The sequence below is a fragment of the Lytechinus variegatus genome, chromosome 9, assembly GCF_018143015.1.
Source record: "Lytechinus variegatus isolate NC3 chromosome 9, Lvar_3.0, whole genome shotgun sequence".
Lineage (NCBI taxonomy): Eukaryota > Metazoa > Echinodermata > Echinoidea > Temnopleuroida > Toxopneustidae > Lytechinus > Lytechinus variegatus.
In genome coordinates, this window is record NC_054748.1 from 38,450,839 (window position 1) to 38,522,927 (window position 72,089).

At 36.2% G+C, this 72,089-nt stretch overlaps 3 protein-coding genes and 1 long non-coding RNA gene across 4 annotated transcripts in view; all 4 read right to left on the minus strand.

Moving 5' to 3' along the window:
* LOC121422027 (neurocan core protein-like) overlaps window positions 1–3,014 on the minus strand; it is an 11,454-nt gene extending 8,440 nt beyond the window's left edge. Inside the window, exons 1-2 of the mRNA XM_041616828.1 lie at window positions 2,985–3,014; window positions 2,438–2,669 (exon numbers count right to left, since the gene is read on the minus strand). Coding sequence (XP_041472762.1) covers window positions 2,438–2,669; window positions 2,985–3,014 — 262 coding nt within the window. The remainder of the gene's footprint in view (window positions 1–2,437; window positions 2,670–2,984) is intronic.
* Window positions 3,015–5,186: 2,172 nt separating this feature from the next.
* On the minus strand, window positions 5,187–7,207 carry LOC121420961. Its single transcript, XR_005970909.1, has 3 exons — window positions 7,092–7,207; window positions 6,544–6,775; window positions 5,187–5,205 (listed from the first exon to the last, which is right to left on the minus strand). It is a non-coding gene; the product is annotated as an uncharacterized LOC121420961 (long non-coding RNA).
* A 1,005-nt stretch (window positions 7,208–8,212) lies between these two features.
* LOC121422028 (latent-transforming growth factor beta-binding protein 2-like) lies at window positions 8,213–23,984 on the minus strand. The gene is made up of 10 exons (XM_041616829.1): window positions 23,951–23,984; window positions 23,526–23,745; window positions 22,926–23,051; window positions 21,625–21,744; window positions 21,117–21,236; window positions 20,287–20,400; window positions 18,788–18,913; window positions 18,038–18,187; window positions 9,910–10,059; window positions 8,213–8,382 (listed from the first exon to the last, which is right to left on the minus strand). The coding sequence occupies exons 2-10, from the start codon at window positions 23,581–23,583 to the stop codon at window positions 8,213–8,215; spliced, it is 1,134 nt and encodes a 377-aa protein (XP_041472763.1). The 5' UTR covers window positions 23,584–23,745; window positions 23,951–23,984.
* Window positions 23,985–23,991: 7 nt separating this feature from the next.
* Window positions 23,992–54,945, minus strand: LOC121422029 (mucin-like protein; the record flags this gene model as incomplete). Its single annotated transcript, XM_041616830.1, has 24 exons — window positions 54,922–54,945; window positions 54,378–54,551; window positions 50,198–50,371; window positions 47,847–47,969; window positions 46,987–47,123; window positions 46,254–46,427; window positions 43,641–43,826; window positions 41,198–41,422; window positions 39,376–39,658; window positions 38,664–38,861; window positions 37,487–37,603; window positions 35,793–35,998; window positions 35,338–35,422; window positions 34,348–34,554; window positions 33,464–33,577; window positions 32,005–32,253; window positions 31,356–31,547; window positions 30,715–30,899; window positions 29,504–29,690; window positions 27,638–27,763; window positions 26,760–26,852; window positions 25,289–25,417; window positions 24,557–24,682; window positions 23,992–24,062 (listed from the first exon to the last, which is right to left on the minus strand). Coding segments are annotated over exons 2-24 (3,720 nt in total), but the record flags the coding sequence as incomplete, so codon positions are not given.
* Window positions 54,946–72,089: the final 17,144 nt, after the last annotated feature.

The following is a 72,089-nucleotide window of genomic DNA, read 5'->3' on the forward strand; positions in this document are numbered from 1 at the left end:
TTATACGCTTTAAATTTGATATTTTATTCCAGCAATGCCGTGCCCCCATCTGTTTAATATCCGTACTGATGATTTTGTTTTATCCATTATAGGTAAATTTGAGTATCCACTTTTGTTTGTATAGTGTGTGTGTATGTGTCTGGATGCGGGGTGAGTGTGAGTGCATGCCTGTGTATATGACTGTTTAATGAGTGTGTCCTTGTGAATATTTTTTTTAAATAATTCTTTTTGATAATCAATATTCCTTTAAGTAATATGCAATGTACAATTTTATTGTAAATTCATGGCGCAATTTAGTTTTAAAAACTACTATGCCTGTATGTATTTTATATGTGATTTTGTATTAATAAAACCATTTATCTATCTATCTATCTATTATGTATAATAATCAAGATAACAGGTCAGAAACGGAGGAAGCTGCTAAAAAGTGAAGCTTGTAGAATGCAGCCTCCTATAACATATTCGTATGAACAATGTAATTATACAGTGCGTCCCCCCAAAAAACTATACACTTTTGAAATGGCTGCCAAATAAAAAATATAGCACTTTGGGGAAGAAGACTTATAGATATGGAAAGCCAATAAAGTCAACTCTCAGATGACACAAAAAGTTAGAAAACCACTCATGCTTGAGCGAGCACTGCCCACTGAACAAAGGGTATGAACATTAGGGTGGGCCGGAATTAGCCTTCCAAATTTTCTCAGGTTTGTGTGTTTGGTACATGCAAATTTGAGGGTTATTTGGTGAATTAAAGATCAGCTGTGATCAGTTTGTTGTTTGTGAAAATTTAATGCTGCATGAGTGATCATGAATTGCAATTTTTAGGGCAGCATTTTGTCTTTATCTTTTTATATTTTGTCTTTTGTGGATCTCAACAATGTGTTTATGACAGTCAGGAGAAGAGAGGGTAATATGACATAGGTAGGTGAAGTACGTTGATGGGATAAAGGTCAACAGAACATTTAGCAGCCCCTCTCTCCATCTCAACCTCCCCCGGCTTCTCTCCTGAGAAAATAAGCTCGGCTAGGCTGGGCAGGAATTAGCCTTACAATTTCTTTTAGTGGTTAGTCCTTTGGAACTTGCTAAGCTAGATATTAATGAGTGAGATAAGTTTTAGTTTCTTAGGCAAATTTCATGAGTTACTAAATTGAAATTAAATGCATGAGTGAACAGGAAATGTAATTTTATGTAGCATATTCATCTTGTGGACCTCAGAAGTGTGTTCGTGAGAGTCAGAGTAATGTGATGGGACCTGTTACAAGCAAGAGGGCGAGATATGCTAAGACTTGGTTAAAAGGGCGTTCCTCTTCTTTTTGTCCTTTTACAAATTAAAAGTCATATGTACCCTCCCCTCTCCACCTCCATCTCCCGGCCCCCTCTCACTTCCAGGATTGAAGCCTATTCACAACATATAACTGCCAAGTGACCGGTGGCTGATGGTTATTTTTTATTGAATGATTACTAAGAAATTTAATGATTATGATGACTAATGAAATAATTTATTGAAAAAAAAATGAATGTTTGATTGATTACATTGCACATTGAATGAGTTAATTTACTGACAAATTGTTGATTAAATGATTGATAGGAAAAAGTTGATGCCCCAATTGAGAATTAATCATTAAATCTGGACTTCACTTGTACATGACAATATCCACCAGTCTTTCAACAGGAGGGGAGGGCGGGAAAGAGGGAGGGGGCGGGGGCTGAATGTTCTGTTGACCCTTATTCCATCAACCTACTTCTCCCACTGAAGTTCAATATCACCCCCTATTCTCCCGACTCCATGAACACATTGCTGAAATCCACATGATAAAGTTGAAATGCTGCCCAAAAAGTGTAATTTGTGTTCACCCATGCATTAAAGTTCAATTTGATAATTTATCAAATTTGCCAATGCAACCAAAACTGGTCATGGTTGATCATTAATTTATCACAACGCCCTTAATTTGCCTCTCAAAAACTGACATAAATTGGAAGGCAAATTCCAGCCCACCCTAATTTTCACACCCTTTGTTTCAGTGGGCAGTGCTCGCTCAAGCATGAATATTTTTCCAACTTTTTGGTGTCATTCGAAAGGTGATTTTATTGGCTTTCCACATACGTAAGTCTTTTTTTCCCAGAGTGCTACATCTTTTCATTTGGCAGCCATTTCAAAAGTGTATAGATTTTTGGGGGACGCACTGCATTTCTTGTCTGTGCGTTTATTTTTGTTGTATTAAGTGTCTCTTATTGTAAGATGTTAGGAGGATGTGAGTTTTTTTTGTGGGGTGGGGGGTGCAGGATTAAAAGTACTAGAAGTAACATATTGGAAGCATTATATAATCTCCTTAAAGGGTTATTTCCTTATTTAAGCAATTTCTTTTAAACTTTTAGTCAAATTATGAGTTATTTCACAGAAAAGTAAGATTTTGATTTACTTTGAATGTGCACTTACTGTCTACGACTAACTCTTCGACGTTAAGAGAACCACCGAGATAGGGTAATGTGTCATTCGCCAGTGATAGGTCAGTGGCTGATTGAGCAAGACTATCAGCGGAATCCTGAGATGGTGCTGCGAGACCGATTCGAAGATCACCAACCACACTACCATTTCGGAAAGAGACTACCTCACATGTGATACTGATGAGCTGAGCTGAATTCAAGCTTACATTCAAATACGCTGAAACCTGTGAATGATAAGGTTTATTTGGGATAGAAACGCGAGTACATGGTTAGAAGAATATAACATAACCTAGCAATTATTACAACAAAATATAAACTTCTGAATGGAATTAAGAAGCTGTCCCGATGCTTACGCCTTTCAATAGTGTCTCTATTCCGAGAAGCATATAGACCTATACAAAGTACAAATACTCAAAATCTAATTCAATCAAGTCAATAAATTAGAACCTAATATCATCTAATTTATTCGAATTTAACCTAATCTCATCACATAAAGCCAATTAAGCATTTAAAAAATATAAATAAGTGGACTTCCTTACCGCACCACAAAAGACATCTTCCAAAGCCATAAAAGCGTCCGTAGACCGATCATTAAGTTCTTCTGTGAATACAAGCAGTACACCATTTCGTCTGTTGGCTGTGATACTAATCCTTATGATGCTCACGAACGTTTCTAATGAGAAATAGATAGCAATGTAACATGTAAATACCTTCTTCCTGTGTGACGATTTCGTACTGATTACGAGTATACAAATAACTTTTTGTTTTAGAGAATTTTAGAGAGTATATAAATATGATTATGTTTTCATTATATACTAGATATCATGGACCCCTGAACAATTCAAGTGAAAATTCGATATAAGTTTGATGGAAACGACCAATACTTTTAGTAATCAGTGGTGAGTATTAGAATCTTAAAAGCAAACTAGATTTCCACTATATTAGTTGATATTCCATGTATAGAATATCTTGTAATGAATAATAATATAGGGTATTCATATTGCGTACATATATCCACCTTTTTAGGTGCTCAAGGCGCTCCTTTATTGCCCGGCTAAGCTAGGCGTTCAGAGCGCACACAGCTTCTTAAGGAATTACGTTCTACCGGTACCCATTTACCTCATATGGGTTGAGTGCAGCACATTGTGGGTCAGTTTCTTGCTAAAGGAAATTACGCCATGGCTGGGATTTGAACCCATGACCCTCTGTGTCAAAGTCCGGAGACTAATCCACTGGGCCACAACGCTCCACTAATGAATGTGTATCTTAACTACAAATTTAGTTATTGTCACAAGAATCCTGTAAATCGACTGAAGTGAATGGTAATGAATTAATTACCATGGTAAAATGAAAAGAGCAAAAATGTTATGCATGTATAAGAGAGTAGAACTCATGCCACCGCGGTGGAATAATTTCCGGTGCACTGGTTACTTAAATAAATAAATGAAATTAAATTCAGGACATTTATTGAGGTAATTCATAGGTAGAATATTAAATACAAAAATTTGTTGGAATTAGTTTGCTTTATTTCCCATTCATATTTCATTTCACTTCCTGGTCCCGATTCATGAAGACTTGTTGTAACAAATGAAGAAATTACTATCAGCCAATCAGATTGCATGATTACAGTAGCTTTTAACTATTATTGTAAACTTGTAAAAATAATAATAATAGCAATAGCAATAATAATAATAATAGTAATGACAATAATAAAGTAACGATATTACATGGCATCCTCAAAGGGGTACTATACATTACCCAGGCTTTAACTCCAAAAGGATTTAATTGAATCATTGATCATTGATGTTTACATCTCAGTAGACATTAAAAAAAAAATTTTACGGGCATAAACATAAAATACAAAATGTGCTGACACAAGTTTTCTTAATTCATTTTCCTTCTGAACATACCAGTTGGGGTGATCATTGTTGTAAGAGTGGTAGAGTCAGAAGTAGTTAAATCAGTGGGACTAGTATCTTCTGTAATAATTGTACTGGGTTGTGTGGTAGTTGTAGGTGGTGTGCCCTCTGTGTTGGTGGCAGCAGTGGGCGTAGTTATTTCTTTAAAATAAAATAGAAATTGCAAGCCGAATTAATGCCATTTTGTTACAATAAATATCATATGATGATAATAATAAAAGAAGGAGAAGAAGGAGGAGAAGAAAAAGAAGAAGAAAGAACATTAATAATAATAGTACATGGCCCTGGGAAGCACTAAGATTTCCGGGGGGGGGGGGGTGCTGTATGTATGCTGTATGTACTATTCTCCATAGGCAGCAATGCCCCTGGAATTATGGAAGGTGTGAATAAAATAGAGAAATGTAACCAAACTGACCTTCATTTTGCAGTAAAACCCTTCCCGGGGAGGGGGGGGGGCTCTATTTGCAAAATTTACATCAGTTCTCCTGGTAACAAAACATTCCCATGGCCCGCATTAATAATTGTAATAAAAATATATTATGTAATAGCCTATTCCATGGTGCATTATATATTTACCCGGGCTTTAACTCCAAGATAATTTCATTGAACTATTGATCATTGACTTCTATATCCAAGTAGACATTTTTACTTTTTATGGGCGGAAACATAAATGCAAAATGTGTTGACACTAGTTTGATTTTACTTCTGAACATACCAGTTGAAGAACTAGTCAAATCAGTAGGCCTAGTATCTTCCGTAATAGTTGTGCTGGGTTTTATGGCACTTGTAGGTGGTTGGCCCTCTGTGGTGGGGGTGGTGGTGTTTGTGGGCGTGGTCATTTCTTAAAAAAATTGAAATCACAAGAAGTAACTTTGTAAATACAAAACAACAAGAACAATTATAACAATAATGATTATTATTATTACTAAATTTAGCAGGCTTAGTTCATTTTAGTTCATTTCAGAACAAATTACCGAAGAGCCAAAGTTGAATAGGAGCATAAATCTCCCTTATGGAGGAGCCATGGTGTAGTGGTTCTGACTCTCGCCTTGTAAACAGAGGGTCGTGTGTTCGAATCCCACCGCGGTCTGGCGTCCTTTGGCAAGGCGTTAATCCACACTTTGCCACTCTCGACCCAGGTGCTAAATGGGTACCCGGTAGGATGTGAAAGTCATTGTAGCTTGTCCAGTATTGTGTGCGCCTCACAGGCGACTGACTGGAATACTCCCCAGGGAGTGGAGGATGTGCACACATTGTGTGCGGGAATGACTGATTGAATCCGATGACCGGGGTAATAATATATCTGTAAAGCGCTTAGAAACGTCGTTCCGATGGATTAAGCGCTATATAAAAGCGGATTATTATTATTATTATTATTATGTAGAATGTGTCATGACAATGACGAAACGATATCCCATCTGGTGAGTGAATGCAGCAAAATGGCACAGGCTGAGTACAAAGGAAGGCACGGCAGAGTTGCAGCTGCAGTTCATTGGGGTCTGACCAAGAAGTACCATTTACCCCATGTAGAAAAATGGCACGAACATTGGGCACAGCCTGTAGTAGATTTTGTTATTTTGTAATCTTCAGCAAGTGTGAGACAAAACTGTTACCTTTAATAATTATTTGCAATATTTATTTTGTCTTGTTATAATTGGTGATACATGTATGATTTTTTTTATTATGTATATATTGAAAACAAAATAATACCACCACCAATAGTATATACACCGATTAAAAATATATCGGTATGTAGAAAAACATGTCAAAAAAATTAATACGAGTAATATCGTATACACCGATCTAAATGACATCGGTATCTAGTAAAACATGACAAAGAGATTAATACCAGCTAGAATATACACATTGATCTAAAGGCTATCGGTATCTAGTAAAACATACATAGTTCAATACCCATAAAACATAATACATGTATTTTGTCTGTGTGTTTTTTTGTTGTATTAAGTGTCTGTTATAGTTAGATGTTTGGGAAGATGTGAGTTTTTTTTTTTTGGGGGGGGATACAGAATTAAAAGCACTAGAAGTAACATATTGGACACATTATATAATTTCCTTAAAGGGTTATTTCTTTATTTAAGCAACTTTTTATACTTTTAGTCAAATAATGGGTTATTTAACAAAAAATAAAGATTTTGTTTTACTTTGAATGTGCACTTACTGTCTATGGCTAGCTCTTCGACGTAAAGAGAATCGTCGAGAAAGGGTAATGTCTCATTGGCAGGTGATAGGTCAGTGGCTGATTGAGCAAGACTATCAGCGGAATCCTGAGATGGTGCTGCGAGACCGATTCGAAGATCACCAATCACACTACCATTTTGGAAAGAGACTACCTCACATGTGATACTGATGAGCTGAGCTGAATTCAAGCTTACATTCAAATACGTTGAAACCTGTGAATGATAAGGTTTATTTGGGATAGAGATGCGAGTAGATGGTTAGAGGAATGAGAATCAGAATCTAGCAAGTGTTACAACAAAATGTTCACTGTCTTCTAAATGGAATTAAAAAGCTGTCCCGATGCTTACGCCTTTCAACAGTCATATTCAAAAAAGCATATAGACCTATACGATGTACAGACAAATACTAAAAATCTGATTAATTCATATAAAGTAGAATCTAATCTCATCTAATTTATTCTGATTTAACATAATCTCACCACTTGAAGCGAATTAAAGCATTCAAACATAAATAAGTGGACTTCCTTACCGCACCACAAAAGACATCTTCCAAAGCCTTAAAAGCGTCCGTAGACCGATCATTAAGTTCTTCTGTGAATACAAGCAGTACACCATTTCGTCTGTTGGCTGTGATTTCAATCCTTATGATGCTCACAAACGTTTCTAATGAGAAATAGATAGCAATGTAACATGTAAATACCTTCTTCCTGTGTGACCATTTCGTACTGATCACGAGTAACTTTTTGTTTTAGAGTGTTCTAGAGAGTAAATAGTTATGATTATGTTTTTTTTATTAAATACCAGATACCATGGACCCCTGAACAATTCAAGTGAAAATTCGATATAAGTGTGTTGAACACGACCATTAAATAATAATTTTCTTTTCGTAATTTCAAACATGGTTAGTATTACTATCTTTAAAGTTCATGTAACCTTTATTTTGTTAAAACAGAGACACTAGATTTCCACTTTAGTAGTTGTAATTTCATGTAAAGAATATCTTGTTATCAATGTGTATCTATGTCATAAGTATCCTGAAAATCGGTGGAAGTGAATGGTAATAAACTGGTTACCATGACAACATAAAAAGAACAAAAATGTTATATACTGTAAGAGAGTAGAACTCATGCCACTGCAGTGGAATGAGTTCTGGTGCACTGGTTACTTAGATAAATAAATGAATTTAAATTCAGGATATTTATTGAGGTAATTCATAGGTAAAATATCAAATACAAAATTTGTTGACATTAGTTTGCTCTATTTCTTATTCATATTTCACTTCTGGGTCCCGATTCATGAAGAATTGTTTTAACAAAATTACTATCAGCTAATCAGAATGCATGATTACAGTAGCTTTTATCTATTATTGTAAATCTGTAAAAATAATAATAGCAATAATGATAATAGCAATAATGATAATAATAATAACAATAATGATAGTAATGATAATAATAACAATAATAATAATAATAAAGTAACAATATTAAGTGGCATCCTCAAAGGGGCCCTATACATTACCCAGAATTTAACTCCAAAAGGATTTTATTGAATCATTGATGTTTACATCTCAGTAGACAATTAAAAAAACTTTTTATGGACATATACACAAAATACAAACATAAAATGCAAAATGTGTTGACACAAGTTTTCTTAATTCATTTTCCTTCTGAACATACCAGTTGAGGTGATCGTTGTTGGAAGAGTGGATGAATCAGAAGTAGTTAAATCAGTAGGACTAGTATCTTCTGCAGTACTGGGTTTTTTGGTAGTTGTAGGTGGTGTGCTCTCTGTGTTGGTGGCAGCAGTGGGTGTAGTTATTTCTTTAGAAAAAGAATAGAAATTGCAAGTTGAATAAGATGTCATTTTGGTACAATAAATATCATACAATAATAATAATAGAAGGAGAAGAAGGAGGAGAAGAAGAAAGAACATTAATCATAATAATAATCCATGGCCATGGGAAGCGGAAATGCTGAAGCACACACAAAATTTTCGAGGGTGGGTGGGGGGGGGGGATTTTGGCATGTTTTATTCTCCATAGGCAGCACCCCTTGGAATTCTGGAAGGTGTGACAAAATGGAGAAATGTAACCAAAATTACCTTCATTTTGCAGTAAAACCCTTCTTCATCAAATAACCTTCATTTAGGGGTGACAACCCCCCCTTTTTTTTGGGGGGGGGGGCTCTTCTTGTAAAATTTCCATGAGCACTCCGAGTAAAAAAATTCATTCCCATGGCCCGCAAATAAAAATTGTAATAAAATATAATATTCTGTAATAGACTATAACATGGTGCATTATAAACTCCTCAAAAAGTTTGGAAATCTGACTTTAATCGATAATCCCTTCTCGGTGTTTAGTATATATCAATGTCTAATTGATATCAATGAATAGAACAGTTAATTCTCTTGAAAATGATACCCTTCATGATATGATTATCGTTCACATGGAGGTGCAGTGCCTTGAAATGTGGGGCAAGTTAAAATTCAAAAGTTGCAAAATGACACACCATTGAAAGTCACTGTTCTTTTTTCCATGGTGATGAGTGAGTTTCTTAGCGGTTTCTTAAGACTTTAATCAATAATTCCTCATCAATTTTTAGTAAATATCAATGTGTAATCGATATCAATGAATAGATCATTTAATTTTTTTTTTAATGATACCCTACATGATATGATTATGGTTCACATAGAGGTGCAGTGCCTTGAAATGTGGGGGGCAAGGTCAAAATTCAAAAGTTGCAAAATGACACAATATTAAAAGTCAATGTTCTTTTTTCAGTGTTGATGGGTGAGTTTCTCAGCGGTTTCTTTTAATTATTTTCATGCACCTTAACATCAACATTTACATGAAATAAAACACACCTCTGCACAAGCAAACACATAACAAATAAACATGCATGGGTATTTCAAACCACGACTCGCAGAACCATCACTACACTAGACTACCATGGACACAGACAAGAGAATCATGTTCTGTATTGACCCTTCATGACTCTTTCTGCTCGGTTTGCAGCTTTTCAATTCAGACCTCATCCAACACTTTTGAACCCTGCTCTTTCCGTAATGGCATGATCATAACATTTTAAAGAAAATTAAATGATCTTCTGAATGATATCAAATATGCATTGTGTAAAATTGGGAGTTGGATAAAATTAATGGCCAAACACAGATTTCCAATCTTCTTTTGAGGGGTCTACATGTATATCACTTGGACTTTAACTCCAAAATAATTTCATTGAATTATTGATCATTGACGTTTATATCCGAGTAGACATTTCTACTTTTTATGGGCAGAAACATAGATACAAAATATGTTGACACTAGTTTCATTTCACTTTTGAACATACCAGTTGAAGTGATTGTTGTTGGATGAGTGGTAGAATCAGAACTAGTCAAATCAGTAGGACTAGTATCTTCTGTGAGAGTTGCGCCGGGTTGTATGGTAGTTGTAAATGGAGTGCCCTCTGTGGTGGTGGTGGTTGTTGGCGTGGTTATTTCTTATAAAAAATAGAAATTACAAGACGTTATTTTGTAAATACAAAACAACAACAATGATAATAATAATAATAATAAAGTAACGACATTACGTGGCATCCTCCAGGGGCACTATACATTACCGGGACTTTAACTCCAAAAATGATTTGATTGAATCATTGATCATTGAAGTTTACATCTCAGTAGACATTTTAAAAAAGCTTTTTACAGGCATAAACATAAAATACAAACTATGAAAATACTTACCATGATTTTCTTATTTACGAGATAACTGGATATACCCATTTGATTTGCTAGTTCATTACGATGAACCTGCGTGCCGAATATAGAGTACACAATTTTTCCTGCGCGTGCGCTGCATCTCCCTACCAACGCACTATCCCAAGATCGTCGCGCAATTTGGCGTCCATTTCCTCTCATGAGCCTGCGGGCAAGACATGTTGTCACACAAGGCGAGGGGTAGGAGGGAGGGTTCAAATGGGTATATCCAGTTATCTCGTAAATAAGAATCATGGTAAGTATTTTCATAATTTACATCAATAACTGGGATATACCCATTTGATTTGCTAGACCAACACGGATTCAACGTGAAGGGAGGCATGTCTAGACTAAGAAGTGCGTTAAAATAGGGAGATGAAGACACAAAGGCCGTTGCCTTACGGACAGGGGAGGCGATAAAGCCTCATGTGAAGAAGTCCTTAAGAGCAAGGAGTGAAGGAAAGAGGGGCGTCAATAGACGGACCTCGAGAAGTCGTGAACGACGATTCCAAGAAAGAGCCCAAGAAGAATGATACTAAGTATCATGGGCCCTCGGCCTAGTGTCAGGAGAACAACATCACCAGCTGACTAGAGCGTAAAATTCGGAATTTGTTGAAATTTTCAACAAGAATCGTGATCGGAAAACTGTAGCTTTAAGGCTCAGTAAGTGATCCATCGAACAATCTGAGAAGGCGAGAGATCTCAGAAGCCTCCGCGTGGGAGAAAGCGCCCAGAATTCGATATCCGTCTCAAATGCGTGAGGGCAGAACATCTGCAGAATTCTGATAGAGAGCTGTGGCAGAAAGTTACTAGCGGTCCGAAGGGGACTAGGAACGACGGAGAGTAGGGATTTAAGAAGAAAACCACTCGTAAGGCAGTCAAGGGTCGAGAAAGCGACTGAGTGCCATCCTTTTAACAAGAAATACCGCGGACCTGCTGCCTATGTAGAATAAAGCAGTCTGGTTAAAATAGCTCAACCGGGCGTGTCAGAGAAACAGCGCGGTACACATCACGACAAAAGTGTGATAGACCGAGTGATCGAGAGAGAACTCAGGATCCCCTTTCTCCCGTACTGATCGAAGCACCCATCTGAGGGTGCAGTGCCCGCGGTGGAAGAGGTGGCTTGGCTCAAGCCACCATTGCCGAGAGAGCCCGTGAGGCTAGGCTGCGATGGATGACCGCCGGGCGGGGGAATCCCTAGCAGCAGCAAGTGTACGCCAGAGGGAGCTGGCGAAAAGTCTCTGTCATGATCCTACGTGAAGGCGACAATCAAGAGATGTTCTAACGAACAGACATCGCCAGATATGATACCTCAACAGTACGTTCCCAACGGAATCGAATGAGGTAGCAACGGCCCTGTCCTATCAAGTTAGGGACGGAAACTGGCTAAGAGTGTCGATGTCCTCGCTTGAAGAAACAAGCGAAGGAGGAGGGAGACTTGAGGAAAATAAACACAAAAATTTCCATCAGTCTGCGGTGAGAACCAGTTGTTTATGAAAACAGCCACAAGGCCTGGTCTCTCAGGTGATCGTAAGAGCAAGCACCGCCGGCGCCGGTTGCGGCAGCGTGGAACAGTCCGATATCGGAGAATAAGGAGTTCCAAAAAGCTGCGGGGGGGCGGCAAAAATGACGCCCTAAGCAGTGGGGGATGAGCATCTAAGTTTCTAAAAGAAGAACTCCAGTGAAGTAAATCACTTACATGGAGAGACTCATCCGCAGTCGGCCCGAGAAAAAGCGGGTCGTAGTGATTGTGGTTAGGTAGGCATAAGCATACATGCATCCACGGTTACATCATCCTCGGTCGTGCGGTGACCATGGCCACATGCATTGCATGGAGGGAGGATGAAAGCAGCATGCGAGGCGACTCGAGTGTGCCGAGTGAAAAAGCTTCTAAATAAGAAGACGATTCGACAAATGGGCACGGTAAGACATCCACCGTAGACCACTCCACACAAGGAGGAAACGGCGGAGACGCCCGCAAGCTTGACCCACATAGAGAGCAGTCTATAACATAGACTGTTAGAGCTCGACCGATGGTCTGAAGGCGTACTGTTTGGTGTAAACTCGCCGACCCGGTACGGTGGGTGTGCCCAGAAAATAGGCATAGAATGCCGACAGAGAAGTCTGGGGCTTTAAACAAGCTTGAACGCACGTACATAGCCAATAATCTCATGAGATGTACGGCGGTTTCTTTCCTCCGAGATGATGCTTACCCGACCGGGAAGGACTCGGGGAACAGCTGTGAATGTCAACAGGAGGGATATCTAGCATATGAAAAGCTGATTCCCTCCAGGTATTCGGTGCGGGTGCTTTCGGCGGTGTCCGGCTGGACGACCGGTGATGGCAGCTCGGGCAGGGCTCGAACGAGCCGCCCGAATACGAGACAATAGGTTAACATAACCATAATGCACCGGGTGGTGAAGGCGTAGCGATTACTAAGCACAGGAGAACTTTAAATCGCCGTGACATTCAGATCCGATATACATACTCATAAGTTCGGAGAGCTATGAGGTAGTGAGACATACCGCTGAGCGGTGATGGTGCTCATATCGGAGTCGCCCTCTCTTCAGCGGCGATCGCTGGAGGACGGGTGTCTGTACTAGCCCTGACTCTGGCCTTGCAAGGGTAGGAGCTAAGTAAGACAGGGCACCCTTACTTTCGAATAGAAAGTGAGGTTCAGGCCAGAAACCGACGGTCCCGTCGCCTGGGCGGACGGACCGCGGACGTGATAGGTTGCCCCCTCAAAGCAGCCAAACATTCTCACGAGAGAAGTGCGGCATGCGGTATGTAAGAGATTCTTACCTCCAATCTACGGGCCCGCTTAGGGGGTAGAATGGAGAGAGTTACCGCTGAAGGAGTCGTCGCCGTACGTGGGCTTGACGTAGAGGGCGAATTCGGGAGTACCTGCATAAAAAGGGGAATACCCATGCAGGTAACTCGCCGATGGCTCCCCGGAGTGCGGGTTGGCGAGAGAAGTCTCAATCCGCTCAATACCCGACGCCAGCAATAAGACCGCGGCGGTCTTATAATGACGGAGAACACGAGGATAAGAACCCGTAATGCTCGGGGACGCATAGATGCAGCCTGAACGGATGCAAAGTCCAGCCGTCGGTCACCGAGAGCTTGCCGACATATTGATGCTTGAAAGCCGTATGTCGGAAGCACCTGCATAGAAACGGGGGTCACCGTGTAGGTGAACAGCGTTTCAATAAATGCCCGGTGTGAGAGGACAGGTGATTGCTTGAGCCGCCTTGCTAAGCACTAGGCGGCTGAAGCTGATATGAAGCGTGGGTGAATTACCCGCACTGCTCATGGGAGTATGTGCGACGCCTGACCCACAAATATCGGGAGTCTGGTGACATAATGGAGGGCGATGCCCGTATGTCGATAATACCTGTGTATTAGCGGGGATTTCCCTTGCAGGTGCGTGAGCCGGCGAATCATGAAATCGCCGGTGACTCTCCGAGGTGCAAGATGGCGAATGTCTGCTTAACCTGCCCGGTGCTCGACACGGCGGTTTTAGCTGACAGGGAGCATGAGGATAAAGATCCGTGATGCTCGAGGGCGTTCTGTTGTAACATGAAGTTACGACGCATGGCCATCGGCACAAGAATCAGAAAGGTCTGCCCGCAAAGTGGGATTAGCGACCTAGACTTTCTTCTTGTTATTCCTCTTCTGTGCGGCCCCCGCCGGGGGGCAGAAGAGGGAACAATCATCGGGAGTCTGGCGACATAGTGGCGGGCGACGCCCGTATGTCGATAGCACCTGTGTATTAGCGGGGATTTCCCTTGCAGGTGCGTGGGCCGGCGAATCATATTGCCGGTGACTCTCCGAGGTGCGAGACGGCGACTGTCTGCTTGACCTGCCTGGTGCTCGACACGGCGGTTTTAGCTGACAGAGAGCATTAGGATGAAGATCCGTGGTGCTCGAGGGCGTTCTGTTGTAACATGAAGTTACGACGCCTGGCCGTCGGCACAAGAATCAGAAGGGAAGGTCTACCCGCACAGCGGGGTTAGCGACCTAGAATTTCTTCTTCTTCCTCTTCTATGCGGCCCCCGCCGGGGGGCAGAAGAGGGTATAATGATCGGGAGTCTGGTGACATAATGGCGGGCGACGCCCGTATGTCGATAGCACCTGTGTATTAGCGGGAATTTCCCTTGCAGGTGCGTGAGCCGGCGAAACATGATATTGCCGGTGACTCTCCGAGGTGTGTTGGATGGCCGGTGTCTGCTTGATCCGCTCGGTTGGTAGTACCGTCGGCTGAAGCAGGTAAGCCTGGGGGTAAAAACCCGCAGTGCTGGAGGGCACTCTAGATTAGCTTGAGAAGCTGAGAGGCCTGGCCATCAAAAGAATCAGAGGACAGACCGCCCGACGGAGCGGGGCTTACGTCTGTGGTTCTCCTCTTCTTCTTTTCTTCTTCTTCGGTTGCTCCGGCGCCGGAGCGGAAGAAGGGACAAGAGGCTGGGCTGCGCCTGTCTTCCTCTCCTTAGCTCTCCCACGGGGAGAGCTAGCCGAGCGAGAGGAGGCGTCGGCCGAATCTGACGGCGTCAGATTGAATTGAGAGTCCGACACGGTCGGACTCAGGTGCCTCTTCCGACTAGGGGCTGGTAGCCCTTTGCCGACGCTCCCTAGAGGGGTCTTACACGGCATCGAGCCTAGTCTTTGCCGGGTGGAGAGACCCGTGCTCTCCCCCCGGACTTTAGGTGACCCGATGGCCGGTGGGTCTGACAGCCCTAGAGGAGTCGCCGTTTTCTGTACTAGTGCGACGCTCCCCAATAAGGTTCAGGTTCCGGGACGGAAGCCTTGGCCATCACCGTGCGGGCACGTGGTCGCAAATCCACGGTTCCACCCTTATTAAGCGGGGCACGTGAACGCGCGTCCACGGTTCCACCCCTTTGAGAGCCCACGGGGCTCTGACTCTGTTCTCGCTATCTATACTACCTGTGGTGGGGGATAAGACCCCGGTGTCGGGCCCCGAAACAGCAGCCGCCTGAGGCTCTTCAGAAAGAGAGTCCGAAAGGCTCATTATTGCTGTAGGGTGATCTAGTAGTAAGATAGAAAAACAGAGAAGCAAAGGGGGTAGGGGGGTAACAAACCCCAACCCAGAAGACAAGGACCTCAAAAAGCGGACTTTTGAGAGTCAAAAACGGATCTCACAAGGATGATACAAGGTAAAATCCCAGAACAAAGGAAACAGTAATAATTGAGAATTATTAAGAGACACTGTCCCTGAAGTCCGTTAGAAAAATTAATTATTTGATTATCACAACAAGAATCTGCTTCCGCCAAAATTCTGAAAAGAAGGAAGGGGGGAAGCATCTAAAAAGAAGAAAACACTAAGTTTTCTTTTTTTTTGTTGTTGTTGTTTTGTTGTGTCCACCTGTTCAAAAGAAAAAAAATAATTTTTCTTGAGGTGAGGATCAGCTAAGGAAAAAAGGGGAGCAAGATTCCCTTTTTTTTTTTTTTTTTTTTATAAACAAGAAGTTTAAGAAAAAAAAAAATTATAAGTCCAGAGACCGGTAGCTGACTTGAAAAGGAAGGGGGGAAAAACAAAGATAGCTTTCCCGAGAAGGAAGGCCGAGTCAAAGGCGACGAACGCTGACAGGAGACGGCTTCCTAAAAAAAAAATTCTAAGTATTCTTGTGAAGGAAAGAAAATATATTTTTTTTTTTTTTTTTATAATTAATTGAATAATTAATCAATTAATAAACACAAGAACAAAGGATTGATTGAAACAAAAGAACAATCAACTAACTCGAAACAAGAAACAAAGAACTTGAATCGAGGCAAAGGAGCAAGTCAAGAATTAAAAGAATCAATCAATTAATTAATTAATCAATTAACCAATTAATTCAATTAATAAATACAAGAGCAAAGGATTGATTGAAACAAAAGAACAATCAAGTAACTCGAAACAAGAGACAAAGAACTTGAAACGAGGCTGGAATACGACGCTCCTAACGTCCTACAGAACCTATCCGTGGAGAAATAAATCAATTAAATTCACGACGAGTCGTATAAACGAAGAAGTCAGTGAATAAAAAGAATTAAAAGGATTAAAAAGGAGCGAAGACAACGCCCGAGCAGGAAGGCGCAGAGCTATGGGGCGGAGAGGTGAAGACAACCCGCCTGTGAGAAACGTATCTTTAAAAAACAAACTCACGAAGAGGGACAAGAAACGTTAAAATAATATCACGGAAGCTCCGCGCGACGTGATAATCCTATAACAATCTTAGATGAGAGAAAATAAGATTGAAATAAGGGAAGAATTGCACAATAAAGTATCCAAACGGAAAACAGAAATGCAATTTTGAGAGTGTACTTAGCTTGCGACTGCACTCGACCGCAGGCGAAAGTAAAAGAGGAAATGGACGCCAAATTGCGCGACGATCTTGGGATAGTGCGTTGGTAGGGAGATGCAGCGCGCGCGCAGGAAAAATTGTGTACTCTATATTCGGCACGCAGGTTCATCGTAATGAACTAGCAAATCAAATGGGTATATCCCAGTTATTGATGTAAATATAAAATACAAAATGTGTTGACACAAGTTTTCTTGATTCATTTTCCTTTTAAACATACCAGTTGAAGGGATCCTTGTTGGAAGAGTGGTAGAATCAGAAGTAGTTAAATCAGTAGGACTAGTATCTTCTGTAATAATTGTACTGGGTTGTGTGGTAGTTGTAGGTGGTTTGCCCTCTGTGTTGGTGGCAGCAATGGGCGTAGTTATTTCTTTAAAAATAAAATAGAAATTGCAAGCCGAATTAGATGTCAATTTGTTACAGTAAATATCTAATATTAATAATAATGATAATAATAGAAGAAGGAGAAGAAGAAGGAGGAGGAGAAGAAGAAGAAGAAGAAAGAAAGAACATTAATAACAATAGTACATGGCCCTGGGAAGCATCCACAAGATTTCCGGGGGGGGGGGTGCTGTATGTATGCTGTATGTATTATTCTCCATAGGCAGCAACCCCCCCTGGAATTATGGAAGGTGTGAATAAAATGGAGAAATGTAACCAAACTGATTTTCATTTTGCAGTAAAACCCTTCTGGGGGGGGGGGCTCTATTTGCAAAATTTACATCAGTTCTCCTGGTAACAAAAAACATTCCATGGCCCGCAATAATAATTGTAATTGAATATATTATGTAATAGCCTATTCCATGGTGCAATATATATTTACCCGGACTTTTACTCCAAGATAATTTCATTGAATTATTGATCATTGAATTTTATATCCAAGTAGACATTTTTACTTTTTATGGGCAGAAACATAAATACAAAATGTGTTGACAGTAGTTTCATTTTACTTCTGAACATACCAGTTGAAGAACTAGTCAAATCAGTAGGCCTAGTATCTTCTGTAATAGTTGTGCTGGGTTGTATGGCACTTGTAGGTGTTTGGCCCTCTGTGGTGGGGGCGGTGGTGGTTGTGGGCGTGGTTATTTCTTTTAAAAAAATAGAAATCACAAGACGTTAGTTTGTAAATACAAAACAACAACAATGATAATAATAATAATAATAAAGTAACGACATTACGTGGCATCCTCCAGGGGCACTATACATTACCGGGACTTTAACTCCAAAAATGATTTGATTGAATCATTGATCATTGAAGTTTACATCTCAGTAGACATTTTAAAAAAGCTTTTTACAGGCATAAACATAAAATACAAAATGTGTTGACACAAGTTTTCTTGATTCATTTTCCTTCTAAACATACCAGCTGAAGGGATCGTTGTTGGAAGAGTGGTAGAATCAGAAGTAGTTAAATCAGTAGGACTAGTATCTTCTGTAATAATTGTACTGGGTTGTGTGGTAGTTGTAGGTGGTTTGCCCTCTGTGTTGGTGGCAGCAATGGGCGTAGTTATTTCTTTAAAAATAAAATAGAAATTGCAAGCCGAATTAGATGTCAATTTGTTACAGTAAATATCTAATATTAATAATAATAATAATAATAGAAGAAGAAGGAGAAGAAGAAGGAGGAGAAGAAGAAGAAGAAGAAGAAGAAAGAAAGAACATTAATAACAATAGTACATGGCCCTGGGAAGCATCCACAAGATTTCCGGGGTGGGGGGTTGCTGTATGTATGCTGTATGTATTATTCTCCATAGGCAGCAATGCCCCTGGAATTATGGAAGGTGTGAATAAAATGGAGAAATGTAACCAAACTGACCTTCATTTTGCAGTAAAACCCTTCTGGGGGGGGGGGGGTCTACTTGCAAAATTTACATCAGTGCTCCTGGTAACAAAAAACATTCCCATGGCCCGCAATAATAATTGTTATTGAATATATTATGTAATAGCCTATTCCATGGTGCATTATATATTTACCCGGACTTTTACTCCAAGATAATTTCATTGAACTATTGATCATTGACTTTTATATCCAAGTAGACATTTTTACTTTTTATGGGCAGAAACATAAATACAAAATGTGTTGACAGTAGTTTCATTTTACTTCTGAACATACCAGTTGAAGAACTAGTCAAATCAGTAGGCCTAGTATCTTCTGTAATAGTTGTGCTGGGTTGTATGGCACTTGTAGGTGGTTGGCCCTCTGTGGTGGGGGCGGTGGTGGTTGTGGGCGTGGTTATTTCTTTAAAAAAATAGAAATCACAAGATGTAAATTTGTAAATACAAAACAACAAGAACAATAATAACAATGATAATACTTATTATTATTATTACTAAATTTAGCAGGCTTAGTTCATTTCAGAACAAATTACCGAAGAGCCAGAGTTGAAAAGGAGCTTAAATCTCCCTCATGTAGAATGTGTCATGACAATGACGAAACGATATCCCATCTGGTGAGTGAATGCAGCAAAATGGCACAGGCTGAGTACAAAGGAAGGCACGGCAGAGTTGCAGCTGCAGTTCATTGGGGTCTGACCAAGAAGTACCATTTATCCCATGCAGAAAAATGGTACGAACATCGGGCAGAGCCTGTAGTAGAGAAAATGATGTAAAACTCTTATGGGATTTTAATATCCAGACAGACAAGGTCATTGAAGCTAGACGACCAGATATCGCTCGCTTAAAGAAGAAGGATAAGGAATGTCTCATCATAGATATTGCGATGCCAGGAGACTGCAGAGGTTGGCATAAAGAGGCGGAAAAGATACAGAAGTATAACGATCTGGCATGGGAGCTGAGAAGGATATGGAAGGTGAAGACGAAGGTGGTACCAATAGTCATCAGAGCCTTAGGAACTGTGACAACAAGACACAGAAGCTTTCTGGCTGTTCTAGGAGTCGAGGTGTCCTTTGAAACGATACAGAAGGCAAGCTTGCTTGGAACAGGTCATATCCTACGGAAGGTCTTGAATTAGAAAGAGAAGTAAACAATGAAAAGAGGACCCATTTGATAGAATATACAATAACCCTACATTTCTGGAAGAAGTCTGGTTGCTGTTTAATATACCAACAGAACATCAAGTTGTGGACAATGGAAATAATTATAAAAGAATATCACATCTATAATTATACAGTAGCACAATCAATATACAGTAGCATAATCAACGGTGCACTACATACCCGGATTTAACACTAAAATGATCTGATGAACTTATTGATTATTGACGTTTATATCTGACATTTCACTTTAAAGTATTCCAAGCTATTTCCTAATACAAAAGTGAAATCATTTTGATGCACACAAATCAATAATTACATTGCTCTATTCTTAATTAAACTTGGTCTTTCTCACATAATATATATCAGTTATCTCTAATATATAACCATGATATATCAAAGCAATGAATTTCATGATGATCTGGTTTTCTTTTTGAAACACATTGAGGTGCTCGATCGTAATCCTGATTGAAAATCAAGAAAGTGTATCTGGCTAAGAAGAAAGATAGTCTTACTAATTACCACATCCTTGTTTTAATTTGAATGATGAAGGTGAGATCCCTCTCGTCCCTCAAGCTGATATCAAGATTGCCCTACTACTTATTTTTGGTCAAATTACCCATTGAGCAATTAGTTCCAGTATAACCAGGTGCGCAGGTACAGCTATACATGTTGACCCAGTCTATGCAAGTCGCTCCATTTTGGCAAGGATTCGATTCACACTCATCGATTTCTACATAAGTAAAAATGAAAACCTGAAATCGTTAGAGTCAAAGAGGAAGGGAAATGAATGAGCAATGCAGAATAAGGTCATTTGGCAGGGAAGAAAAACAAGTAAAAGGAGAAGAAGACAAAGAAGAACGAAGAAGAAGAAGAAGGAAAAGAAGCAGGTGAAGAAGAAGATGAAAAAGAAGAAAAAAAAGAAAAAGAAGCAAAGAAAAAAGAATAAGAAGAGGAAGAAGAAATGGAGAAAAGGGGAAAAGAGGGAATAAGCAAAAGAAAAAAGAAGGAAAAAAGGCAAATAACAATCACCAACGAGAACAAGAAGACAAAGAAATAAGACTTTAAAGAGGAAGATGATAGAGAACTAGACAGAACAAGTTGAAAATAGCATGTAAATCGTGCAGTACTTTTAAAACCAGTAGCAGTCTTACGGGGCAGCGGAAGCGGGGAGGGGGCTTCAGCCCCAACCCAATTTTTTCCAAAACTGTGTACAAAAACGTAAAAATGACCATAAGATTGTGATTTTTGCATGGTCAGCCCCCACACTTTGAAAACCTTTCCGCTGCCCCTGTATTATATTAATAGTAGAATAAGCAGTTGTAGTAGAAGTACTACTACTAATAATATAAGTAGTGGAAGTAATAGAAAAAGTATTAGTAGAAGAAGTAGTAATAGTAGTAGAAGTACAAGTTGAAAAACATTTAGTATTTCAAAGAAAATCCTTACCTATACAAGAGTCATTTCCAGTTCCAGTGAAACCGTCATCACAAGTGCAATAGTAGCTACCATATGTATTTGTACAGTTCCCATTACTACACGCGTCTGTTGCATTACATTCATTGGTATCTACGATAAGAAAGAAACACAAAAACTTTTTTTTTTCTTTACAAAAAAAAGATGGATTTCAATCATTCAATTTGTAATGAAAGTGTCCAGTATTCTAAACGTGGATTAATGATAGACCAATTCAAAAGGCAGAATTGTTTTCACACAGGGTTTTTAAACTTGGTAATTCATTCAAATAGTATAAATGGTTTAAGGAGAAAAATCAAATTGCTCTAATTGCAGTAAACTTGCTGTGTTGGCATTAAAAAAAACAGACTGGGCTTCCAATTGTATTTTAACCACTTTTGGGAGCTTTGATCTCTTAAGTTGGAATGTTTATATAGATTGTTATTCCAATATCTTTAAAAATCGGATCTCAATGGATCTTGTGATGTGAATGACATCATACCACTGCATGTAAAACCATCATCATCAAGCTCAAATCCAGGATTGCAAGAACACGAGTAATTCCCACGTGAGTTGATACAAGTTTGGTTGCATTCATGATTCCCGAGACACTCATTGATATCTAAAACAACAAAAAAAATCAAGAAAAAGATTGTACCATTAATTAAAAAAGTGAAGACAAGCCTGAGTAGTAGTTGCAGCAGAAGTTAAAGTATTTCCAGTACAGCTGTATAAATACTGGTTAACGATATGGTTGATATGGTTGGAAGAATTATGGTCAGACCGGTACCATCGTGGGGGAGGGGAACAGGGGGTTGCCATTTAGATATATAGGAGTGAAAAGAGGAGAATGAACAGGAGAAAATAGAAAGGGTAGAAGTATTTAAAAAAGGATAACGAAACAAGATACAACTATAGAGTGTAAAAAGGAGATTTGGGGGACGGCAGCTGGGCTAAAGCTAGGTTGATAATGTGGGCACATCTCAAAATTGATACAAGCTATGTATACATTCCATTATCATTAATTTAAATGAACATTTGACTGACAATACTTTCTGCCATAACTAGGAAAAGACCAGACTGCAATGATGTATAATGGCAGAAATTATTAATTTTTAATGCACTCTACAATAAATAGACAAACCTAACATGCTGAGAGTGAAACTGATTTATTTTAAAGGGGAAGTTCACTCTGAAGAAAAGTTTGTTGCAAAAAAAGCAGAAAAAATAATAAAAAATATTGGTGAAGGTTTGAGGAAAATTCGTTAAAGATTATGTAAGTTATTGGAATTCAAAGTTTTGGATTTGTGACACATTTCCTCAAACCTTCACCAATATTTGTTATTTTTACTGCTATTTTTACAATAAACTTTTCTTCAGGGTGAACTTCCCCTTTAAGAATATTCCACCGTTATGGCCATATGGTTCAGATTATTTCAATTTTAAGTTGTTGCTTTTATTCTTGAGGGTATTCTAGCGTGGAGCGTTGTGGCCCAGTGGATTAGTCTTATGACTTTAAGACAGAGGGTCGTGGGTTCAAATCCCAGCCATGGCGTAATTTCCTTCAGCAAGAAACTGATCCACAGTGTGCTGCACTCAACCCAGGTGAGGTAAATGGGTACCGGTAGGAAGTAATTCCTCAAAAAGCTGTGTGCACTATGAACGCCTAGCTTACCCGGGTAATATAGGAGTGCCTTGAGCACCTAACAAGGTGGATATGTGTGCAATATAAATACCCTTTATTTTTGTTATTATTATTATTCATGGTTTGTAAGGATACATATCTGGTTACTCTTTACCTACCTATGCAAGAAGCATTCCCGTTTCCGAGTTGGAAACCTTCAGAACAGGTACAAAAATAGCTACCGTCTGTATTTGTACAGTTACCGTTACTACACACATCCGTAGATAGCTCACATTCGTTGATATCTGTAAAAGAAGGAGAAGTTGAAGTTGTTAATGATAAGATAGTGATGATCTCATGATAATGGTTGTGGTGATGATAATGGTGGTGGTGATTATGATGATGATGGTGATGATTATAACGGTGGTGGTGATTTTGATAACAATGATGATGATGATGACGAAGGAGAGGTGAAGAGGAGGAAGAATATGACGTTTAGTACACAGAAGAATAAGACAAAGAAAAAAACCCGAGAAGTCAAAGAAAAAAAATATGTAAGACACTAGACATTTTAGTGATAAGAAAAAGAGACTGGTTGATCTTTGTCTCCCTCTTCTCATCCCTCTTTATTTCATTTCAAATCAACTAACAGCAAAATTACACACTGAGGCAAAATACACAACAAAATTATCAATACAATTTATTCAAATTGATTATATAAAATCAATATCAAAGTAGGGCTCAGAGTTCTACGTAACAAGTATTATTGAAATACTTACCCTCGGGCATAACTTTATGGTTTGGTTCAATAAGACGTGAGCTTGGAAGAAGTTCCATGAAAATATTTTCCAGACCAGATTCGGTCAGTGACGAGTCGGGTTTCAGGTCAACACGGAAGGAAATCAGAAGAAAACTTCCCGCCAAGCTGTAGTTCTGCACAGATACAGCCTGAAACTCGTCTTCACTTAATTTTGAGGACGTGTTCAGGTAACGCAAGACCTTAAAAAGTAACAGAGGAATAATTCGATTTTTAAAAAAATTCTGATTGTCGAGACTTGCAGAAAGCATTGATGAATGTATTTCAACACACCAGAAATGGCCAAAAATAATTGCCAACAATATTATTCTTTCAAACTCTCACATAAGCACATGAATTTTACCAGATTTCAAGCTTTGTGAAATGACGACTTTCCAAGAAACTTACGTCTTGTGCCAATTTCTGCTGATTTTCTTGGGAGTCAATTTCTCCGGGTAGCTAACAGTGCTAAGCCCATTGATAAACGAAAAACGAACGTTGAATGACAGCGTCAATGCACCTATTTCATACAAGCAATAAAAATATTACAGATTTAATTATTATTATTATTGATTTATTTGGCATTTTAAATACGTAGAGAATACAAAATTACAAACAAGTCAATAAGAAGAACAATAACATTGTTACATGATAAAGAAAATATGACCTGAATGAGAGTTTGGGAGGCGGCCTGGGAATAGAAAATATATAGAAAGTACTTATATCCTGTTTTTTAATACCTCTAAATTTTCATTGTTGTTGTTATTATCATCGTCATTATTATTATTTTTATCATTATTATTACTTTATTTTTTTTAGTTACTATTATTATAATTAGTATTATTGGCAGAAAATAGCTGCTAAAAACTGCTTATTTAATAAAAGAGAGCCAATGGAGTAAATTAGACAGTCAAAAGGGGCCTAGGATTTCGATCCTAGCAGAATGTTCTAGGATCGAAAGCTCAGGCCCCTTTTGACTCTCTAATCATTATTATTAGTAACGTATTTTCCTACCTAGACAAACTCCATTGATTTCTGTTGTATTATCCTTGCACACGCATGAGAAGTTACTCAGAAAGTTCACACAGTTGAATTCAGTCCTGTTGCATTTATCCAAGTCACGTTCACATTCGTCAATATCTATTTCAGTGTTAGAGAGTATTTCATACACAGCTATATAGAAAACTTACAAATATAAAATTGATTAAAATACAGTGAAATACAATCTTAGAATGAATATGCCATCTAGTGATTCAAAGGGCAGTGTCTGATGGGACAGGAGGAGGTGAGACAGTCCAAAACTTATGTCAAATTACCGGTAAACAATAAGTAGTATATCATGAATAAAAACAAGTATTCTAGGATTACATAACCATTTTCGTCTCGCATCTATTTCTCTACTTTAAAATTGCCTACTGGCTAACTCCCAATAACAAAGTCTCCGCCATGCTCCCCCAATACTAGTTGCTATCTATTACTATTGTGAATTAGTGAAAATGTATGATCTAATTAATTAATCAATAATGAATGAATTACATCATTCATTCTTTGTCAACTAAGAAGTAAATAAATATGAAAGAAAATGTGTATATGCATGAATAAATAAATAAAAATGAATAAACACTAAAAAATAAATACATAAAATATAAATATATATACTTATGAATAGATAGATAAATGAATGGAAAAAAATAAATCAATGAAAAATAAACAAATAAATATAAAATCAATAACAAATATTAGTACCTTGACACTCTTTTGGAGACATGTTTTCGTATCCTGAATGGCAAGTACAATTATAATCTCCTGGTATGTTGTTGCAAGTAGATATATCAGGCGGGCACTGGTCGACAGCAGCTAGACATTCATTAAAATCTAATAATAAAATAAAAGGATAAAAGTTGGAGTTTAACTCTTCAAAAATCTCTTTTCAGTTAGCTTGTGCAATATAGGCATGATATTGTGTAATATGAACCTCAGGACTAAGCGTGAAGTTAAGGTCCACCCCACAAAAATGTTGATTTGAATTAAAACAGAAAAATCACACAAGCATACGGCTGAAAATTTCATCAAAATCGGAATTAAAAAAGGAAGTTGTGATACCCTAAATTTCGCATATTCTTTTACAAAAGAGTTATATGCAAATGAAAGAGTCAGTGATATCTCTCACTCACTACTTTGTTTTTGTGATTGTTATGGTTTAAATTATGTAATATGTCGATTTTGGGGGGATACAACAATAGTGACCAATGTGACAGAACCATAAAATGATTTAACAATGCTACTTTTACATGTTCAGTGAGAAATAAATCTTCGTTTCACATGTCAATGACGAAAACATGAAATATTTCAATAATAACATACAAGATGAATAATAAGTGGATGATGTTATCAGTTTCCCCATTTGCATACCGACGAGGATGTGCATATATCGGTTTTGTAAAATTAAGCCAAAATTAAAAATGTCATTACTTTCTTATTATACATCTGATTTGAATTAATTTTTTCAGTGTTGGATTTTTCTCTTTTTATTCAAATTAACATTTTGGATGGACTTGTCTTTTAATGCAGATCATAGACTACTCTTGTTCTCATATTCCCTGTACCGTACTTAGCCTGTCCGCGTTATGAGCTAGCAGAGATGCCGTTGCCGAGTGGTATAAGGCGCCGTCTAGATATTAGAAAGTCTGGGGTTTGAACCCGGCCACAGCACCTATGCCTGTGAGCGAGGCACTTAATCGGCCGTGCTCTTCTATCCTGCATTTAAATAAATGGAAATGCTATATGCATTCTTGGAAAATAGGTTTGGTCTTGCTTCTTTTAAGATTAGTATGCAATCTGTTTGTTATCATGTTGAGTTCCAATTTATCTTCCAATAATTTACAGTCAAATCAAATTACTGTTCTCTAACTTTGGAAAAAAAGGGTTAACAAATAAATCATTAATTTGTTAAACTGGATTGCGTTTGATATCAGATTATTTTTTTTCATAAGTACAAACTGTTAAAACTAACAAGTATCTTTCCCCTAGAAGCCTTGTGAAATCTTGCCACTGTTCTACATGTGAACATCATCACTAATGATTTCAAAGTCACAAAAATAACACTGACTGTAAATCGACCAAAGGTGTACCATTAAAATAATGCAATAACCATGATAATTCGATCGGACTGGATTAGGTGTAGTTGCTGTAACTGCCACATGATCTAACGTTTTACCTATACATGATCCATTTATGAGTTCAAAGCCTGGCTCGCAAGTACAGTTTTCAGATCCCGTGGAATTCATCAATTCTTCAGTACAGAATATCTCTGAAAAATGATGTGAGAGAAAGTAAATGTAGGTAAAATAATGTTCCGTGGAAAATTGAACTGTCATGTTGTCAACTATTATCGTAATTGTAACCATTATATTGATTCACATAATTAACGTTTTCTTCAGTTATCATGATTATTAACATCATTATAAATATCACTATAGTAGTCATCATTAATACTATTGTTATTAATATCATCATAATAATCATCCTATTTGCAGCCATTTTAATAGTAATTAATTATTTTGTTCTTTAAATTTTTTTTACTTCTTTTACTACTACTACTACTACGACGACGACGATGACAACTACCGTTACTACTACTATTCTACTATCTATTACAATGACGAAGAAGACATGCTTTTTAAACAAATTCTGTCTGCTCATAATTTTCATTTTTGTGTGGCTTTTTCTTCTATTCTTGGATCATTCCGTCATCTCCAACATTTTCAAAGCTTGGTTAATCAATTTCAATGGCATACAGTTAACAAATAACACACTGCCATACACTTTACCCACACTCCACATATGTGCTCACATACACACGCCTACACACACTCACCCACACAAATCCACCCACCAATCAACTTACCCACATACACCCAGAAAATTCCCCCCTTTGTCATACACATGTGCGCGCGCGCACACACACACACCCTTTCATGCTCCCGTACTACCAAAACACACACCCACGTACACGCACTGACTCCACACACACATTCACCCTATCCTGCCCAATTCACATCAACACCACCCTTACAAACTTCCAAATTAGCCTACCAGTACAGGAACGTTGATCAAGGCCAAGCCTGTAGCCCGGTTCACAAGAGCATGTGTAGGAACCCAATTCATTTTCACAAATCTGGTCACATTCGTTGGTGTCATTTTCAGCACATTCGTTGAAGTCTTGACAAATCAAGATGTAAGAATGGAGGAAATATTGTTAAAGTATACAATTGTGAATAATTTTGGGACAAAGGAAATCAAATTATATAAATCACATTCTACACATGATCATAGCTTATATTAAAAAGACTGCAATATTAATTGTTCATTACTTTAAGAGAACTTTCCAATATAGGATGCGTACTATTTTATCATGGATTTGTGGTTTTCTTAAGAGTACCAATTTCCATGGAAAAGTAATTAATCAAAATACTGTATAACACGAATAGCACAGTTTTATGTCCTCAAGCAAAAAAATATTTTGAAGTAAAACTTTTAAACAAGGCATAAGCTATTTTGTGTCTCGCCCACTTATGGAAATAACCAGAAATATCATGATTTGCGAGGGCATGCAACAGAATTGTATTGAATCTTCATTGTGAAATTGTGTTATAATTGTGTCATTGTGTTAAAGGTAATAATAGCAGGGCCCGCTGGGAGAACAGTTTTGGAACTGAAGCGACTTCCCTGGGTAAATATACTTATATTATTATTATTAGGCCGCCATCATTTTCAAGCTTAACCGCTCACGATGGCGGTCTCCTGCATTCGTTTAAACTGTTATTTCATTTTCATTGAATATTGCTGCTTTTTTATATTAATTTTTCATTGCTTTGTTATGACCATTTCTTAACTTGTTTTGTAAAACTTAATTGTATCACCTAGATGATATGTTGAATATTTATGCTGAGTGCAGAAATAAATTCAAATCAAATCAAATCAAATCAATTATTATTAAATGACTTGGATGGATTAACACTTGTCATAAGAGTCTTGCACGTAAAATTTAATATTGACCTAAAATGAACTTTGACCATACCTAGTGACCTCCTAACACAATAACATGCAGGTCCCCTAAGTACATCTACCATCCAAGTTTGGTTAAAAAGTGATTCACGGTTGCAGAGATATGTGTCAAAAGAGATTCTTGCACGAAAACTTTAACGTGGACTTAAAAATGACCTTTGACCTTACCATGTGACCTCCGACGGCAGCATAACATGTAGGTCCCCAAAGTAAATTTACCATCCAAGTTTAGTTGGAAAGTGACTTTCGGTTGCGGAGTTAGGTGTCATTAGAGTCTTGCATGTACGTTAACCTGAAAATGACCTCTGACCTTACCGTGTGACCTCTGACTGCAGCCTAACATGCAGGTCCCCCAAGTACATCTACCATCCAAGTTTGGTTGAAAAGTGACTTACGGTTTCGGAGTTAAGTGTCATATGAGAGCCTTACAAGTAAACTTTAACTTTGACCAGAACATGACCTTTGACCTTACCATGTAACCTCCGACTGCAGCATAACATGCACGCCCATCAAGTGCTACCATCCAAGTTTGGTTGAAAAGTGACTCACGGTTGTGGAGTTATGTGTCATAAGGTTTGTGACGGATGGACAACATTTGGATCCCTAAGTCTTACCTTCACCTCTGGTGGGCGAGACAAAAATGACATTCTAACCACTTTGTGTTTTGGAGCATGAGTAAGAGTCATTTATTCCCAACATCACCAATGCAGCAAATTTGAAGTCCACGCAGAAATATTCACCTTTTCACAACTCTTAAAAATTTATAACTTTCTTACTGTTACAATGTATTGTTGTTCGATATTGTTCAAAATTCACCTATATGCTGGTCTAATTTTTAAAATTTTTCTAAAAACAATGTTTCCCTTATATAGCTTGGGTTCTCGTATAACTCACCGAAGCAATTACTCCCGTCTCCTGTTAGTTGAGGAGGGCATGGCCCGCATCTGTATTCTTGATCTGAAGATGGAGGCTCATCGTAGCAGATAACCCCCTCATGACAAGGCCCGCTACCCTCACATGCATCATAGTCTACGTCACAGTGCTCACCTGACCATCCTTCAGTGCAATTGCACGTGACCACCTGTATTAGCAAAAAAATGTGATTTTTTGTTCTTTTAATGTAAATGCTTTGAGCAAAATTAAAGGTAAATGCTAGTTTTGGTAACAATATCAAAATAAGTTCGTACAGAATCCAATGAAATTACCACCAAAGTGTCTGTTTGTATAAATTAAATGCCTGTGCCAAAGGATTTTGGAAGAAATTGTGTAATTGCTGAGAAATCAGCAAATAAGCACAGGATTCGGGTAGAGCGTCGGGCCCGACGCTCTAAGCAATGATTATACATTGTCCCACGTGCGATTATCTGTGTTTGGGATCTTCGGTGTGAACATTTTTCAGCGTAGATTTCAAGATTTCACAAAGTTCAGTTAATGTAACTGTACCAGATCTAGATCCTTGATGATATGCTGACAATTTAGCCTTGTTTTACAGACTTTCTCATGAAATCAGTGTTTACTGCAACTACTAGAATTTCTCTTTAAATAAGTAAGTGCAGAAAAATCCAACTAAGTATGCTTTAGGTATGGTTAATGATTGGTCAAGAATAGTTACCTGCAGATGAATTGTAGATTCTATTGTGCATGTCGCGGGTGATAACATTACGATAAATGTTTGAGACAAATGGACAAGTTGTTAAAATTTGGAATGAAAAGACAAGTGAGTTGAAACTTGACAACTCAGCCAGTAATATACATTAGAAGACAAAATGACGTGTCTTTGAAACTCGGCTTATTGACTTGTTTAAGGTGAGAGAAAACGAGCTGAAACTCAGAAAGGCAATTTGTTTGGGAAAAGACAACATGAAGACGAGTTGAAACTTGGAATTTGGAACTAGACTACTCTTCATCTTGTCATCTTTTCCCAAACAAATTGACTCGCCTAGTTCTTATAGCTTGTCATCCTGTCTTCGTGTTCTACACAAGTCTGCTTTCCGAGTTTAAGGAGCTTGCCTTCTCGTCCACTATCTCAACGTCTGGATGACACAATCTTCAGTACAAATTTACCCAACAATAATAGTTCCTTCTCATATGTTGGTTATACTTACAGCAAAGCCATTAGCATTGAGGTCCTGTCCCTCGGCCTGGCTCTCGAAGTCACACTCTCCATCGTTCTCGCAGTGGCAGATGAGGACCTTGTACGACAAAGAGGTCTCCGCGCCTCGGTTGTCCATGGCGATGATCTCGATGGAGGAGACGTTCAGGTCAGTGGGTGTCCAGGTGAATATGCCATCTATGGAAGTAGTAGATAGAAGGGTTGGGGAAGAAAGTGAGAGATATTAAAGGGGAGAACATGTTAAGAAAAGAGGAAACAGCAGAGAAACGGACAGAGTTAGAGAGGGACGAACAGACAGAGGAGAGGGTGGGAGAGAGCGACTCGACATAGAAAAAGGAAAAGGGTGAGAAATGACGGCAAGACAGAGATGACAGATACAAAAAGGAAGACATTTAAAAGAGAGAGGGAGATGGAAATAGAAGGTCGAAAGATAACGATGAGATGGGGATATAAATAAAGAGAATGGAAAAGGGAAAAGATAGAGCATGTGTAATCATTCAAACTTCAGTTCAGTTATGTAACTATGATATATAATTTTAACTGTCATAAAAACTCTAAATCATTATGTAGGCGAGTAAATGAGGGTAAGTAGCAATGAACACGCACTGGCACCCACACCCTTGAAAATTTCACCTGAACTGATATTGGCGCCATCTGGAGTTGTATCGTTGAAAGTGAAATATACGTCATCATCATTGTTAGGGTCCTGTGCAGTAATCTCTAAGGTAATATTCACGCCCACTTGCACAAAAAGAACATTATCCTCTTGAAGTCCATCTGTTTCTGTCAGCTCTGTCACACTTGTTATATTCGGAGGGAAGTTATCTATACAGTTAAAAAAAATACAATACATATCATGCTTGTCTTTATAAAAATCAGAAATGTTACTTAATTGCATTTTTTTTAAAACCATTTCCATTTGATCTTGGAGACATAACCTTTAGGTCCTGAGATTATCAAGGATAAATATCTCAATGCTGTCATTGCTATTTGCTCTTTTTATTCCGATAAGAAAAAAAGCTCTTATAAAAATACAACTTGGAAGTATGCATGTAAAGTAAAATTACAGCTGGTAGCCAATTAATAGCTGGAAGTATAATGCTGCTGGTTTTACATATTGTTAGTTCAATTTGAAACAATCATTAAACATAACAATAAATATACAATAAATATATATGCAATGCAATAGGTATAAAAAATTACAAAACAATTAATGTAAGATAACAATAAGAATGTACAATAATATTCATTATTTGGAGTTGATAGCAATGAAAAATCTCACCAAGGTTTAGAAGATCGTTGTCAAGTTGGTTACCGGTGTCCATCGTCTGCATTCCCAATTCGGGGTTGACGGCGAGGAAGTCGAAGAGGCATGCTTCGTCATCCCCGCAAGTCTGCCGGGCCTTACTGGTCCTGTCTGGGTCGAGGGCGAGCAGGGCGTCTAAGAACATTGGTGTGTAGTTACTTGGGTTATAGTAATTCCAGTCCCTATCACCGTATTCAAACAGCGACTCGTTCTCCGTAATCATCCCTTTAAGAGTAAAACAAGAACTCTGTTCAGTTAGATAAGGAGGTTTAATGGTTGTTTAGATTTGTGAAAGGTGACCATTGGTATTAGGTCTACCATTATCATCATCATCGTCTTCATCACCATTATCGTCATCATCATCGCCATAATTATTACCAACATTACCAATATTATTATTTTTCCTCACTGTCGTCATTATTATCCTCACTCCCACCACAGCCACCACCACCATCTTTTTTTTCTCATTTTCAGCATCATCATTATACAATATACAATAATAATAATATACGATTTGTATAGTGCACGTATCCACCATTTTAGGTACTCAAGGTGCTCCTGTATTACCCTGGCTAAGCTTTCTATCGATTCCGGTGCTCACATCTTGAGGAATTACTTCCTGCCGGACGCATTTACCTCACCTGGTATGAGTGCAGCACAATATGGGTAAATTTCTTGCTGAAGGAAAACATGATGTGGCAGGGAATCAAACACACGTCCCTAAGATGAAAAGACGGGAGTCTTAAACACTAGAATACGATGCCCCCTAATGATGATGATCATCAACGTCACCATTGTCATCATCATCCGTTGCTTGATAATTAAAGGGGAATGAAACCTTTAGAACAAATAGGCTGTGTAGAAACAGAAAAATCATAGAATAAGACTAAAGTTTGAGAAAAATCGGACAAATAATGAGAAAGTTATGAGCATTTGAATATTGCAATCACTAATGCTATGGACATCCTCCCATTGGCATTGCAACAAGGATGTGTGATGTCACTGATGAACAACTTTCCTTTTAGTGGACGATAAAATACCCTCAAAATGTCTATTTTTGCTTTTTCTTATGATGATACAAACTCTTTATCCATGGTGTATTCTTAAAAAATATGTATTACATGCCCTCATGTAGAAAAATCACATGATCTATGGATAGATGTGATAAAAGAGGCAATTCAAGTGAAATATATACTAAAGAAATGGGAAGAGTTGTTCACAAGTGACATCACACATCTATGTCGCATTGCCCAATTTGCTATCTCCATAGCATTAGTGATCGCAATATTCAAATGCTCATAACTTTCTCATTATTTGTCTGATTTTTCTCAAACTGTTGTTGATCTGTTTCTTTGATTTTTCTGTTTTCACACAATGTTCCAATGGTTTCATTCTCCTTTAAGTATACATGTGCAAATGAAACCTGAAAACTCACATGATTGTCCAAATTGGAATATTTCTTCTTCTGTTAAATTTCTCCCGGGTTGATCGGTAAGTAACGTTCCATTCCGTAAAAGAAAATCATCCGATCTATTTCCATTGACATTACCTGATAAAGATGTAAATAAAGGAGGGTGTAATGCGAAAATATCAGCTCAATATGCTTGATAAAACGTTTCGAAAAAAATTGTTGTATCGTTCATAAGACAAGATGATTATCTTTATAGTACTATCATTAAATACATATGGTTGCGATGTATACCGGTACAGGATATACCTCATTTGCAAACGACCGAAGCTGAGTCGACGTTGGCCATGGCGGTCCGACGACTCATCTAATGCAACGGTATATTTTATGCTAATGATTTCGTTCTCCTATTGGTTCTAATTAACACCCTTCCCTTATTCAACATTCCTTCTTTGGAAACCTACGAATGGAGAGATTATGGCATAGACTTAGGGAACTCTAACATACGTTACCCGAAGAACTCGCCTCCAACCGTGAATCACCCGCCAGAGCCTGCGATCAAACGATGAGCATCATTAAAGAATTTCTCTCCTCACATGAAAAGTTTGTTACAAGAAGAGAGACGATCATTGACAAACAGAGACAAACATTACAAGAAGAAGAAAGCTTATCAGCAAAACCATTGGGAATTCTAAAAAAAAACAATGCTGTGTGGCTACGTTTGACCATGGACCTACTAAGCGGAAAGTCATTAATGCACTCTTTCGTTTTGGAAAAATAAGATTGTGTCAATCCCCACGTACTGCAAAGCAACTTGATCGTATCCCCGAGATGAACGTTTCGACCTCCCATCTATCAAATAAAAAGATGTAAAGGGTATCTTATCCCACGTATCCAACAAGAAGCCTTACCAAGCAGACCCCTCCCTGTTGCGTTCTCAGAATACTCAGGCGGAACCATGACGCTTATATCCAAGATCCCATTCTTAAAGTTCACTGTGAAGGACGTACTCGAATAGCCTTCTGGTTGAAAGAGAGCTGTGGCCTTGATCTCATCCTCGGATTCGGTCTCATTATCCGAGGATAAGATGAAAGTCGGATCCTGCGAGTCATATCCATCTAGAAATGAACATAGAGAGATTAAGAGTTTAACAATTTATCATTTGTTGTATAACCTAGTTTTTAATCTTGTTTTCAATCTAATGTGGGGGTATAGTCTCAAAGTGATGTTCATGATGTTATTGCTGTGATCAGCTGTTGTACAGTCTATAATTCTTTACACCAGCCAACACGACCATCTAAGCTCTTTGAAATACCACTACAAGTACCAAGGCCATTATAATCATCATCATCATCACCAACCTCATCAACATCAGCATCACCATCATTATCATCCCTACCGCCACCATATTCATGATCATCATCACAATCATTGTTATCATCCTCACCATCCTCCTTATCATCACTGTTATATCACTAGTACTGTTTCAGTCCGTCAATGAGATGTTTTCAGAGCTTCTATCAAAATGATAAGTCATTTTCATGATGCACAGTATTTATACATTCATGTTTGATTTTAACGTTTAGGAAATCAAGACATTTTAATGGAGAAACCTTTAATTGCATGGTCATACATCATCCTCACTTTCTGGTTCGTTATCATCATTCATCAGCATCATTACCACTACCGCCACTACTACCACCACCACCACCACCAACAACAACAACATTATGATTATCACCGCCTTTATCAAACTACAATAAATACTTTATGAAGTCAGTCATGTTCATGGAGGAACCATTAACTAGATCGTGAGATGTCGTCGTAACGATCGTTTTCATCTTAATCATTATCACCTTCATCATCATCATCGTCATAAATCGTTAATATTCGTTGCTTACCATTTAGGAAGTCTGTCATATTAATGGAGGAACCATTAACGAGAATACTCATTTCTGTCCTGTTGTCGTTCAGCTGGAACTCGACCTGATCAATATTAATGATAATAGTACGATTAAAAATCCATGTTGAATAGTTCTCAAGACGCAATGAAATAAAAAAGAATGCATTATATTTATCAAACAACTGTACAATGTGTAGCTAGACTTAGTGTAGCATGGAATTTGGGCTATTTTCATGCTTTAAACCTAAATAAACAATCGGTTTTTGACAACCATAAACTAATAAAAATTCCTTTTCTAAAATTCATGTTATCTTTACCAACTCTCACATTTGTTTTAATGCGCAACTGAAAAGGTTATACCAAATTTGGGGACATCAAAATACATCCATGACTTCTCGCATTTGTTCTTGTATGGGAATGAACTGTATAAAATGAATTCCGAACTCCACCTACCTTTGTGATATCTTGTGTAGCAGCGAACCCAATGAAGACCGTTCCGTGTTCAACGGGTTCACTGTTGTTAAAAGCCTTGCCAGTTCTTGATTGTAAAACGAATGGATCACCGTGACTGTAAGATAACGTAATGTATTCACCCAGGCCGTTGAAGGTGTATTTCCTCCCATCGAGAGTATTGATATGCGGGTCACCCCAAAACCATCCTGAAATTTCAACAAAAATTCTCTTTTTAAGAATCACCTCTATAAACAAAGCTACCAGTCTACAAACGTACCTAATCCCATTGAGGCTTGAGGCCACTTGGATGTTTGGTACTTGGGTTCATAATTCTTGATCGACTATGTCAAATCATATATCATTACAAATATAGATAAAAAAGGTGTACACGTAGGCGTGGAAGGGTCAACTAAAGGAGAGGCTCAATTATTAAATCACATAATAATCCTCATAAAGTATATGATTTTAAAAATAGTAGTAACACAAAAGATCCACCGACCCTTAACCGTGTTAAGGAAAAAATACAAGAACATAGACTTCAAGAAAGAAAACTAGCTGAACAGAGGGGTCTATTAACAAACCATTTCAGGAAATGGGACACGTTTATTTTCTAGGGATGCTGAGGCTAAGAAAGTTCAAGCATACAGTTATTAAACACTCTAATTGCGAGGAGATGGTCTGGTCCTATGGTCGCACTCCTCTTGGAGGGGTTCGAGGGCGGTCATTTTGGGGTGGGCTTTGTATCTTTTGGGTGCATTTTTGTTCGTTCTGGAGTGAAAAAAAAATATAATGCTGTTCGCTCTAGAGGGAGCTATGGCGCGCTCTCGGGTATATGGATCCCGCTTTTGGAGTAACTAGTCTCTTATCTCTCTCTGGGAGGGGTGTGTTTGGGGGCCGGGGTGGCTCTTTTGCATTTGGAGTGAAGATTCAGGTGCACAAGTTAGATCATGCTTGTGGCTAAGAATGTAGACTGAAATGGAGGGTAGCTAGGGTTGAGGGGAGGGAAGCAGGTCGCGCTTCCTGGGCTTGGATGGGATGTGGGGGGGGGGCAGTTGGGATGGGAGGGCTTTTACTTCGTTTACTCATTCAGTTCAATTGCGTCGCTACGAATTCTTTTGTTATAACTATTTTGTTCCTGATGACTCGAATGTTATATTCTGTATTTTTTTGTGTGTACAATTCTTTTTTGTACTATGAATAATTATTTATTTGACTTTGTGAACAATGTTTTGTTAATATACTATTGTATGTATGATTTTGAACTGAATGTTTTAATAAATACTACTTCAAAAAAAATGTCACCAAAATAACGTTGTCTGCATCTACATGAGGATATAGAACTTTCACTAAGCGATGCACGACGGATTCAAGAACAGGGAATATGTATTGAAAAAGCCACTCAAATGACAATGAACAGATGGGAGGTATTTGTCGATAAATGACGAACCAGTACAGCAGTTTCGTCACAAATTCGGAGCTGACAAAAATTGCGTTACAAATCATTCTTCCAGTCATCTGACCCTGGCATGCCTACACACTAAATATGCATTTTCTCCACTACCTGGGGAATATTCCAACAAGAGTTCGAAAGACTCATTTGCTCGGCGTAATACATCTACTACCATGATTTCGCATCTGATAATATGAAAATAATATATTGTTAATCATTATATCAGTTCGGTGATATTTCTTACCCAACCATGGTCGTCTGTAACCAAAGCAGTGAGCACGTGGACGACGTCGCTCGTAAAGACTACAGAAATTTCCACCAGCAAGTCCACAGCAGTAGAAACGGGGTAAGACATCTCTCTCTATCCAGTGTAAAACAGATACTGATTAACTAATACAAGGTGAATAGTGGAATTCATTATTATTTATTTGTCCAATATAAAAAGCACAAACTCATTACATTACAATAAAAAAATTTACAGTACATGAACATGCAAAGAAATGCGGGAACGGCATATGGGTCAGGGGCACAAAAGAAAAATCCATCACTGTTCCCCGAAGGGGAATGAAGGCTATTTTGTTTATATTTACATTTTTTACATATCTTCCAGAATACCTGCGAGTGCAACCTATGCAGAATGATACACGCAGCACCCCAAAGGACAAAACTTGGGGTTGCTTCAGCACCCCGGTTCCGAGGGCTATGAATTGGAACATGGAGGAATCCTATTCCTGAGCCCAGGGTAATTATGCTACATTTATTTTACAGCACTGAGACAATTTTCTAAAAGAGGTACTAAACTAAAGGATTAAAGTGACGATTAAAAAGTTTCTTTAATTAAGTATAATGGTACCGTACACATAATATGATGTTTTCGCTCCGTGTCGTACGGAGTATTTAAGAGCACAATACATGCATTGAAAATACCCGTCAAATGACAAAGAATCAGCTGGGAGGTCGTTGTCGAAAATTTGTGAAGCTCTACAGCATTTTTGTCTTAGGTTTTGGAGCTGATGAAAAATTGCAAATATATTGCTTGTCCGGAGTCAAGGACTAAACTGCTGTTTTGATTCACTACTTTTCGACAAAGACTCCTTGAATGTGTTTTGTCCTGAAAGGCATTTCATAATACATCTTCTCTGTTCTTAAATCTTCGTACATGGAGGTCGCTGAAGCACAACTCATTATTTAACGGTGCACATTTATTATGCGGCTTAGCTCAAGCTGTCAAAAGAGCGTCGCGCATTCAAGAAATTATCAGGGAAGGCAATCATTTGCCTCAAGAGGAAGGACAATGCGGGGCTTATCTCTCGCTGAAGGAAATTACCCCAAGGACTAGGAATCGAACTCACGGCACTGTCAAAGCTATGTCAGCTATACAAGACCACAACACTTGACATATGATGTACATGCAAACTCACCAATCCATGCATAATAGTAACTAAGGGAGTAATAGAAGAATGAGAAGAATCTAGCGTTCGGTGGCATGACTGCTTGGTAGTGGCTGGACCGCCAAAGACTTCTATAGCCCCTGATCAAAGCAGAGAACTCATAGGTACATCTGTATCCACCTCCAAATCTGGGCCATCGAGGCTGATAACAGGTAGTCGCTCTTCTGTCTGTTAATAGGACATAAGATATGACAAAATACAAGTGAATCATAGTAATATTAGTATCCTGATTAGGACTGTGGTATTGCACTTTGTTATCCAGGCTATTGATATTTTGAGGATAAGCTGACTTTTCTATGGGGCACTTTATTACAGAACCTGGTAGAAAATCAAATGAGCACATTGTACAAAATAAAAAGTAAGGGGGCATGAAACCGTGGGCTTGATGTCATTTCATTAATGTAAGCCCTGTTCTAGTTTAGCATCCGGTCCATTTTTATGTTAACAGGGATCAGATTGTGAATTTGCACATGGTAAAGCTTGAGATCAAGACAATGGCCAATATTTGAATAAGGGATGTTGTTGGATGCAGCCAGGATGTTCTGGTAGAATCTTATAAGATAACTCTCAAGTCTGAGGAATATGATATATTACAAGAAGGAATATGACAAGACCCACTTATGATAAATGAATGTCTTCATTACAAGAAACAGATGCACGAAAAGAAAAATATACTGCTCACCGAAATAATAACTAGGAAGTCCCACAGAGCCGTAACCGTATCCGTAGCCATAACCGTAGCCATACCCGTAGCCATACCCGTAGCCATAACCGTAGCCGTAGATTGGGTAGTTGCAGCGAGTAAACCTTCCATCAATCTGGGCCTGCCAGCGAGTACAGGGACACGGCTCTGCCCACGGTGCCCAGGATGGCCTGCTCAGATCATCGCTGTACCAATCTTGACAGTATCGGCGTGGGTTGATGTACCAGTCAGGGTTCGAATCAAGACGGTAGATGTCTCGGCCCTGTTTAGTAAGAGATAATAATGAAAATATTATTTATATTTGATCTATGATGCCCTAAATTCACTCTGCTGAATGTGAAGGCGGAATGAAAGAGGGAGAGGAGAGTGAGAGATACATAAAGAAAAGTATGTCATGATAAACCAAAGAAGGAGTAGGCCTATTTGTCAATTAGGAATAAGAAGCATTGCACAAACGTTTAAATGTGGAAAACTCAGCTTTAAAAAAGGGTCCATTTTTATGAAAGTATGTTTTCGAAGTTTGAATAAAAACCCTGGAGCACGTTGGAAACAAACACTTCAAGAACTAAGTGCATTCGCAAAGGTCCGGTAAATGGGCGACAATTAACACAATATGCATACCTGATAAGGTTCACATCAAAGTTAAATCGAAACCGTCATAATGTGTATGCATATTACAACATGCATAAAGCATGCTTTACCTTTGTTTGACCCACGTAGACCGATCAAACAATACATATTCGGGCTGTCGGACAGGTCTAGGTCTGTGAAACATACTATATTTTTTCCCCCATATTTTTTTTTCTTTCTCTGGAGCTTCTCACGGCCCACCTATGAGAGCTTCACGGCCCATCGTTTGAGAAGCGCTGTTATACGGTATAAGAACATATTCCCGTTGTGCATAAATTTGTGAAAAAGGGTATGGAATGGCGCTTTTTCATATCAAATATTTCTTTAATGATTACTGATGTTTCAATAAGGGTCTTGGCCCTAAGACTTTAAAAGCAACCTACATGTTGCATTTTATTTTATGTCCTTGATAATAGTTAGGTTGAGATATTTTTAAATCCCAGACTTTAAAGATTATTAAGGAGGGTTAATGAAATTAATATTTCATGCTGTGATATCAACATAATGGCTAGAGGCCACAGCACACCTTATAACTGATCCACGATCGGATTTTGGAACAAATCACATTTTCCTCATTTTCTAAATAGGTGAATGAAAAGTATGAGAGAACTTATATATAACCATTTTGGATGATAAGCCCAAATAAGTTTCAAATCATAGCCACTCATACAACTGTTATGGTGTCATAACAGCTAGATATTAAATTAGCTTTTAATCTAATAAGGATGATAGCAAAGTCACTGATTTGAACATAATTACGTATTCATGCGATAATTTAGAACATTACATAGTAAGATATTCCATGATTCAATATTAACATCAAATTGTATTAGGTTTTATCCAAAATCGGGTCACAGACTAATCAAAAGGTGTGCGGTGAAATCGAGACAGTTAAGATCTCTGCCATTTTATGAACTGTTAACATTCAAAAGTCTAGATCAAAACAGATCCCCAAGTACTTCAAGATATGTCATCGTTAACTTCATTTTCTTTGTAAACTACTGTAAGAAGGGCACACACAATCATAAAAACAACATTGCTGAATGGAAGGATGAGTGTACATCAAATCAAGAAAACATTTTGTGTTAGCATGTACAATAGATGTTGCAGTTGCTGGTATTCCGTAGACGGAACACTAAAACGTAAGAACGTAAAGGAACCTATACTTTACCAGCAGACCAGTGTTGCCAACTCTAAGATCAGGACGATAGCTTTCATACATTACAGCTAGAGAGTTTCCTTCATAGGCGTTATACCAATTATGCCTGGTGCTGACACCGATTCTAGCCGGTACTGACTTAGAGATCGGATTCCAGTTGAAACTGCCTCGCTGGTACATTGTCAGTACACCACTTCTTCTTCCGTCAGTGAAGAGAACAGCTTGGTAGGTTACAGTCTAAGGGGAGTGGTAAGAAACAGATTTGCAATCAACTGCCAAAAAAACCCGGAATGGTTGCCGTTGATAGATCAATTCTAGCTTTATTAAATCAGATCACACTCTTTGAAAGAAGCATGATCAGAAATCAGTCAAACATCTTTAATGGCAATTTACCCTAAAGGGGCGGTATTTCAAAAATGCAAAAAGATAGCGCCGCAAACTTCTAAAACTTTTTCTTTAAGTCTTGCGCAGCTTTTGAGACCAAATTCGCGAAATACGAATTGTTAAGAGACAGTGTCATGCCGAAATGGCTCATTTCGTTATTTTGTGTACAACATATATGAGAACTCATTCAAGGGTGATTATCTTTAATTCTAATTGGTCTGCTTAAATAATTTAGGGTTAAATTTAGTTGTTAAATGATCTGTAATAATTTACATAGATCACACCTTACTTATCAGCACTCTGACTAGTTTAGGTGTTGAGGGCAAGGCCCTACAATGGCTGAAAACTTATCTCTCAATTCATTAACAGTCAGTCTCCTGAATGGTGCTACCTCTTCATCTAGCCCATTGGTCTGCGGCATCCCCCAGGGCTCTGTTAGAGGGTCCACTGTGCTCTTTATTTAAATAACAGGGCTTCGAGATATTCTTTAAACGTCACTCTGTTCACGATCATTTATATGCAGATGATATTCAGATTTTGTAACATTCTACCCAATCAAACTAGTGCCATACAAACCCTGTGCAATCTTGAAAGATGCAAAGTTGACATTGACACTTAATTGAAGTCGAATTTGTTACTTTTGAACCATTGTAATGTGAGTTTTTTTTATTTTGGGGCTCAAAGTTTCAATTTCACAAATTCAACATTGATTCCATTTCTATCTCAGGCAATGACATCCCCTTGTAAAAATCATGTCGCAATCTTGCAGTTACTTTTGATTCTCACATGTCCAACCAGATTACAAGCATTTGCAAATCAGTTCGTTATCAATTGTGCAATATTGGCTTCATAAGAAAATATCCCACTCAGCAATAGAGAGACTGGTACATTCACTCATTTCTTCACGATTCGATTTTCGTAATAGCCTCTTTTACAACTTACCAGATTCTCAACTTGGGACATTGCAGAGGTTGCAAAATGCAACTACGCGTATTGTTACTATTTTTAGCAAGCGCAGCCACATCACCCCTATATTGAAAACTCTTCACTGGTTGCCCCTGAAGGAAAGCATAACCTTTAAAACCCTTGTTTGATTTTTTTTCATATAGTCAATGAAACATCGCCCAGTTACAATAAGTCTTTGATGCATAATTACCAACCCTCAAGAACCTTAATTACGATCCTCATCCTGTAATCTCTTACCAACTCTAGTTGGTAGGAAATCATGCGGGGGAACGGGCCTTTGCTCATGCAGGGCCTAGCCTGTGGAATTCTCTTCCACAGAATTTGAAAACCCAGACTTCAGTGACCTCCTTCAAGGGCAACCTGAAAACATACCTGTTTAAGAGTGCATATTGGTAGACATTGACTTATTGTTCAGACATGTATTATATGTAAATAGCTTTTGTTGTTGTTCTGCTCCGAAGCGCCTTGAACATCCAATCAAGATGGAAAGTGCGCTGTACAAATATTATGTATTATCATTATTATTGAAATCAATGAAAAACAAAAGAAAAAAAACAAAGAAATAGATAACAAATATAAAACACAGAAATACATAAGGAAAAAAAATAGGCTTTCGCATTTTTTCTTTGTGAAAACACAATTAAATTAGATTAGAATGATGACATCTGGAAAAAAGAAAAAAAAATGGTGCTGAATATGCAAATGGTGCTTTTAACGAATTAAATTTGCATATTTTATCCGCAATGAATAAAAAAATATTTATTTTTTTCCGACTGTTTTCATACCGACTTGTAGTTTATGTGGTAAATATTGAGTGTACCAAAAAGGGGAGGGCCCATCAATACATCTCAAATAGCCCGGTCATTTTAGAGTTAATATCTACAGAAGATGGAGTAGATTCATCGGGAGAATAAAGCCAAACATTTGAAAAAGAGGAAGGAACGTTGCGGCGCAATAGGATCTGACATTGATATAATAGAGGGAGTCCGGCCTACCCGATTTCAAAGGGATCCCAACGTGGCGCGATTCTTTTGAATATCCGTGTTTGCCTATCAAGCAAAGCATTATGCCTCTGTAGGAACTGTAACAATAATTTCAACTTTACCTCCTGTCCTGGCACCGACCCCTGAGGTTGCAAATTTTCCCACGTGACCTTGCAAATGAAGTTGATTCCATTGATGAACCGGAAGGACTCTAACCCTGCCGGAAGGGACAAAGATGCATACAGTCTTTCTTGTATCGCTGCAAGTAGAGCAGCTGAATTTTCATATCCTCTGTTGATGTCGTATACCTACAAAACGAAGGGAATTGTAATGATAACAATAAAAATGAAAAAAAAAAAACACACATTAAACCAATTAAATGATAATAATAGTAATAGAAATTATCACAATAATGGTAGGAAATAATAATATTCATTTTAAGTATATACTACTTAAGTATATAAGTAGAATTGTAAGAGCAATAACATTCCTTTATTTAGTTATTTTCTCTTTAAGGACATTCATAGCATGTAATGGTATTCCAGAATGTCTCAGCAAGTTTTGCAATCGCCTATTCAATGAGATACATAATTTTTGTTATTTCTTGAATGTGCAAAGATACACAATAGAGACCACTACACAATAGAGACTCCTAGTGGTAGTGGAAATTGACAATATGATCAGCTCTGTTGTTTACACTGTTAATTTCACTGAGGTCATTCAACAATCTTTTAAAATTAGACTGCTCCAGAAATGTGCAGAATGTTCTTTTTGTAGACAATACAAGAAAACTTCAAGAAAAGTGAATATTCATATATAACTGACAGTTTTTTCAAGGACATCATCATATCAGATCAGAATTCAAAGTTCCACACCAGATTTTATGTCAGAGCATAGTTTATTTCAAACTGGAATACAACATTTATCTTCTGCAGAATTATTTGCACGCCATCAACGAACTTTTTGCATTTACTTTGAGGGATTCTCAATTCCCATCGAGATCATCAAGCTGTTTTAATGAACGCTTTTCAACCAATGAATTACTGACTTTAAATCATCAAAATCGTCTTCAGAGACATGTCAACTCATTACAGTGACCCTTGTTATTCATTGTGCTTAAGAATCAATTCCATCATCGCCATCATTGTGAACGTTAATTTAAGGAATCTTCGACAGCCAACTTGGATTTTATCTGGACATAGTACAGGACTATCATAACTTTGGATAGCATGGACATCTAACTCTTCAAGACATATAAGATGTTTGGTTTTTATTTTCGCTAAGTGTACGATCTATTTTCTGTAAATAAAAAAATAAATAAAATTTATTAATAATTTTTCATTGTTATTTGTTGCAGTATCGTAACAAATAAACATTGAGGCTTGTTCTCATCGAGATCATGAACCTGTTTTAATGAACGCTTTTCAACCCATGGATTGCTGAATTTGACTGTTAATCATCAGCAACATCGTCTTCACAGATATTTCAACTCATTTACAGTGACTTCATCGTGCTTCAACATCAATTTCATCATCGCCATAATTGTGAACTTTAATGTAGGAATCTTCGCCAACCACCGTAGATTTTATTTGGATTTAATACAGGACTATCATAACTTTTGATAGCACATCTAACTCTTCAAGACATGACATGTTTGGTTTTATTTCTGTTTAGTGTATGGTTATTCTATTTCCTGTTTAAAAAAAGGAAATCAAATTTAAAACAAAATTTTCACTCTTATTTCTTGCAGTATCGCAACAAAAAATTTTGAGGCTTGTCTGGGAATCGAACCCGGGACCTCTCGCACCCCAAGTGAGAATCATACCACTATCTATTTCCTGTAAATAAAAAAGGAAATCAAATTTAAAACAAAATTTTCATTATTTGTTGCAGTATCGTATATTAATGCTAATCAATTAACTATTTACACGGCGTTAAAATGAAAAGAAGAACCTAACCCAAAGCATGACAAAATACTAAGGTTGTCTTTATTGACATAAATTCACTTGTGGATTGAAAGCACTTCAGACCGAACGAATCATTTGCTTCAAACAGAAAGGGTTGAGTTAACTTTTTGCGACACAATAATAGACACAGGATCTAACCAAGCCGAACAAGGACTTAAACGTACTTGGTACGGCTTTTTGACTGTATCTGATCTGACTCCTGTCACATAATTTCTTCATTCATTTTCAACCAAAGTCCAATACAAATTCTCAAATTCTGTACCATTTGGGGAATAGAAAACTACGAAATAAGGAAATAATCATGTGAACTAAGACTTGTCAGTGAAACTTGATTACCCTCATTTCCACATTTAATGAACTATATCTACAGGCTTTCAAAGTTTTGCCAGCAATCAAACAATTACCCCCTGCATGGTCAAAGTTCATTGACCTTAAATGACCATTGAATTTGGTCATGCGACCTAAAACTCGCAAGGGATGTTCAGCGATACCTGATCATTGCTATGTCCAAGATTAATGATCTAGATCACCCACTTTCAGAGTTGTGATGGTAATTAAACAAAATACTCCCAACATGGCCAACGTCCATTGATCTTAAATGACCTTTGACCTTGGTCATGTGATCTGAAATTCGCACAGGATGTTCAGTGATACTTGATGATTCTTATGGCCAAGTTTTATGAACCAGATTCATAAACTATGTAGTGTTATAATGGCAGGTATTAGCTTCTTGGATAGTAGTTCGAAAGATGTACTTGAATAACTTACCTGATAATAGATCCTTGGATTGCCGCGGTAAAGGTCGACCGGTGAACCAAATACCGCAATAGATGGATCGCGGTAGATATCATAAAGGTTATATAAGGACGGGTTGATGTACTTGTACAGGTTATAGCTATGTGGATAGTAGTTCGAAAAATGAATCATGCCCGTTGATGTACACTGTAATGAGATGAATCAGAAGAATGAGGCCGCCATGTTTCGTTATCGAATTACAAGGAAAAGTGCTTTACTTGAACTTCTTAGAGATGGATGTAGGAATTGTGGTGGGGTCATATATCGTAGTACGCGCATTTTACCCCCAAGTTCCACTAAGGGTTGTATTCCTCAAGAGCCACGCCATATGGGTAGCCACACTCTTAGATAAGCCTATGATCTGTTGGTGCCATACCCCGTTCTGTATATAAAAGAATGACCAGTAATAAGGTCTTATCTAACCTAGATATATATGGTTACATGTGTACATATTCTGTCCTATTTCAGTTTTTACCCGAATGGGATGTAGGACATTAGACTCAGTTTCTTACCCGGTTAACACCGGCTTGTGAGAGCGCCACAAGCTGTACCACCTCCCCACTCACTTCGGACCGAGATTCCAGCGACTTGACTGAAATGTAGTACCAGCGCACCGTTATGCACTGATTATTTGTTTAATATTCTCTCATTTCCGAAGAGAATCAGAATGATGTAGCTATATCTGTGTACGTAACATAATACTCACACTTATGTAGGTGTATAGTTGACCATAGCTGATAGGAAACCCTGTATCCAGTCTTACAGTAAACCACGCTAGATCGCTGGATTGAACATATTCTAGTGACCGGTCAAACCCGGATCCATAATCGATGTAAATACGCTCTAAACAGTAAATAAAAAATAAAGCAAATAATCAGCAGATGCAAGTGATGGAAGAACTATAACTTCCAAAACAATAATTAGCTGTAGCTACATTTTTCTAAAGTGAGTATTAGGAAAGACCAAGAGGATTATTTGGTATATTGTATCATTCCAAAGAGATGTAGATGTAGCTATATCTTCTGAAAACGAATCCAAGGAATGAAAAAGTTTACATCCATTGGCCAATAATCGAAAAGAAAGTGATAGTTTGTCGTCACAACTGACAAGAAAAATCGATTATTTGTTCTATATGCTCCGATATTTCACCAAAAGGAAAGCAGCGTTGTGTTTGGGGGACATTGATTTGTTACATTTATTTTGAATACATTGTTACTGTAACGATTGAATGATGGTTTCTGGGGTGGAAGCATGCATAAACTTTATATATATATAGGAAAAGGGAGAGTGCGTTTGGTTTGGTCAGCAATTTCACGATAAAGGGGAAAGGATGTCAAACATAAGAACTTGTTAGGGGAATTGACATAAAGGAAACTTGACTATGACCCAAGGGATTGTGTGAATGAGCTTCGAAGACAGTTTATAGGAATGTGTGTACGTCTATACCTTTACATAAGGGACTTTCTTCATTTCCTTCTTTACAATCCATGTCATATTAATCATTGCTTTGTTAAGCGCTACGGCAAGTATAATTTCAAAATTATAATTGAGAAACATGTAAATCACCATTGCAAGAAAGTCCATTGCCATCATATCCATCTTGGCATTCACAGGTATAACTTCCTATGTTGTTCACACACCGGGCGTTTACGTCACAGCCATCGATGCCCGATGTACATTCGTTGATATCTGGTTGTATTAGTGATAATCATGGTAATAATATTCATATGGTTTGTCATATACTGTATAGAACCACTGGCTCAATTGCGATGGATTAAAAGTTTACAGTAGAGTAGATTACTAACCATAACCAAACCACACCAAATAAGATATATGTCGGCATTTTCACAGTAACTGACATAACACGGCACAATTTTACACACTTTTGATTTTAATATGGTGACAGGGTGACCAGATTTCACAAAATGAAATACGGGACAATATACAAAGATCAAAATAGGTGGTTTCAGACCGCCTCGAAGTTGCCCACACACAGTGTTAGACTTGTGAAAAATATAAAGAATTGGAAGGGAGGGTGAATAAAAGAATGAAGGAGAGAAAGAAAAGAAATGAATTGAGAAGGACAGAAAATGAAGAAATTATTTTTTAAAAAATAACAGAAAGTTAGAATAAAAGAAAGATGAAAGAAAGAATAGAGATAAAAAAAAGTTTCCGTCATTCTTTGAAATGAATATAGAAAGAAAGAAAAAGAAAGGAATGGAAGATGAATAAATATGTAAAAGAAAAAATAAAGAGAATCAAAGGGAAAATTTGAAAGTAAAAAAAATGAGGAGGAAAGAATGAAGGAAAGAAATATGTATCCTTCATTCTTTGAGAGAAAGAAAAACAGGGAGAGAGGGAGGAAGGAAGGAAGGAAAGAAATAAGGAAGGAAAGAAAGAAAGAAAGAAAGAAAGAGGGAAAAGAATTAAAGGGAAAAATGAAATAAAGAAAGGAAGAAAGAGAGGGAGGGGAGAATGAAGGGAGAGAACGAAAACTTAAAATAATGTATGAGAAAATAATGGAAGGAGAGAAAGAACGAAAAGAAACAGGAAAGGAAGAGAGAAGGAAGCCATGAAATTTCAAGGAAAGAAAGAATGAAGGAAATAAAAAAGGAATTTTGATAAAGAAGGAAAGTCAGAGAAAGAAGGAAAGAGAGAAAAAAATGTTCAGGAAAGAAAGATAGGAAATAAAGATAGATGGAACAAAAAAGGACAAGCAGGAACACTGTTAGAAAATTTATCCTTAAACCAAAAGAAGTTCCTGCAGCAGAGTCTCGAGAACACCTGTAATCTTACCAGATTGCGTAATCTTACAGGAAATTGGTATTTGGTGTGTGTAATCTTACAAATTTCCTTACATCTCCTATTTCTAACAGACCTGTTCTGTTAAATTGCAGAAAAATTCCTGTTTCATGAATTTAAAGAATGATTCTGGTATTGCTTTCTGCAAAATCTTCTTTTATTTTTCTGTAAAATCAGGGTTTTTTTAACAGTGAAGGATAGGGTAGAAAAGAAAGAAAGAGGACAAAAGTTCAAACTTCAAACAAACAAAAAAAATCCAATCATCTAACAAAATCACTATGTTATTTGGTGTTATTTTTTAATGTATTTAAAAAATTTTAAAAAGTAAATTGTTTTAGAAAATCACCGCAGAACTTGCAAAACTTTACAGTTATCCATTTAATTGTTGTTTCTGCTCCGTCATCTGTTGGTTATTTAATGAAAATTCTTCACTTTTAAATGTATTAACTACATTTGTTCAATATTCTGAAATACGGGACAATTAGGCGTCCCGGGAAGGGTTTGTCGGGACGCCGGGACGAAGGAGCAAAATACGGGACAATCCCGGGAAATACGGGACGTCTGGTCACCCTGTATGGTGATCAGAAAAGAGGTAAATATTCTTTTAGAATGCAAATGCCATTATATCAACTCAACGCAACACTTAGCGATATAGGAATTAAAAAAAAAAATGTCCAATTAATATTAATATCGGAATTATCATTATTATTATTAGTAGTATGTTCATTATCATCAATTATTACATTCATCATAATTGATTTTATTCCATGCATCAATTAAACATAAAACAAAGACATATATAATACAAATACAATCATTGTACGGGAGGGGCAAGTCATAAGCACAGTTGCTTTAAGAACAACCCCCACTGGCCATTACCATCAGTGGTTATCATTATTATCAGTGTTCAGTCTTATCAATAATCATAATAATGATTAATGATCAAAACTTCCTCAAATTGACCCCCCCCCCGAGATAAGTAAGGGTTAAGAAAGTAGTCACAACTCCATGAAGACAAAGTGGCACACTAAAATAAACAGTTTGCAAATCTAAAATTTCCGAACAAACCAATTATATTGATTTGGCAGCTTTATTCAAGATTAATATGAACTTACCATAACAGACAGAAATAGGTGTAGAAAGGGTCCCGTTATAACAAATGACCTCTGTTAGATTGTCCATACCGGCAGAGTAGCCCATGTTACAGGCTATAACAATACTTGAATCATGGTCCAAAGAATCAGCCATTGTTTGATTTGAAAAAGGAATTGCCTCTATGTCACAGTTTTCTGCAATAGGGGAACAATATTACCAACAATGCTAACACACAGAATCATTATTTAATGAATTAGGGCCCGAAAGAAATTGCCTTTTGCATATTCTCTTAAGAAAAAAAATTGTATTACATGCAAGAAATATTGATCAGAATAAAATACCCCGGAAACAGCAAAAATCTTTTAGGAATTGTCTTGGTAAATTGCCAATTCGTCTACTGCTATCCCGTCCACTCACCACATGGTCTACATTCATTTCGTCTAATGCCATTTCGTCCATCAACATTTCGTCTACCACCCATTTCGTCCAATCACCATTTCGTCTAATAGCCATTTAGTCTAATAGCCAGTTAGTCTATAGCCAATTCGTCTACAACCATTTCGTCTAAATCCATTTGGTCTAATGCCAAATCGTCCATTAACCAGTTCGTCCACCGTTCATTTGGTCCAATAGCCATGTCGGCTTATTTCAGTTGGTCCAATATCCACATCGTCTACTTATCAACTCGTCCAATTGCCATTTCGTCTAATAGTCATTTCGTCCATCAACCATTAGGTCCAATAATCAGTTCGTCTACCAACCAAATCGTCTACTAACCATTTCGTCCAATTCCCAAATCGTCCAATAGCCATTTAGTCTAATAGCCTTTCGGTCCAATAGCCATTTCGTCTAATACAAATAATTTGCGTTATCCGAGGAGGGGAGCGAAATGACTTTAATACCTTGAAATTATTGATGATATTAGTTTAAAAAGACCCCTAAAAACTATGATGATAACTACTATCGCAAGGGTCGATTCAGTGGGTACAGCAACTCAGGCACCCCCACCCCCCCCCCCTAAAACGCACACACACACACACATATAAAAGGGGGAACTAAGATGGGGAAAATGGAAAAGGATCCTTTTATTTTAATTTGTCGCTCAATTTTTATTTAAAAAAAGAATGGAGAATATTGTATTCCGATATCAAAATACGATAAACAGATGAAAGACAATATAGCCTTTTAAAGAAATATTATTGATCAATATACCCCCCACCCCCCCAAAAAAGAGCTCTTCCCGATCTGTCCTATGTTCTTTCCCTGTACTATCCTCTCCCTTTTTGTTCGTTTCCCGTCGCTAGAAGCCCGCCTGCGCCTAAAATAAATGTAGGCCTAGTAGTATTGACAATAACGATGAGTATAATGTTTGTTATATAATCATGCAGTAGCAATTAATGGATATAATAATAAGAATGATAATCATCATAATGATACTAATAAATAATAATAGTAATAAAATTCACAATAATACTACTACTAATAATAATTATGATGATCATATTACTAATATTAACAAAAATGATAATAATAAGGATAATCATAATAGAAATAATATACATAATTAAAATAATTACTACTACGTAGGCGCGAATCCAGGAGTTTACAGGAAGGGGGGGGGTATTGAAATCACTAGAGTAGATTTTTGGTCGCGAGTATATAGGCCTGCCGGGTATAATCATAACACATCCCTTTTGTGGATCTAGCTTTTGCTAATGGGGGCAGGGGGGGGGGGGCTGTTGCTCGAAAAATGTTCATTCATTTATATATTCCCCTGTCTGCGGATCGAAGAGGGTTTTTTCCGTGTTTTTTTTTTTTTGCTTGCGCGAGCTGATCTTTTTTTTTTTTAAACATTTTATTTCATGTAGGCCCACTATTATTTTACACATAAAATCGTAAGTCTTGACACTGTTTGAAATCCTGCACATTTCTCTAGATTAATAACTAATGCGAGGATTGCAAGCGCGGATCGCGAGCTGAGAATTTTCCATATACTGACATGAAACAGGGGCGTTTTAAGGACTGCGTTTAGGAATTCTTGAAGATACATATTTTACTTTTGTGAATGCAACATCACAGTGGGAGCTGAACTTTTCCTATATTCAGACCTCAAAACGGGGCACTTCAATCACTTTTTGTAAATTTGTACATAATATATATCTAAATAAACAATGCGAGCGCGGGTCGAAATTTGTGATATTCTGACATGAAAAATGACGTTTTAAGGACTGTTTGTAAGCATTCATAAGTGGATACATAGGCATTTCGAGGAGGGCAAAGCGTCCGCCCTTCCTTATTGACGGCCCCAAAAAAGAGAAAAGGGTGGGGGAGAAAAAAAGAGAAGGAGGGAAAAGAAAACGGGGAACGAGACGAGAAAAAGCTGAAGGAAGGAATTAGACATTGACAATCCACGGCACTATATATCCAGTTTAGAAATGAATATACAAACATGTGCACGGCGAGTTAAAACAAATTGATATTTCAGGACACTTTTAACACTCCCTGTAATACAGGATACATAATTATCTTAAAATGAACAATTACTGCAATTATTGCCGAAAATGTTGGTTAATTGAAATAAAGAAGTAACAGATTAAGGATTGTTTGAAGGAATTCAAGAAGAGATGGATGTATCATAAATAAAAATGTGAGCGCGCAGCAAGAGCTGAAGCTGTTTCCCTATTTTCAGATCTCAAAAATGGGAGATTTTAATCATTTTTCTTTTGTTATTATGTACAGGATACATATCTCAATGAATTATTAATGCGAGCGCGAAGCATGAGATGTTTCCCTTTCTTTTTTTCCTTTTCTTTCTCCCTCTTCCCTCTTCTTTTTGTTCCTTCTCTCTTTCTTCCCCATTTTTTTCTCTTTCTCTTCTTCTTTCCCTCTTTTTTTCTCTCCCTTTTCTTTTCCTCTCTTTTCTCCCCTTTTTGGCGCCCACTTTCGCCTACCCCGGGGGCCCAGGCCCCCTAAGGCCCCCCCAGAATACGCGCATAAATATGAGACGGACCTCACTCATCAGCCAGCGTGCAGCCTGATCTGATTTTTTTTAATTCTGATTTAAAAAACGATACGTTCTTATATTTTTTTCCTCGAATGGTTAGAAAATCTTTTATTTATTTTTTTATTTTTTTTTAAATAGTAAATTAACTTATAAAAGGATACTTTGAGAGCCATGTAAACCTCTTGAACATGTTTAACTAATGTATTTCATTCAGCGGCGTAGCTATGCATTTTCTGAGGGGGGGGGTCTGGATGCCCTTTATTACCGAGAGATACCGATTACCAACGTCCGAACGTTGTCCGCTGGCGACATCGCCAGTATACCATTCCGTTTTTCCTCGCCCGTATCGTGTATGTATAACCTCGATAAGACACACATTGCTTCCCCCTTTGAGTGGAAAACACTTCCATAATGCAAAGTAATCAATGACGAACAACACTAGTCAACAGTGATAAAATAAATCAAGAAGTTGACGAGAATTGGTAATTAATTAGGCCCACAATCGCCAATAGAGTCGACTCGGGTCGTAGAGGGCGCTAGTGCAGCATAGTAGACCAGTATGCGTATTAGACGAAATGAATATTAGACGAAATGGTGATTAGCCAAAATGGCAATTGGACATATTGGTTATTAGACCAAATGGCAATTAGACCAAATGATTGTTAGCCGAAATGAGTTTAGACCAAGTGATAGTAGACCAAATGCAGTTAGACCAAATGGAACATGGACGAAATGAAAGTATACCAAGTGGTTATTAGACCATTTGCCTTTAGACCATTTGGCTATTAGACCAAATGGGAATAGACGTAATGATAGTGGACAAAGTGGCTATTGGACCAATTGGCAAAAAAATACCATTAGACCAAATGGCTATTAGACCAAATGATAATAGACGAAATGGCTATTAGACGAAATGGTAATTGGACCATGTGGATAGTGGACCAACTGATGGTAGACGAAATGATATTAGACCATGTGGGTAGTGGACAAAATGGCAGTGGACGAAATGGCAATAAACCGTCTTTAAAGTACATGAAATAAACACAAGCTTATTTCTGAAGAGAGCTAATACAATCACAACCCCATTAAAACAAAGTGGCACATTAAAAAATTTAACACAATGGGCAAATCTACATTTTCCGAACAAATCAACAATTTTGATTTGGCAGCTTTATTCAATTATAATAGGATCTTACCATAACAGACAGGAAGAGGTGCAGAAAGTGTCCCGTTATCACACGTGAGCTCTGTTAGAATGCTCATTCCGGTAGAGTAGCCCGTGTTACAGGCTATAACAATACTTGCATCACGGTCCAAAGAATCAGCCATTGTTTGATTTGAGAAAGGAATTGCATCTATGTCACAGTTTTCTGCAATAGGGGAAAAGGGATGCCTTGGTAACAATATTTCCAACAATGATAACACACAGAATCATTATTTAATGAATTAGGACCCGAAAAAATGCCTTTTGCATACTTTCTGAAGAAAAAAAAATGGTTATACATTCAAGAAATATTGATCAGGATAAAATACCCCCGAAAGGGTAAGAATCTTTTAGGAATTGTTTTTGAAGAACATGAAATAAACAAATGCTCAGTTCTTAAGTCAGCTAATACAATCACAACCCAAGTAAAACGAAGTGGCACATTCAAAAAATTAACAAAGTGTGCAAATCTACATATTAAAAAAAAATCAATTCTTTTGAATTTGCAGCTTTATTCAAGATTTATAGGATCTCACCATAACAGACAGGAACAGGTGCAGACAGGGTCCCGTTATCACACATGAGCTCTGTTGAAGTGCCCTTACCGGTAGAGTAGCCAATGTTACAGGCTATAATGATACTTGCATCATGGTCCAAAGAATTAACCATTGTTTGATTTGAGAAAGGAATTGCATCTATGTCACAGTTTTCTGCAATAAGGAAAAAAGGATTCCTCGTTAACATATTACCAAAAATTAAAACAGAATTATGCTCTAATCAATTAGGACCCCCAAAACTTGCCTAATTGTAAAGAAAACAATTGTAACAAACAAAAAATATTTATAAAAATAAAATGTAAAAAGGGTAAACATTTTTTTTTAATTAAATATAAAAAATGGAAAATAAAAAAATGATTAGATCTTTATTTTAAAACCTGATAAAAAGGTGGCATTTAAAAACGGAAAAGTTTGCAAATCTGAATTTTCGGACTAATCTCGTTTTTTTAATAAGCAGCTTTTTGCTATATTGAAAGGATCTTACCATAACAGACAGGAATAGATGTAGAAAGGGTCCCGTTATGACACATGAGCTCTGTTAGAATGCCCATACCGGTAGAGTAGCCAATGTTACAGGCTATAACGATACCTTCATCATGGTCTAAAGAATCAGCCATTGTTTGATTTGAGAAAGGAATTGCATCTATGTCACAGTTTTCTGCAATAAGGAAAAAAGGATTCCTCGTTAACATATTACCAAAAATTAAAACAGAATTATGCTCTAATCAATTAGGACCCCCAAAACTTGCCTAATTGTAAAGAAAACAATTGTAACAAACAAGAAATATTTATAAAAATAAAATGTAAAAAGGGTAAACATTTTTTTTTAATCAAATATAAAAAATGGAAAATAAAAAAATGATTAGATCTTTATTTTAAAACCTGATAAAAAGGTGGCATTTAAAAAAAGGAAAAGTTTGCAAATCTGAATTTTCGGACTAATCTCGTTTTTTTAATAAGCAGCTTTTTGCTATATTGAAAGGATCTTACCATAACAGACAGGAATAGATGTAGAAAGGGTCCCGTTATGACACATGAGCTCTGTTAGAATGCCCATACCGGTAGAGTAGCCAATGTTACAGGCTATAACGATACCTTCATCATGGTCTAAAGAATCAGCCATTGTTTGATTTGAGAAAGGAATTGCATCTATGTCACAGTTTTCTGCAATAAGGAAAAAAGGATTCCTCGTTAACATATTACCAAAAATTAAAACAGAATTATGCTCTAATCAATTAGGACCCCCAAAACTTGCCTAATTGTAAAGAAAACAATTGTAACAAACAAAAAATATTTATAAAAATAAAATGTAAAAAGGGTAAACATTTTTTTTTAATTAAATATAAAAAATGGAAAATAAAAAAATGATTAGATCTTTATTTTAAAACCTGATAAAAAGGTGGCATTTAAAAAAAGGAAAAGTTTGCAAATCTGAATTTTCGGACTAATCTCGTTTTTTTAATAAGCAGCTTTTTGCTATATTGAAAGGATCTTACCATAACAGACAGGAATAGATGTAGAAAGGGTCCCGTTATGACACATGAGCTCTGTTAGAATGCCCATACCGGTAGAGTAGCCAATGTTACAGGCTATAACGATACCTTCATCATGGTCTAAAGAATCAGCCATTGTTTGATTTGAGAAAGGAATTGCATCTATGTCACAGTTTTCTGCAATAGGGAAAAAACGGATCCCTCGTAAACATATTACCAAAAATTAAAACAGAATTATGCTCTAATCAATTAGGACCCAAAAAAACTTTCCCAATTTTAAAGAAAACAATTGTAACAAATAAGAAATATTTATTCAAATAAAATGAAAAAAGTAAACACTTTTTTTTAATTAATCCTTAAAAATGGAAGACAAAAAATGATCAGTTAAATTCAAAACCCGATTAAAACAAAGTGGCTTATGAAAAAAAAAGAAAAAAGTTTGCAAACCTAAGCTTTTCGACCAAATTTTAATGATTTTTTTTATTGGGCAGCTTTACTCAAGATAAAGAGGATCTTACCATAACAGACAGGAACAGGGGAAGAAAGGGTCCCATTATCACACAAGAGCTCTGTTAGAATGCCGGTACCGGTAGAGAAGCCCTTGTTACAGGCTATAACGATACTTGCATCATGGTCCAAAGAATCAGCCATTGTTTGATTTGAGAAAGGAATTGCATCTATGTCACAGTTTTCTGCAATAGGGAAAAAAGGGATCCCTCGTTAACAAATTACCAAAAATTAAAACAGAATTATGCTGTAATCAATTAGGACCCCCAAAAAACTTGCCTAATTGTAAAAAAAGCAATTGTAACAAACAAGAAATATTTATTACAACAAAATGCCAAAAAGGATAAACATTTTTTAGAAGCTAATCCTTAAAACATGTAAAATAGAAAAATAATCATTTTTTAAATTTCAAAGCCCAATTAAAACAGAGTGGCTTATGAAGGAAACAATTGCAGATCTGAATATTCGGACCAATCTCGTTTTTTTAATGGGCAGCTCTTTGCTATATTGAAAGGATCTTACCATAACAGACAGGAATAGATGTAGAAAGGGTCCCGTTATGACACATGAGCTCTGTTAGAATGCCCATACCGGTAGAGTAGCCAATGTTACAGGCTATAACGATACCTTCATCATGGTCTAAAGAATCAGCCATTGTTTGATTTGAGAAAGGAATTGCATCTATGTCACAGTTTTCTGCAATAGGGAAAAAACGGATCCCTCGTAAACATATTACCAAAAATTAAAACAGAATTATGCTCTAATCAATTAGGACCCAAAAAAACTTTCCCAATTTTAAAGAAAACAATTGTAACAAATAAGAAATATTTATTCAAATAAAATGAAAAAAGTAAACACTTTTTTTTAATTAATCCTTAAAAATGGAAGACAAAAAATGATCAGTTAAATTCAAAACCCGATTAAAACAAAGTGGCTTATGAAAAAAAAAGAAAAAAGTTTGCAAACCTAAGCTTTTCGACCAAATTTTAATGATTTTTTTTATTGGGCAGCTTTACTCAAGATAAAGAGGATCTTACCATAACAGACAGGAACAGGGGAAGAAAGGGTCCCATTATCACACAAGAGCTCTGTTAGAATGCCGGTACCGGTAGAGAAGCCCTTGTTACAGGCTATAACGATACTTGCATCATGGTCCAAAGAATCAGCCATTGTTTGATTTGAGAAAGGAATTGCATCTATGTCACAGTTTTCTGCAATAGGGAAAAAAGGGATCCCTCGTTAACAAATTACCAAAAATTAAAACAGAATTATGCTGTAATCAATTAGGACCCCCAAAAAACTTGCCTAATTGTAAAAAAAGCAATTGTAACAAACAAGAAATATTTATTACAACAAAATGCCAAAAAGGATAAACATTTTTTAGAAGCTAATCCTTAAAACATGTAAAATAGAAAAATAATCATTTTTTTAAATTTCAAAGCCCAATTAAAACAGAGTGGCTTATGAAGGAAACAATTGCAGATCTGAATATTCGGACCAATCTCGTTTTTTTAATGGGCAGCTCTTTGCTATATTGAAAGGATCTTACCATAACAGACAGGAATAGGCGCAGAAAGGGTACCGTTATCACACATGAGCTCTGTTAGAATGCCTATTCCAGTAGAGTAGCCCATGTTACAGGCTATTACGATACTTGCATCATCGTCTAAAGAATCAGCCATTGTTTGATTTGAGAAAGGAATTGCATCTATGTCACAGTTTTCTGCAATAGGGAAAAAAGGGATCCCTCGTTAACATATTACCAAAAATTAAAACAGAATTATGCTCTAATCAATTAGGACTCCGAAAAACTTGCCCAATTTTAAAGAAAACAATTGTAAGAAACAAGAATTATTTATTACAATAAAATGAAAAAAAGTAAACATTTTTTTAATTAATCTTTTAAAATGGAATGCAAAAATGATCAGTTAAATTCAAAACCCGATTAAAAAAAGTGGTTTATAAAAAAAAAGAAAAAAGCTTGCAAACCTAAGCTTTCGGACCAACTTTTTTTTTATTGGGCAGCTTTACTCAAGATAAAGAGGATCTTACCATAACAGACAGGAACAGGGGCAGAAAGGGTCCCATTATCACACAAGAGCTCTGTTAGAATGCCGTTACCGGTAGAGTAGCCCATGTTACAGGCTATAATGATACTTGCATCATGGTCCAAAGAATTAACCATTGTTTGATTTGAGAAAGGAATTGCATCTATGTCACAGTTTTCTGCAATAGGGAAAAAAGGATCCCTAGTTAACATATTACCAAAAAATAAAACAGAATTATGCTCTAATCAATTAGGACCCCAAAAAACTTGCCTATTGTAAAAAAAGCAATTGTAACAAACAAGAAATATTTATTACAACAAAATGTTAAAAAGGATAAACATTTTTTTAGAAACTAATCCTTAAAACATGTAAAAAAGAAAAATAACCAGTTCTAAATGTCAAAGCCCGATTAAAACCGAGTGGCTTATGAAGGAAACAATTGCAAATCTGAATATTCGGACCAATATCGTTTTTTTTAATGGGCAGCTTTTTGCTATATTGAAAGGATCTTACCATAACAGACAGGAATAGGCGCAGAAAGGGTACCGTTATCACACATGAACTCTGTTAGAATGCCCATACTGGTAGAGTAGCCGATGTTACAGGCTATTACGATACTTGCATCATGGTCTAAAGAATCAGCCATTGTTTGATTTGAGAAAAGAATTGCATCTACCTCACAGTTTTCTATAAGAGGGGAAAAAAGGATACGTCGGTAACAATGTTACCAACAAAAATGACATACTCATTATTTAATAAATTAGAGCCCCCCAAAAAATTGCCTTTGTAACATTTGTAAAGAAAAAAATTCCTACATACTAGAAATATTTATGACAGTAGAATGCCAAAAAATAGCAAGCATCTTTTACAAATTAATTCTTAAAATGAGTAAAGTAAAAAAAAATACTCAGGTTTTAATTTCACAACCCTATCAAGTCAAAATAGCAAATTAAAAAAAGGAAGTTTGAAACTCTAGATTGTCTGAAAAAATTAATTCTTTGAATTGGCAGATTTATCCAAGATTGATAGGATCATACCATAACAGACAGGAACAGGTGCAGAAAGGGTCCCGTTATCACACATGAGCTCTGTTACAATACCCATACCGGTAGAGTAGCCAACGTTACAGGCTATAACGATACTTGCATCATGGTCCAAAGAATCAGATGTTGTTTGATTTGAGAAAGGAATTGCATCTACGTCACAGTTTTCTATAAGGAGGGAAAAAAGATACCTCGGTAACAATATTACCAATAAAAATGACCTACTCATTATTTAATCAATTAGAGCCCCCCCCCAAAAAAAAAAAAAAACTTGACTTTGTAATATTTGTAAAGAAAAAAAACTGTAACCTACTAAAAAAAATTTTATGACAGTAGAATGCCAAAAAATAGAAAACATCTTTTACAAATTAATTCTTAAAATAAGCAAAGTAAAAACAAAATACTCAGTTCTTAATTTCAAAACCTCAGTTAGTCAAAATAGCAAATTAAAAAAAAGCCAGTTTGAAACTCTAGATTGTCTGAATAAATCAATTGTTTTGAATTGGCAGATTTATCCAAGATTGATAGGATCATACCATAACAGACAGGAACAGGTGCAGAAAGGGTCCCGTTATCACACATGAGCTCTGTTACAATACCCATACCGGTAGAGTAGCCAACGTTACAGGCTATAACGATACTTGCATCATGGTCCAAAGAATCAGATGTTGTTTGATTTGAGAAAGGAATTGCATCTACGTCACAGTTTTCTATAAGAGGGGAAAAAAGAATACGTCGGTAACAATGTTACCAACAAAAATGACATACTCATTGTTTAATAAATTAGAGCCCCCCCAAAAAATTGCCTTTGTAACATTTGTAAAGAAAAAAATTCCAACATACTAGAAATATGTATGACAGTAGAATGCCAAAAAATAGCAAGCATCTTTCACAAATTAATTCTTAAAATGAGTAAAGTTAAAAAATACTCAGGTTTTTAATTTCACAACCCTATCAAGTCAAAATAGCAAATTCAAAAAAGCCATTTTGAAACTCTAGTCATAATAAATTAATTCTTTGAATTGGCAGATTTATCCAAGATTGATAGGATCATACCATAACAGACAGGAACAGGTGCAGAAAGGGTCCCGTTATCACACATGAGCTCTGTTACAATACCCATACCGGTAGAGTAGCCAATGTTACAGGCTATAACGATACTTGCATCATGGTCCAAAGAATCAGATGTTGTTTGATTTGAGAAAGGAATTGCATCTACGTCACAGTTTCCTATAAGGAGGGAAAAAAGATACCTCGGTAACAATATTACCAATAAAAATGACCTACTCATTATTTAATCAATTAGAGCCCCCCCAAAAAAAAATTGACTTTGTAATATTTGTAAAGAAAAAAAACTGTAACATACTAGAAATATTTATGACAGTAGAATGCCAAAAAATAGCAAGCATCTTTTACAAATTAATTCTTAAAATGAGCAAAGTAAAAACAAAATACTCAGTTCTTAATTTCAAAACCCCAGTTAGTCAAAATAGCAAATAAAAAAAAGCCAGTTTGAAACTGTAGATTGTCTGAATAATTCAATTGTTTTGAATTGGCAGATTTATCCAAGATTGATAGGATCATACCATAACAGACAGGAACAGGTGCAGAAAGGGTCCCGTTATCACACATGAGCTCTGTTACAATACCCATACCGGTAGAGTAGCCAACGTTACAGGCTATAACGATACTTGCATCATGGTCCAAAGAATCAGATGTTGTTTGATTTGAGAAAGGAATTGCATCTACGTCACAGTTTTCTATAAGAGGGGAAAAAAGATACGTCGGTAACAATAGTAACAATAAAAATGACATACTCATTTTATAACGAAAGAGAGCCCCCTCAAAAAAAACTGCCTTTGTAACATTTGCAAAGAAAAAAATTCTAACATATTAGAAATATTTATGACAGTAGAATGCCAAAAAAATAGCAAGCATCTTTTAGTAATTAAACTTTTAAAGAAGCAAAGTAAGAAAATACTCAGTTCTTAATTTCAAAATATCATTGATGTAGAATAACGTTGTTGTTGTTTTTATTTGGGTTTTTAAGGCGCGTACCATTCAGATCTGAATATTTACACCCTTTATTAATTTGACGTTTTTGTGGTATTCAATTCAATTTTATTTATTTCACTTCCATCAAACAAAAACAAGTTGTATACCTACTTACGGTATGCATTATCACAGGGTTTTATAGTTTGGGAGATGCTGGTGTCTAAATTTTTAAATTAATCTTTTGTTTAATTTGTATTTTAAGAGAACTGGATGAGGGGTAAAGACACCTCTCTAAACCCAAGCATTTTAACTGGGTTTAATTTTAGAGATTGGTCTTAGCTTTGATTTTTTTTCAGTATTTGTTTATCTTATAAATAGCTGGGTCTGGACGAAGGTCTAAGCATAATAATCATGTTATTCAACAGGAATAAGAATATGACAAAGTCTTATGTTTTTAAGATTGTTTTAATTAATTTCTAAAAGACTGGGTCTGGAATAGAGACAACGCTCTAAACATGTGCTATTGTACTTGGTCTTAATTTGGAGGATTGTTGATTCTTAGATTCGTTGTTGGGGGTTGGGTTTTATTGTTTTTTTTAATTCTTGAAATAATTGTGTCTGGAGGAAAGTCTACAATCGATCTCCATGTTATTCCACAGTAGTTAGATTATTGGGTATTTGTTTTAGACAATTTTATTTTTAAATAATAATCAAGTCTGGAAAATGGACGTTTTCTTTGCAAATGCATAATTACAATGTTTTGTAGGGGTCTTAGTATTATTATACAAAAGAATCTTGGTGTGGGGTACAGACATATTTTTTACTGGGTATCAATTTTAAAAATTGGTTTTAGATTTGATTTTCTTTTTTAATTCATTTCTTAGATAACCTGGTCTGGAGGAAAAAGTACGTTTACAACTCATCTTATTCCAAGAGAATATGATAGGGTCTTATGTTAGAAGATTTTTTTTTCGTAATTTTTGTAATGATTAGGTCTGGAATAAAGAGAACATTCTAAACCTCTTTTTAAAACATGTTCTTAGGTTCAAGGATTGCTTGGTATTAGATTTGGAGTTATTTATATTTTTACTCTTAGCCTTATTTTGAAAAACAAATGACTGGGTCTGGCTGAAAGACTACGCTATATGTCCATGTTATCCAGCATTAATAAGATTACAGGGTCTTTATACGGTTTTTGTTGTTGTTGTATTGTTATTTACAATTTTTGAATAACAGGGTTTGGAGAAAAGGCTAAGCTCGATTTTCTTTTTTTCCACTGGAATATCATTATGGTATCTTAGTTTGGACTTATATTATAATTTTTGAAATAACTGGGTCTGGAAAAAAGACTTTGGACTTACATTATAATTTTTGAAACTACTGCGTCTGGAAAAAGACTGGACTTTTGTGCTATATGAAGGCATTACTATAGGGTTTTAGTTTTTAGTTTTAAATAACCGGGTCTGGAGAAAAGACTATGCTTGATTCTCAATTTACTCATAGCGCGTATATTCACAATACGTTCAGTATAATTTAAAACAACAACAAAGACTTTGATTCCACCAGTTTTAATTAACTGGGTCTGGAGAGAAGACTAGGCTCGATTCTCATTTTTATTCCACCGGAACATCATTATCGTATCTTAGTTTGGACTTATATCATAATATTTGAAACAATCGGGTCTGGAATAAAGACTTTGGACTTATATTATTATTTTTTAAACAACCGGGTCTGGAATAAAGACTTTGGATTTATATTATAATTTCTGAAACAGGGTCTGGAAAAAGACTTTGGATTTATATTATAATTTTTGAAACAACCGGGTCTGGTGAAAAGACTTTGGACTTATATTATCATTTTTGAAACAATCGGGTCTGGAATAAAGACTTTTTACTTATATTATAATTTTTTAAACAACCGGGTCTGGAATAAAGACTTTGGGCTCATATTATTATTTTTGAAACAACCGGGTCTGGAATAAAGACTTTGGATTTATATTAAATTTTTGAAACATTCGGTTCTGGAAAAAGACTTTGGATTTATATCATAATTTTTTAAACAACCAGGTCTGGAATAAAAACTTTGGACTTATATTATTATTTTTTAAACAACCGGGTCTGGTATAAAGACTTTGGATTTATATTATAATTTTTGAAACAACAGGGTCTGGAAAAAGACTTTGGATTTATATTATAATTTTTGAAACAACAGGGTCTGGAAAAAGACTTTGGATTTATATTATAATTTTTTAAACAACAAGGTCTGGTGAAAAGACTTTGGACTTATATTATCATTTTTGAAACAATCGGGTCTGGAATAAAGACTTTAGGCTCATATGATTATTTTTTTAAAACAACCGGGTCTGGAATAAAGACTTTGTACTTATAATTTTTTAAACAACCGGGTCTGGAATAAAGACTTTGGGCTCATATTATTATTTTTTAAACAACCGGCTCTGGAATAAAGACTTTGGATTTATATTATAATTTTTTAAACAACCGGGTCTGGAAAAATAATTTGGATTTATATAATAATTTTTGAAACAACCGGGTCTGGAGAAAAAAAATTGGACTTATATTATCATTTTTGAAACAATCGGGTCTGGAATAAAGACTTTGGACTTATATTATTATTTTTTAAACAACCGGGTCTGGAATAAAGACTTTGGATTTATATTATAATTTTTGAAACAACAGGGTCTGGAAAAAGACTTTGGATTTATATTATAATTTTCTAAACAACCGGGTCTGGAGAAAAGACTTTGGACTTATATTATCATTTTTGAAACAATCGGGTCTGGAATAAAGACTTTAGGCTCATATGATTTTTTTAAACAATCGGGTCTGGAATAAAGACTTTGTACTTATATTATAATTTTTGAAACAACCGGGTCTGGAATAAAGACTTTTGGCTCATATTATTATTTTTGAAACAACCGGGTCTGGAATAAAGACTTTGGATTTATATTATACTTTTTGAAACAACCGGGTCTGGAATAAAGACTTTGGATTTATATTATAATTGTTAATTAACCGGGTCAGGAAAAGAGACTTTGCACTTTTGTGCTATATGAACGCATTACTATACGACTTTAGTTCAGAACGGATTTGCCAAAAATCCCTTCAAATTTATTACATTTGTGGGTAAAGTCATTATTACATTTGTGGGCGATCAAAAATTATTACATTTGTGGGTGAAATTATTACATTTGTAGGTAAAGTGTAATTACACTTGTGGGTAAAGAGTTATTACATTTGTGGGCGTTATTACATTTGTGGGTGCAACAAGCCCCCTCAAAAAAAAATTGCCTTTGTAACATTTGCAAAGAAAAAAATTCTAACATATTAAAAATATTTATGACAGTAGAATGCCAAAAAAGTAGCAAGCATCTTTTAGTAATTAAACTTTTAAAGAAGTGAGTAAGAACTCAGTAAGAAAATACTCAGTTCTTAATTTCAAAACCCCAGTAAGTCAAAATGGCACATTAAAAAAAGCCAGTTTGAAGCTCTAGATTGTCTGAATAAATCAATTGTTTTGAATTGGCAGATTTATCCAAGATTGATAGGATCATACCATAACAGACAGGAACAGGTGCAGAAAGGGTCCCGTTATCACACATGAGCTCTGTTACAATACCCATACCGGTAGAGTAGCCAATGTCACAGGCTATAACGATACTTGCATCATGTTCCAACGAATTAGCCATTGTTTGATTTGAGAAAGGAATTGCATCTATTTCACAGTTTTCTATAAGACGGGAAAAAACGACACCTCGGTAACAATATTAAAACAAAAATGACAATTATTATTTAATCAATTAGAGCCCCCCCCCAAAAAAAAAATTGCCTTTGTAATATATGAACAGAAAAATTTGTAACATACTAGAAATATTCATGACAGTAAAATACCTAAAAACAGCAAAAATATATTAGAAATTAATCCTTAAAATGACTAAAGTAAAAAAATACTCAGTTCTTAATTTCACAAGACCATCAAGTCAAAATGGCACATAAAAAAAGCCAGTTTGAAAATAAAGATTGTCTGTATAAATGAATTCTTTTTAATTGGCAGATTTATCCAAGATTGATAGTATCATACCATGACAGACAGGAACAGGTGCAGAAAGGGTCCCGTTATCACACATGAGCTCTGTTACAATACCTATACCGGTAGAGTTGCCAATGTCACAGGCTATAACGATAATTGCATCATGGTCCAAAGAATCAGATGTTGTTTGATTTGAGAAAGGAATTGCATCTACGTCACAGTTTTCTATAAGGAGGGAAAAAAGATACCTCGGTAACAATATTACCAATAAAAATGACCTACTCATTATTTAATCAATTAGAGCCCCCCCCCAAAAAAAAAAAACTTGACTTTGTAATATTTGTAAAGAAAAAAAACTGTAACCTACTAAAAAAATATTTATGACAGTAGAATGCCAAAAAATAGCAAACATCTTTTACAAATTAATTCTTAAAATGAGCAAAGTAAAAACAAAATACTCAGTTCTTAATTTCAAAACCCCAGTTAGTCAAAATAGCAAATAAAAAAAAGCCAGTTTGAAACTCTAGATTGTCTGAATAAATCAATTGTTTTGAATTGGCAGATTTATCCAAGATTGATAGGATCATACCATAACAGACAGGAACAGGTGCAGAAAGGGTCCCGTTATCACACATGAGCTCTGTTACAATACCCATACCGGTAGAGTAGCCAATGTCACAGGCTATAACGATACTTGCATCATGTTCCAACGAATTAGCCATTGTTTGATTTGAGAAAGGAATTGCATCTATTTCACAGTTTTCTATAAGAGGGGAAAAAACGACACCTCGGTAACAATATTAAAACAAAAATGACAATTATTATTTAATCAATAAGAGCCCCCCCCCAAAAAAAAATTGCCTTTGTAATATATGAACAGAAAAATTTGTAACATACTAGAAATGTTCATGACAGTAAAATACCTAAAAACAGCAAAAATATATTAGAAATTAATCCTTAAAATGACTAAAGTAAAAAAATACTCAGTTCTTAATTTCACAAGACCATCAAGTCAAAATGGCACATTAAAAAAAGCCAGTTTGAAAATAAAGATTGTCTGTATAAATCAATTCTTTTGAATTGGCAGATTTATGAAAGATTGATAGGATCATACCATAACAGACAGGAACAGGTGCAGAAAGGGTCCCGTTATCACACATGAGCTCTGTTACAATACCCATACCGGTAGAGTAGCCAACGTTACAGGCTATAACGATACTTGCATCATGGTCCAAAGAATCAGATGTTGTTTGATTTGAGAAAGGAATTGCATCTACGTCACAGTTTTCTATAAGAGGGTAAAAAAGAATACGTCGGTAACAATGTTACCAACAAAAATGACATACTCATTGTTTAATAAATTAGAGCCCCCCCAAAAAATTGCCTTTGTAACATTTGTAAAGAAAAAAATTCCAACATACTAGAAATATGTATGACAGTAGAATGCCAAAAAATAGCAAGCATCTTTTACAAATTAATTCTTAAAATGAGTAAAGTTAAAAAATACTCAGGTTTTTAATTTCACAACCCTATCAAGTCAAAATAACAAATTCAAAAAAGCCATTTTGAAACTCTAGTCATAATAAATTAATTCTTTGAATTGGCAGATTTATCCAAGATTGATAGGATCATACCATAACAGACAGGAACAGGTGCAGAAAGGGTCCCGTTATCACACATGAGCTCTGTTACAATACCCATACCGGTAGAGTAGCCAACGTTACAGGCTATAACGATACTTGCATCATGGTCCAAAGAATCAGATGTTGTTTGATTTGAGAAAGGAATTGCATCTACGTCACAGTTTCCTATAAGGAGGGAAAAAAGATACCTCGGTAACAATATTACCAATAAAAATGACCTACTCATTATTTAATCAATTAGAGCCCCCCCAAAAAAAAATTGACTTTGTAATATTTGTAAAGAAAAAAACTGTAACCTACTAGAATTTTTTTTATGACAGTAGAATGCCAAAAAATAAACATCTTTTACAAATTAATTCTTAAAATGAGCAAAGTAAAAACAAAATACTCAGTTCTTAATTTCAAAACCCCAGTTAGTCAAAATAGCAAATAAAAAAAAGCCAGTTTGAAACTGTAGATTGTCTGAATAATTCAATTGTTTTGAATTGGCAGATTTATCCAAGATTGATAGGATCATACCATAACAGACAGGAACAGGTGCAGAAAGGGTCCCGTTATCACACATGAGCTCTGTTACAATACCCATACCGGTAGAGTAGCCAACGTTACAGGCTATAACGATACTTGCATCATGGTCCAAAGAATCAGATGTTGTTTGATTTGAGAAAGGAATTGCATCTACGTCACAGTTTTCTATAAGAGGGGAAAAAAGGATACTTCGGTAACAATAGTAACAATAAAAATGACATACTCATTTTATAACGAAAGAGAGCCCCCTCAAAAAAAACTGCCTTTGTAACATTTGCAAAGAAAAAAATTCTAACATATTAGAAATATTTATGACAGTAGAATGCCAAAAAAATAGCAAGCATCTTTTAGTAATTAAACTTTTAAAGAAGCAAAGTAAGAAAATACTCAGTTCTTAATTTCAAAATATCATTGATGTAGAATAACGTTGTTGTTGTTTTTATTTGGGTTTTTAAGGCGCGTACCATTCAGATCTGAATATTTACACCCTTTATTAATTTGACGTTTTTGTGGTATTCAATTCAATTTTATTTATTTCACTTCCATCAAACAAAAATAAGTTGTATACCTACTTACGGTATGCATTATCACAGGGTTTTATAGTTTGGGAGATGCTGGTGTCTAAATTTTTAAATTAATCTTTTGTTTAATTTGTATTTTAAGAGAACTGGATGAGGGGTAAAGACACCTCTCTAAACCCAAGCATTTTAACTGGGTTTAATTTTAGAGATTGGTCTTAGCTTTGATTTTTTTTTCAATATTTGTTTATCTTATAAATAGCTGGGTCTGGACGAAGGTCTAAGCATAATAATCATGTTATTCAACAGGAATAAGAATATGACAAAGTCTTATGTTTTTAAGATTGTTTTAATTAATTTCTAAAAGACTGGGTCTGGAATAGAGACAACGCTCTAAACATGTGCTATTGTACTTGGTCTTAATTTGGAGGATTGTTGATTCTTAGATTCGTTGTTGGGGGTTGGGTTTTATTGTTTTTTTTAATTCTTGAAATAATTGTGTCTGGAGGAAAGTCTACAATCGATCTCCATGTTATTCCACAGTAGTTAGATTATTGGGTATTTGTTTTAGACAATTTTATTTTTAAATAATAATCAAGTCTGGAAAATGGACGTTTTCTTTGCAAATGCATAATTACAATGTTTTGTAGGGGTCTTAGTATTATTATACAAAAGAATCTTGGTGTGGGGTACAGACATATTTTTTACTGGGTATCAATTTTAAAAATTGGTTTTAGATTTGATTTTCTTTTTTAATTCATTTCTTAGATAACCTGGTCTGGAGGAAAAAGTACGTTTACAACTCATCTTATTCCAAGAGAATATGATAGGGTCTTATGTTAGAAGAATTTTTTTTTGTAATTTTTGTAATGATTAGGTCTGGAATAAAGACAACATTCTAAACCTCTTTTTAAAACATGTTCTTAGGTTCAAGGATTGCTTGGTATTAGATTTGGAGTTATTTATATTTTTACTCTTAGCCTTATTTTGAAAAACAAATGACTGGGTCTGGCTGAAAGACTACGCTATATGTCCATGTTATCCAGCATTAATAAGATTATGGGGTCTTTATACGGTTTTTGTTGTTGTTGTATTGTTATTTACAATTTTTGAATAACAGGGTTTGGAGAAAAGGCTAAGCTCGATTTTCTTTTTTTCCACTGGAATATCATTATGGTATCTTAGTTTGGACTTATATTATAATTTTTGAAATAACTGGGTCTGGAAAAAAGACTTTGGACTTACATTATAATTTTTGAAACTACTGCGTCTGGAAAAAGACTGGACTTTTGTGCTATATGAAGGCATTACTATAGGGTTTTAGTTTTTAGTTTTAAATAACCGGGTCTGGAGAAAAGACTATGCTTGATTCTCAATTTACTCATAGCGCGTATATTCACAATACGTTCAGTATAATTTAAAACAACAACAAAGACTTTGATTCCACCAGTTTTAATTAACTGGGTCTGGAGAGAAGACTAGGCTCGATTCTCATTTTTATTCCACCGGAACATCATTATCGTATCTTAGTTTGGACTTATATCATAATATTTGAAACAATCGGGTCTGGAATAAAGACTTTGGACTTATATTATTATTTTTTAAACAACCGGGTCTGGAATAAAGACTTTGGATTTATATTATAATTTTTGAAACAGGGTCTGGAAAAAGACTTTGGATTTATATTATAATTTTTGAAACAACCGGGTCTGGTGAAAAGACTTTGGACTTATATTATCATTTTTGAAACAATCGGGTCTGGAATAAAGACTTTTTACTTATATTATAATTTTTTAAACAACCGGGTCTGGAATAAAGACTTTGGGCTCATATTATTATTTTTGAAACAACCGGGTCTGGAATAAAGACTTTGGATTTATATTAAATTTTTGAAACATTCGGTTCTGGAAAAAGACTTTGGATTTATATCATAATTTTTTAAACAACCAGGTCTGGAATAAAAACTTTGGACTTATATTATTATTTTTTAAACAACCGGGTCTGGTATAAAGACTTTGGATTTATATTATAATTTTTGAAACAACAGGGTCTGGAAAAAGACTTTGGATTTATATTATAATTTTTGAAACAACAGGGTCTGGAAAAAGACTTTGGATTTATATTATAATTTTTTAAACAACCAGGTCTGGTGAAAAGACTTTGGACTTATATTATCATTTTTGAAACAATCGGGTCTGGAATAAAGACTTTAGGCTCATATGATTATTTTTTAAAACAACCGGGTCTGGAATAAAGACTTTGTACTTATAATTTTTTTAACAACCGGGTCTGGAATAAAGACTTTGGGCTCATATTATTATTTTTTAAACAACCGGCTCTGGAATAAAGACTTTGGATTTATATTATAATTTTTTAAACAACCGGGTCTGGAAAAATAATTTGGATTTATATAATAATTTTTAAAACTACCGGGTCTGGAGAAAAAAAATTGGACTTATATTATCATTTTTGAAACAATCGGGTCTGGAATAAAGACTTTGGACTTATATTAATATTTTTTTAAACAACCGGGTCTGGAATAAAGACTTTGGATTTATATTATAATTTTTGAAACAACAGGGTCTGGAAAAAGACTTTGGATTTATATTATAATTTTCTAAACAACCGGGTCTGGAGAAAAGACTTTGGACTTATATTATCATTTTTGAAACAATCGGGTCTGGAATAAAGACTTTAGGCTCATATGATTTTTTTAAACAATCGGGTCTGGAATAAAGACTTTGTACTTATATTATAATTTTTGAAACAACCGGGTCTGGAATAAAGACTTTTGGCTCATATTATTATTTTTGAAACAACCGGGTCTGGAATAAAGACTTTGGATTTATATTATACTTTTTGAAACAACCGGGTCTGGAATAAAGACTTTGGATTTATATTATAATTGTTAATTAACCGGGTCAGGAAAAGAGACTTTGCACTTTTGTGCTATATGAACGCATTACTATACGACTTTAGTTCAGAACGGATTTGCCAAAAATCCCTTCAAATTTATTACATTTGTGGGTAAAGTCATTATTACATTTGTGGGCGATCAAAAATTATTACATTTGTGGGTGAAATTATTACATTTGTAGGTAAAGTGTAATTACACTTGTGGGTAAAGAGTTATTACATTTGTGGGCGTTATTACATTTGTGGGTGCAACAAGCCCCCTCAAAAAAAAATTGCCTTTGTAACATTTGCAAAGAAAAAAATTCTAACATATTAAAAATATTTATGACAGTAGAATGCCAAAAAAGTAGCAAGCATCTTTTAGTAATTAAACTTTTAAAGAAGTGAGTAAGAACTCAGTAAGAAAATA

Bases quoted from the DNA above. Each gene is read 5' to 3' on its own strand.
- LOC121422028 (XM_041616829.1), bottom strand. From the start codon at position 23,583: ATGGAACTTCTTCCAAGCTCACGTCTTATTGAACCAAACCATAAAGTT. The intron at 18,914-20,286 runs GTAATTTGACCA...ATTTTTTTAAAG, and splicing joins TGGAACTAATTGCTCAATGG to AAATAACCACGCCCACAACC. The intron at 10,060-18,037 runs GTATGTTTAGAA...ATTTTTTATAAG, and splicing joins AACAACGATCCCTTCAGCTG to AAATAACCACGCCAACAACC.